Source organism: Orcinus orca, chromosome 18 (genome assembly GCF_937001465.1).
Source record: "Orcinus orca chromosome 18, mOrcOrc1.1, whole genome shotgun sequence".
Taxonomy (NCBI): Eukaryota; Metazoa; Chordata; class Mammalia; order Artiodactyla; family Delphinidae; genus Orcinus; species Orcinus orca.
In genome coordinates, this window is record NC_064576.1 from 27,407,527 (window position 1) to 27,479,615 (window position 72,089).

The 72,089-nt window shown below is 38.3% G+C and overlaps 1 protein-coding gene across 1 annotated transcript; it reads left to right on the forward strand.

Moving 5' to 3' along the window:
- Window positions 1–11,561: 11,561 nt before the first annotated feature.
- On the forward strand, window positions 11,562–39,826 carry LOC101287740 (zinc finger CCHC domain-containing protein 10-like). The gene is made up of 2 exons (XM_033400083.1): window positions 11,562–11,639; window positions 39,224–39,826. Exons 1-2 carry the CDS (start codon window positions 11,562–11,564, stop codon window positions 39,824–39,826), a joined length of 681 nt encoding a protein of 226 aa, XP_033255974.1.
- The last annotated feature ends 32,263 nt before the right edge of the window (window positions 39,827–72,089 follow it).

A 72,089-nucleotide genomic window follows, 5' to 3' on the forward strand; every position in this document is an offset into this window, starting at 1 on the left:
TATACTCCAATAAACATTAATTAAAAAAAAAGAAGCCTGGGCTTCCCTGGTGGCGCAGTGGTTGAGAGTCCGCCTGCCGCTGCAGGGGACACAGGTTCGTGCCCCAGTCTGGGAAGATCCCACATGCCGTGGAGCGGCTGGGCCCGTGAGCCATGACCGCTAAGCCTGCGTGTGCAGAGCCTGTGCTCTGCAACGGGAGAGGCCACAAAAGTGAGAGGCCCGCGTACCGCAAAAAAAAAAAAAAAAGGTCTAAGATAGTCATCAAGTTTTTTAAAGTTTCAGAAGGAAATTCCACTAACAGCTGAGTCATCCAGGAGTCCAGATTCAGTCTCCAGCCCGGCTCAGGACCTTTCTACACACTAGACAATCATTATTGGCTTGTTGAAGTCCTAACCACCAGTACCTTAGACTGTGGCCATATTTGGAGATAAGGCCTTTAAAGTGTTAATTAAGGTTAAATAAAGTCTTTGGGATGGGGTTCTAATCCAATAGGACTGATGTCCTTATAAGAAGAGGAAGATACACCAGGGATGCACACACACAGAGGAAAGAACTTGCAAGGACACAGCAAGGAGGCAGCCGCCTGTAAGCCAAAGAGAGAAACCTCAGGAGAAGCCAAACCTGCTAACACCTTGATCTTAGACTTCTAGCCTCCAGAACTGTGAGAGATAGTTTTTTATTGTTTAAAAACAAAAAGTCTGAATTCAAATATCTTTTTCTCCTATATAGAAATGAAACCTAATGCACATATTAATTTTGCCCTGACTGAATTTGTATGCCTATGAAATCAAATAACAATAAAATATAATTAAAAACTTAAAAAATAAAATAAATAAAAAGTTGATCTTAACATTTAGCCATTATATTCAGGGTATATATGCTGAAGTTTTCCATATTAAAGCTGCATTTCTTATTTGCTGCCAGCAAGGGGAGTTGTAAGAACTTTTAAGCTTCTCCACTATGATGCTAAAATGAGAATCTAAAAGGGAATGGAAAAAAGGTTACAGATTTAAATGAATCACTTCCCTAAATCATCAGGGTCCCCTGCAGAGGGACAGAAATATCTTGTAATGCTTCTGAATATTGCATCCGATAGAGTAGCAAAGGGCACTTTTCTTTGTTTAAACCTTTGTTGTGTAAAGATGCTCCTAAAATTTTTCTCTAGTTTTGTTTTGTTTTTCCTAAATAAAATTAATGACTGTGGACCCACTCACTTTTTTTCTGCACAACCTCCTGTATATTTCTGAGCCAGAAATACCAAAATACCTTACCTTTATGTGAACCTGTAAATCCTGATTTCAGGAGGGGAGGTGGAGCCCTCCCCTCTTGTATTCTTCAGACTTCCTTCCCCTTTCCCAGCACTGACTTCTGATGTCCTCTAAGTGATTGCACAACTGCTGTCCAGCTGATTATTCATCAAAGCCCATTCTCTGTAAGAGGTGAACACATTATCCTACATGGTGAACTTCCTGTCTCTTAATTCAGGAATTTAATGGAAGGGATTTGTCTCTCTGGCTCAAAAGAAAAGGTATCTGAATTGTATGTACATTTCACTTTTTCTTGTTAGTTAAACTTGAAAGTGTGAGTGATATGAAGAAAGATCAAACTGGAGTAGAGAAAGGAGATATTAATAAAATCTGCATCTAAATTAAGAATTATTCTATTGTGCTTTTCTCTTCACTTTTCTATCTTACTTTTTTTTCTGTTTGTCATTTTGTGCAATTAATTCAAATAATTCAGATCAGAAAACCAAACTTTTTTTTTTTTATATGACATAGCACTTACTTAACTCTTTTGTCAATTTTAACCAAATACTTTCCTAAACCTCCTATCTCATTTGGTCTCTATAGCCACAAGCTATATACCTAATCTAGAACTTGACATACTGTCCATGTTTTCATGTGAAACAAAGTTAAAGTCCTCAGTGGACTATGGGATTGTCTAATTTGTTGCATAACTATATAGGGAAATGTCTTTATGCTAGAATTACAAAAAGTTATGCTCCATTATTCAGAATTTAAAACTGTATTTTCAAAAAAGCTCAACTGACTAAATAACTCTATATTCTACCTTACAGAGATTTGGTGAAAATATTATCAAAATAATTCTACTTGCTAACATGTCTACTCAGAAGTTATCATTTTTAATTGGAATTTGCCACAACTTCTCTACTATATTTTAAAAGGATTACTTTTTTTTCGTAATTATTTTTTTTTTTTTTGGCCACACCACAGAGCTTACAGGATCTTAGTTCCCTGACCAGGGATAGAACTCAGGCCCCAGCAGTGAAAGCACCAAGTGCTAACCACTGGACCATCATGGAATTCCCTTAAAAGGATTACTTTAAATACTTTCTGCTAGGAATGAAGTCTTAAGACAGGCACATCAGCTTTTAAAAAAAGAGTACCTTATGGCACAGTGGTTAAGAATCCACCTGCCAATGCAGGGGGTACGGGTTTGAGCCCTGGTCCAGGAAGATCCCACATGCTGCAGAGCAACTAAGCCCGTGCACCACAACTACTGAGCCCATGTGCCACAACTATTGAAGCCCGTGTGCCTAGAGCCCGTGCTCCACAACAAGAGAAGTCACCACAACGAGAAGCCTGCACACCGCAACGAAGAGTAGCCCCCGCTCCCCACAACGGGAGAAAAGCTCACGCAGCAACGAAGACCCAATGCAGCCAAAAATAAATAAAATAAATAAATTTATTAAAAATTTTTAAAATTTTAATAAATTTATTTAAAAAATTATAAATTTTTTTTAATAAAATAAATTTATTTAAAAAAGAGTACCTTAGACTAGAGTCTTCTGAAAGTTTAAGTCGTCCTCCATTAGATGCGAACAGCTTCAGCAAGGTGAGAACACCTATTCATATGCTGAAGCCTAAAATAGTCGGACCTGGCCTGGCAGTTTCCCCTCTGAGACTATCGCTGTGGCATCAGGAGTATCTATCCTGCCTCCTACCATATTCCTCCATGCCAACCCTGGTTACATAGTCCCCAACACCCATTCACACACAAACCTCCGTTCAACTTTCCACAAATCAGTCTTTGACATTCTCTCTTGCTAATATATCTATACTAAAGAGAAGATGAGGAGAGGAAAGAAAAGAAGGAGTGAGGAAGGAGAAAGAGGAGGGAGGGATCTCCACTCATAACCACCCGCATCAGTGGTGTAGAGGCACCTCTGATATTCTCTGACTTGGTCTGGTTCCATCACTGCTGGTGGCCTCTGCTGATATGCTGTCTCAATATAAATTCTGTCTGTGGTTTTTCTGAGATGACATGCAGCTCACTGAGTCCTGCCCATCTTTAAAAACACCCTCAAAGTGTAGTGCATACACATCTTCCTTTGGCCATTCCTCCCTTGTAAGCACCATCTTTTTGTGTCATGGCCTCTTGATCAACTTTGAATCTTCTGCTTCCTCTTTTGAACTCTGTTCTCCTTCATATGGAGCCACAGGAACCACTGAGGTCTTCCAAGTGTTGTGGAGAACAGGGCTGGATATGCTTTTCTTTCCCCAGATCCACTACCCATGCTAGCGTATTCTGCACCAATAAGCTTTGAACATCCTGGGATCTTGGGAAGAGGGGCAGTCACCAGTGTCGTGGATGCAACATTTAAAATCCCAGGTGATGCTGAATTCCTTCACCATATTCTATTTCACTTGAGCAAAGCAAGATGATGGGCCCGAACATTCCATGGCTCAGTAAGCATCCAGCCAGGGAGTAGACACCAGTTTCCCCCTCCATGGACATCCTTAGTGTCTATGATTTTGTGGGAGCCTTCCTATCACTTGGGTAGGAGAACCCTTCCTCCTCCTTCATGGGTGGGAAAGTAAAATCTTTCATCACTAACACTAAACTCCCCTGAAGGCCCACGTCCCCAGTGGCCTTCTCTCTTCTGATTCCTCTCCCACTCTGGAAGTAAAGAATGGTTTTGTTTGGGGTGGCTGTTTTAACTCTGCTGCATTTATTGTGTTGGCCAGAAAGTCCATCCGGGCTTTTCCATAAGATGGTATGGAAAAAATCCGAATGAACTTTTTGGCCAACCCAATAGTAAGCGCTGGGACTGGGAAGGAAGACCCAGTTGCTTTCATCTCTCTTTACAATGGGAGTCTTTAATGCCTCTTTGTTTTCATTTGTGGATTCCTGTCTTAATTCTATAGCAACAGAAAAATTCCACGCATTCAGTATTGCTTTTAATTATTTTGACAGTTCTGCAGGGTGTGAAGCCTAAATATTCCACATGAGAAAGTAAAGGGACAACGAGAGTAAATAACTTTCCTAAGGTCACAGGGCTAGGAAGCACTGGATTCCAGTTCTGCCTGACTCCAAAGCCCAGGCAGGGTCTCCTTCATACCTCAGTACCTCCTTGAGCAAATGATTCCGTATCTCTAGACCTCACTTTCACGTGGGCAAAGCTATGAGGATACCTGCACGTTTCTTGCCATTCCTTCAACCAAAAATAGTTTACTATTACATGGATATGTTTTACTAGATATTTAAAGATTCTTTGTATATCTTTGGTTTTCCTTAATTGTTGAGTATTCTTTAAACAAATAATTAGTGAGGACACCCACTATGTGCCAGATGCTGTGCTGAGCGCGGGAGTTATAACACTGACAAAACAAAGTCCCTGTTCACATGGAGTTTGTTTGCATTCTTGTGTGTGTGGGCGTGTGTGTCAGATGATAAGGCAACATGTATACATATTTATATACTCTTGATAGGTATTTTCATATATTGATGTATAGCAAATGTAGTATTTACATAATGCATTTTATATACATATAAAAATGTATACTACATATATATTAATTATAGCTGGATATGGTGTATATTATGAAAAAATTAAAATGAGGTAAAGAGAGAAAGGTGGGTGCTTTTATATTCTGAGTGATCGACAAAGGCCTGTCTGATTAAGTGATATTGAGCAGAGATGTGAATGAAGTGTGGTCATGAAATGCCATGCAGACATGTGGAGGAAGGTCATTCCAGGGTCATGGAATAGTTAATGCAAAGGCCTCAGGTAAGAGCGTGCTTGGCATATGCTCCAAGTGTGAATCAGTGAGTGTGGCTGGAGGGAAGTAAAGCAGGGCAGAAAGAGGGCAAGAAATCACAAACTCCATGTAGGGTATTGCGGCCCTAGTAATGACCCTGGATTTTATTCTGAGTAAGATAGGACACCATTTAATGAAATAGAAGGAGACTGACCAACATCTTTATAGTTATCATCCTGCACTGAGACAAGACTCTAGGGGATGCGGGTGCAGAAGTGGGGAGACCAGTCCCCACTTAGCCAAGAGGTGATGGAGGTTTGGACCTGAGCGTTAATAGTTGAGATGGTGAGAAGTAGTTGGATTCTAGATATATTTTGAAAGTAGAGCTGACAGAATTAGCTGATGAATTAAATATGAAATATTAGAGAAAGGCAAAATGGACAAGCATAATTAAAAGGAATTTCTCCTACATTTACCCAGACCTATATTTTGGATATAGTATTGTAATGTTGATATAATAAAAAATATAGGGACTTCCCTGGTGGTCCAGTGGCTGAGACTCCACACTCCCAATGCAGGGCGCCCAGGTTCGATCCCTGGTCAGGGAACTGGATCTCACATGCCGCAGCTAAGAGATCACGTGCTGCAACTAAAGATCCCACATGCCTCAACTAAGACCCGGCGCAGCCAAATAAATACTATAAAAAAAAGAAGAAATATATATTTGGTCTAAGTCCCCAGTTCAGGGCACAAAGCTCCTAAAACCCTTGTAATTTTTTGAGTGAGCTTTTAAGACCCTTAGAATCTCCAGAGTGGTAAGAGTATCTTTTTGTGTGTTAACGAGATGACTGGTGACCCCTGGTGAGCTTCAGGGTGAGGGCTGGGTTTGCCAGAGGAACTAGCCATGTGATTAGAGGGTTGGAATGCTCTGTACCATGCCCTGACCTCTAGGGAGGGGAGAGGGGCTGGAGATTGAGTTTATCACTAGTGGAAATTGAGTTAATTAATCATACTTACATAATGGAATCTCCATAAGAACCCTAAACAATGGGGTTTAGGGAGCTTCTGGATTGGTGAACGCACACACCCCAACTACACGAGGAGTGAAGCGCCAGAGCTCAGGACCCTTCCAAACCTTACCCTGTGTTCCTCTTCATCTGCCTCCTCATGTGTATTTCTTACAATAGCCTTTATAATAAACCCACAAATGTAAGTAAAGTGTTTCCCAGAGTTCTGTGAGTCTTTACAGCAAATTATAGAAACTGAGGAGGGGGTTGTGGGACTCTCTGATTGGTAGCCAAGCTGGACAGAAGTGTAGGTAACCTGGGGACTCGTGATTAGCATCTGAAGCCGGGGGTAGTCTTGTGGGACTGAGCCATTAACCTGTGGGATCTGTGCTAACTTCGGATAGTTAGGGTCACAATGGAATTAAACTGTAGGACACCACTTGGTGACTACAGAGAATCGTAGAACTGCTTGGTGTGGAAAACCCACACACTGGATATCAGAAGGGTTATGAGTAAAGTGGTCTTCCTTTAAGCGTTTAAATTTTTCTTGATCCCTACCATGCTGGATTTAGAACCTGTTTGTCTGCCCTTCTACCATCTTGAAGGCTGAGCAGTGTTCCATCTGCTTTTCTGTAGCCTAGAGGCACTGGTGATGTTGAGGAAGGGAAACGGGAGTGGGGAGGACTCAGCCGGGTCTGTGTGTATACTTCATTGAAGGTCACCAGCTCTGCTCTCTCCTTTGGGATTTTCTTAAATGTTCTGGATCATTTCACCTAGTTTGGAAAGTGTTTTAGTCCTGAAAGGGAATGCACTGGGGCTTTGAACTTTTTCCAAAATTCATCAGGAAGTCCTGGATAATCTCAAGTCTCTCCAGTGATTTTTGTGTCCATTTCTATTGGCTCTGCTAATGTGGCCATTTCTCTACAGGATTTGTCCTTAACTCTTCTTGGAGTAACTTTCTCATCTTCCCAGTTCAGCCTGCTTCCAGCTCTGTAAACTAGTAGTGGTGGGTACAGATCTTAATGAGAATGCTGAGAATTTTGATGATTCGACTTTCTACACAATATGACTACCTGAATGTGGAGGTAACGTTAGGAGCCACTATACTCGGCTCCATGTGAGAAATTGTGGGTTTTGTCTCAAACATCACATTTTGAACTTGTTTGATTGTTGCTTATATTTTATACTTTTATTTATATATTACTATGCTTGATTCATTTTTGTTACCTGCTATAGATAGAGCTTCTGAGCCCCAGCTTTATTCTTCCATTTCAGCCTGAAATCTATAATATTTTAATATTAATTTATCTTTGTGGCAGAAGCAATACATGTTTACATACACACACTCACACGCACACACACACCTCTATATGTATGAAAATGAAAGAAAAAAAATCTGTAATTCTACCATGAAGTGATAATCATTAACACTGAGATAGTACTTTTCTATGATAATATAGTGAGAACTTTTAATATATATATTTTTAATAAAATATCATACATGTGTAATATTATTTTACCACATTAATATATAGTTTTTGTTTGTTACCCTTTTCTTATGTTAAACACTTTAAAAATTGATTTCAATTTTTAATAATAATAATAAAATATATTAAATAAATTTATATTTATAAAATATTATTTTAAATGAATCCAACACATTCCATTTTATGAATCTAACATAATTCTTTTGACCAGTATCACACTGGTGGGTACTTAGATTAATTTCAATGAGTCCTATTCTAGACAATGTTTAGATACACATGCTTCTACATCATATTTTATAGTATTGCTCTTATTTCCTTCAAAGTCCAATGAGTAAGCTCAAAGGATTATTTGAGAAGGAATCCACATTCAAACTGAGGTTGAAAATAGATTATCTTTCTCCATTGTCAGTGGGCCTACCTGATTTGGCCCACTTCTAGAATAACTATCTATGATTTCTATAAGAACTAACTTTTGGAGCTAAAAAGTACTGTAGGAGAATAGGTAGTTACAGCATTTAATAAATTTCCAAATGGGTATATTTCAATTGTTTTGTATCTCAAGCCTCAGGATCAAGACCCTGAATTTTAAAAGTATTACTACACAGCTGGTACTTGACTCACATGTTTTGTTGGATCAGGAGACATTAAGCTTTCAGTCTTATGATGAGTTACTTAAAGTGGTATTAAAAATTCTAAGACTGCATTTAAGGGTCCAAAAAAAATGCTGTGTCATACTGAGACTACTAGCCTAGTGAGCGACGCTGTGCAATGTTGCAGTAGCCCCTCAAAAAATAGCAAACTCATGACTTGTTCCTTGCTTTGTCCCAACCATCAGGACACTTCTCTTTTTCTCCAGCACTGTCAGCTGCAGGGAGGGGAAGGAAAGGGAGAAGAGAGGAGCTCAGGAACTCACAAATTTGTCCTGACACAGCCATCTGCAATGTCATCCCACAAACACTAACGTCTGCTGGGACTTGGAGAAGGCAGTTCTGAAGGGAAGTGGGAGGAGAAAAGGAGGGTGACTATTGCTCAACCTTGACTTTCTTTGGCTACTAGTACTGGTTCACCCTCCATCAAGCACCAGCAAAGAAACAAGCCTCTATCGGTCAAGATACTGTCATTCTGACACTACTCCAGGAATCTGAGAATTCCCAGTCACAGGGCGCACAATTCCCCTCATTCCAGCTTGGACTGAGTCGTGCTGGTAGTAATTCTAGAGTCACTTTATTATAATTCAGGTGCCTCACAGAAAGAAATAGCCCATGTACTTCACTTTCTGGGGCAGGGAGTTTAGTTCCCAAACCAGAGAGGTGCTAAAAGGGGTAACAAACTTTTATATCTCAAGGAAAGCATCTACTTCTGACCCTGACTAAAGGGTTGTTTTTTTTTTTCCATGTTGGAACTTAATTTTTCTCAGTCAGTATTATTTTGATGGCTTATCTTACATGTTTTCTTATCCTAAAATTCCAAGCCCATGTAGAAATATCCCATAAAGTGGCTCTTGAATAGGTTCTTCAGTAAAGTCACAGGATGGGCAGATGCATCGGCACCTCTCCTGAGAATGTCACGTGCACTGATGCATCTTTGTCTGCCCATCACCTCAAACAAAGCCAAGTTTGTTGAATGAGCAAACCAGTGAAAGAGAATTGAGAAACATGAATAAGCAGAAAAAGTCTGCTTCCAAGAACAGAAAGTAGTGATTACTCAAGCATACCCACCTTTTCCAACCTATAAACTTCCTCTGTTACCCAGAACACTTTACCCCAGCTCTGGCAGTTATGGGAAGAGGGAGTAGGCTGTGTTCAACTGATCAGTGAATTTATACGTTATTGAGCCCAGCCAGCCCTGTGCTAGATGACCTAGGAAAGTCACAAACAAACCAATACACACGTTCACACACATACATGTCTGTGTCATCAAGTCACTTGAAAAATGCTAAACCTATTTTGGGGGTGGTGTTTAATGTTTGGGATGCTCTTACTTAAAACTGGGGCTGCACAGTCAATGGCAACTTTTGCTTCAGAGGATCCTGAGATAAGCTCAAGAAAGATAGGCAATCTTATTTAACAGAGCTAAAATTAAGACACAGATGCAATCCCATGAGATCGCTGAGTGGGAGACATTAGCCATGCATGTACACATGTTGTAGACAGGAAACAAGCAGCTGTTTGATGGGAGGCCCACTCTAGAAGACAACTGGGCAGATACGCTAAGATAGAGACATTGATGTATGTCAAGCTGCTTCTCACATGCACAGTTGTTAGAGCTCCTCATTGTGAGAAACAGCAGGGTTGTATAACCTGCTATAACAAACAGACAAAAAGAAATGCATTACGGATCTTATTCAAGAGTAGTTTATTTCTTGCAGCCTGACACAACTGACCAGGTAGGTGAACACTTTGGTGTGACAGGCTGACAAAGACTCTGCCATCTTCAACACGTGACTCCCACATCTCAAATCACCTCCATTCTAACTGGCCAGAAGTATGGAGGAGTACATGTGGGAAGTTTTTAATGAATCAAGTCTGAGATGATACACATCACTCCTTCTTACATTCTATTGGCCAACCCTCAGTCCCAAAAGGAGTTGGGAAAGAAGGTCCAGCTGAGGACACAGAATGAAAAGGAGGACTTATGTTCTGGTGAGAAGCTTGCAGGCTCTGTCTTTAGGATATTCTTTTAATTATGTAAGGTTGGATAACGATTCTCCCACACAGGGCTAAGTAATACAGAGAAGAGATGACAATAGATAACCTTACTGAGGTTTCACAATGTGCTAAATACTGTTCTATGGGCAATACATGTATAATTTAATTCAATTCTCACAAACCCTTGAGGTATGTAATTCAACTATCCCCACATCCATACAGATCAGGCAACAAAGACCCAGATATAGTAAGCAATTTTTTCATGGTTACATAGCTAGTAAGTGGCAGAGCCAGGAATCCAGCTAGACTCACTCTGGAGACTGCACCTATAAGCAAAGAGGTGGATCAGTAGATAGCTGGATATATCCTTCTCTCAAGACATTTGCAGTCTCATTGGGAATATATAATCAACATGCATGGAAAAATAATAAGCCATATATAGAGTTGTCTTGTGCACTGTGCTCTAGAAATTACATTAACAGGAGTTATGGAAGTGAAAGCAACCTGGGTAGCTGGGGATCTATGTAGACAGTGATGACTCCTGAAGGACCCAGTTTTGAAAGTCAGGGGAAAGAGGGATGTAGAGAAGCAGAGGAGAACTGTAATGAGGACCCCTTATTCAAGGGATATATTGTGCTGCAGGGACATAGGAGTGACTGTCAGGCTACCAGGCAGGGGATGGTGAGGACAGTAAGCTGACTGTAGAGGCCAGTGTATGATGATTAGATGTGAGTTCAGGGTAACAACCAGACAGCCAGATACCCTGAGTCTGTGACTCAGTCTAGACCCTCCCCTCTCTATCTACAATGGGAAAAATCCCTGGGCCTTATTCAATGTATGGCCTTATCATTTGTTCAATGCTCTTTGGTTCTATTCTTTAATTTTTTTTGGACCAGCCACACAGTTTATAATATGCAGTTTTTGTAAAAGCACATTTGTAAAAAAAATAATTTTGTTGTTAAAGATCACTAGTTAAGAGCCACACAGTAAATTGCATTCAGAATTTATTCCTAGCAAAAGGTTCTCTCTCCTGATAAACTAATATACTCACTTTTATGTCATGGTGGAAGTTATGTAAACCATCATGGTGCCCCTTTTGCTAAAGATACCAGAAAACCAAGATTAAATTCCTTTCATTTTTATCCAAAAAGTGGTGGGGGACTTGGATTTTTTAATACAATACCTTCTCTCCCATTTCTCCCTGCCTGCATTACACAACTCTTGGTTTTTATCTTTATTTTAATGGGCTGACTCTGTGTGCACTCTTCATAGAGTGACTCAAACTATTTCAAGAAGGAAGCTGGTTAAGACAGTAGGGAGTGGATAACCGAGAATTGGGATTTGAAGGTACTTAAAAGTTTGGCCTAATGACAACCAAGGAATCTTTAAGGAAGTTTAAGGAGAGATCTTGGCAACATGGCCCCTCTAGTTTTTAAGACCGCCATATCTCCACCTATCCCCGCTACATTTCAAATCCAGGGCGAGCCAAACCAGGTATTAGAGGCTTAAACAGCTCATGAGAGGAACATGTTAAAGAATCATTGTATGTGGGAAATCTTCCTCTTTGTGCGAGGAATTGTAGTATCTGATCTCATTCAGGGAAAATGTCTACTTTTCACCTGAGGTTTTTTAATTTCACTTTTAATTTTAAGATAAGTATAGATTCACATGGAGTTGTAAGAACTAACACAGAGAGAACCCCGTACCATTTACACAGCTTCTCCCAATAGCAATAAATTGCAAAACTATAGTCCAATATCACTACTGGGATATTAACACTGATACAGTCAAACAGAGAACATTTCCATCACCACCAAGATCCCTCATGTGGCCCTTCTACAGCTACGCTTACTTCCCTCCCCTCCTTCCTGTACCCTCTTTAGCCCTTGGAAACCATTATCTCTTCTCCATTTTTACGCTGGTGTCATTTCAAGAATGTTTTAATTAGAATGTAGCCTTTGATATTGGCTTTTTTCATTCAGCATAATTCTCTGAAGATTCACCCAGGTTGTCACATGTATCAACAACAGTTTATTCATTTTTACTGCTGAGTACTATTCCATGGTATAGACATACAACAACTTATGTAATCTTTCAACCACTGAAGGACATGTCGGCTGATTCCAGATTTAGCTATTACATATAAAGCCCCTATGGACATCTGTGTGTAGGCTTTTGTGCGAACAGGAGTTTTGTTTTGTTTTTCTCTAGAGGATGAAGTTTTGGAGGCACCTTATTACAGCCTGGCAAAAGTGGAAATCTAGGGGCCTCACTCAACCTTTGCTGGTGGGGTAGGAGTGAGGCCACAGTTTAATCTGTGTTATTTGCCTGTAATAGAAGGTTATTATGTAAAGGTTTTCTGTCTAGCTAGGTTGTCCTTTTCCTGGTCCTTGGCTAGAAAAAGCAGACTTTTGTTGAATTTTTGGTTTTGGGTTGTTTTGTTGTTTCTTTTTTTTTTTTTTTTTTTTTTTGTCTGAGCTCTTTGGTATCCCTGGTTTCTGGTTTCTCCAGCCCCAAGTCTGGAATGTATGAGGCCAAAAAAAAGCCTGGGAACTGACCAACGCATCATTCCTTCAGTCCCCAAATCCCTAACTGGTCTTTCTACTTTTCAGTTTTCTTGTGTTCGTTTTATGTATAATGTCCAAGTTTTTTAAAATTGTACTTAGGGGAATGAAGAAGAAAAATGTATTTACTACATCTTCCTGGAAGTGGAAGTGTTTTGACATCCTTTTTTTTTTTTTTTTTTTTTGCGGTACGCGGGCCTCTCACTGTTTTGGCCTCTCACGTTGCGGAGCACAAGCTCCGGACACGCAGGCTCAGCGACCATGGCTCACGGGTCCAGCCGCTCCGCGGCATGTGGGATCTTCCCGGACCGGGGCACGAACCCGTGTCCCCTGCATCGGCAGGCAGACTCTCAACCACTGCACCACCAGAGAAGCCCTTGACATCCTTTTAAACATGGATTAATGTCTCATAAAAATCAGTAAAGGCTTCATATATTATCATTTTCATCTACTTCACTGATTGACCCCTATGAAGACGTAATAAAGATATAAAAATGATATAAATGAATCCTTTTTAACATCAAGATATATTACACGTTTCCAAAGCTTCACAAAATCTCAGCTACATGACTGACCTATTGTTACTCCATCTGTTTCAACTTTAGTTTGCATTAACATGGAGCTTTGGTGGGATAGGTAATTTACTGTGAAGAAAACTGTCTTTTGTAGTAAAATTTGAAAGTCCAGTAAATTCAAGACACTGGTGAATTCAAAACACTGTGGATATATTTACTTGCAAGATTTTTTTCATAAGAACACTGAACTGAACATGAGGAACATGGCCTTATTATTCACATACTAATGAGTTTTTCTTTTAGGCAGCTCTCCATAATTAGCTAATAGCTGCAGGCTGTCAAAATTAAAATTAACTTAAGAAAATATCTTTACTTCAAACCTTGCTTCCTCTGACTTAATTTAAAACTATATTTAAAATTAGAAGATACCTTTTTTTAGACAACCACCTTAAGGAGATAATTAAATGATTAGAGTCCAATCTTTGAAAATTTGCAACTATTCAAGAATTGCAACAACTTTTAAAGATAATACACAATAAAGGATAAAAGAAAAAAATGCAGAGTAATTAAGAATAAAGCCGTAGAAGACAACCTCCAAAGTAATGTCAACATTTAGTACAGTTTATGAAAAAATAAGAAGCAGATATTTAGAAATGAATTTCATTTAATTAGAAAACCACAGTCTCATTTATTCTTGAGGCCTGTATTTCAACCTTTTACATCTATAAGAAAAATTAATTTAGAAATTTAACTGGATATTCTCCATCTTCTAAATACCATCTCCCCCCTAATGTCCAATAACTGTATGCTATGAGGCTATGTTAGCATGTTCTGAGAATCTATAAAATACACTTGAAATTTTGAACATTATTTTTAAGAACACTTTCAATACTGTCCAAATGGATTCCATATATTAGTAGCCAATTAAAAAGTGGGTCAGAAAGCACTGCAGCTAGAGCATACTGAACACAGGTAACTCACTTATCCATCTTCATTCCTTTATGTAACATTTATTTTCTGATCACCTCTTATGTGCCACATACTGTGTTGGATGCTAAAACACCAAATAGCTAGCAACCCTTATCACTGAAGAACTTATGCTACAAAATGAAAAAAAACCAAAAAACAAAAAAACTAGGCAACATAATCTGGAAGTACAACTTCAATTCCTAGAAACGAAACTTAATTGACTATGAGTCTATGTTCAAATCATTTGCCTGAATGAAACAGACACTTGCAGTATCTTTATCCCATTTTGCTGTTGTAGATAAAACTTTTAACCAAAGTTAAATGCTCCTAAGGACAATTTAACCAAAAGCAGTATATGGTGCCCTAACACTGAGGCCTACACCCCATTGGTTCTGTGCCACAGAATATGTAAGCACTACAAGATACATATAGTATATCTTCCTGACAAGTTAATTTTACTTTAAGATTTTGAGAGATAAAGTTACATAATTGTATCAATAAATATTGATAATTTGAGTGTGATATATATATATTAAAACTCATATGATTACATTAGACAAAAAGGCAAATTTCACATGAATTGTTAATATTAAAAATGACACTTCAAAAAATCCCTTTTGTATGATCTACTTTGCTCATTTTGCTTCTTATTTAATCCAAAAGTTCTAGATTGTGTTTCTGGATGTTTTCCATAACCATCAAAGTCCATTGTTTGCAATGAAATTTTTGCAAATTGCAGTACTATAAGTAAGAAGTAAGGTCAGTGCACTGTCAATTTTGTATGCAGTATAAATCCCTACAAATTCATATATTTAAAGAAATGGCCTTATATGAGCTAAAGGTTACAAAAAGATAGTACAGGGAAGGAAAAACAGGAAATTATAAATCTTTGTATTAATTTCACTCTCAGGCCTGTCATGAAGGGAAAAGAAAAACACAGCAGAAATTGTATACGATAGACCACCAACACAGGGTAATGCAAAGAGAGGACATTAATAAATCATTAATAAATCTACAGCCAAGTCTCAGTGCATAAATCCTTGAAGAATATAACTTCCACAAAAATAATTATCAAAAGCGTATTACCAAGGGATTAGCTAGACTCTTTAGACATAAAAAGCATGTCATATATTGCATTGTTTTACAAAACTAGAATGGCATCATTAACGTCGAAGGTAATGGAAAAAAAAATGACCTATAGGCTAAATCTTCAACAGGTCAAACAATGACTGTTAATATGGAGTAAGGAAACTAGTTCAAAGTAATAGTTATAAAAAATATAGTACTTAGGGGCTTCCCTGGTGGCGCAGTGGTTGAAAGTCCGCCTGCCGATGCAGGGGACACGGGTTCGTGCCCCGGTCCGGGAGGGTCCCACGTGCCGCGGAGCGGCTGGGCTCGTGAGCCATGGCCGCTGAGCCTGCGCGTCCGGAGCCTGTGCTCCGCAACGGGAGAGGCCACAACAGTGAGAGGCCCACATACCGCAAAAAAAAAAAAAAAAAAAAATATATATATATATATAGTACTTAAATGAAGCATTAGTTATACATACTTATATATAGTGATTTCATATAATATTTACATAAACATACATTAAATATGAATATGTATATCGAGTACTTATATATAGTACTTACAAGTACTTTTATTACTTCAGCAGTACTTACAACGTAGCTTTTGTCATAACATCTTGTGGGCTAATTTTTAATATATGCAAATATAAATGGTAAGAAAGGACTTCTTTTCCTGTTCTCCTGAGGTGATCACTTCCTCAGCTGTAGTTTAAATTATTACACACCATTTTACACACCATTTTAGGTCTTCAGCCCAGATCTCACTTCTGGGATACAGATGCATACTTCTACCTGTTAACTACACACCATTTGGATTCTTCAAAAGCATCTAAAACTCAGCAACATTCAGAAGCAAATTCAAGTTCTCTGGCTATCCTCCCCACTATACCTTCAGACCACAGCAATGAATGGTAAAAACTTTCATCCCCTCATCAAAACAAAAATATCCGACTCATTTCTGGCACCTACACTTTCTCCCTTACTTCCCAGGTCAAGGCCGTCATGAAGTCCTGCCATTCTTGTCTGCTCAATGTTACCTTCATCCATCTACCTCTCCGAATGTTCACTAACATTAACCTGGTCTAAGTGGTCAGATTCCCTGGTCTGGACCACCCCAGCTGTTCTAGTCAAATCCACTCTTACCAGCCACCTTTCCCGCTGTCACTTCTCTAATACTGCACTGAAAGTGATCTTTTCAAAATGCAAACATTATTATTCACTGCCTGGCTTAAAACACATCAGTGACTGCCCTTTGTCCTTAGGATAATAAACAAAATTCTTATGGTCCCTCAAGGCAACTCTGTCTCCAGCCTCGTCTGCACTGGACAACCCCTCACTCACGGCACTCTAGCTGTGCAGGCCTCCCTTCAGTTCCTCAAACACACAGTGCCCCTTCCCACTGCAGGGACTTGAGATGCTTTTTCTCAGCCTAGAAAACTCTCCCACTTCCTTACCTAGTCAACTACTGACCTTTCATTAGATCTAAGGACAGTGATTACTTCCTCAGGTAGCTTTCCTTCATGCCCCTTTATTATGTAATTTAACATTTATGAATGTGCTTCTATGATTAGTATCTGTTGTATCCACATCTGTAAGCTCCTTGAGGACAGGATGCATCTGATTTTGCTCCACATTACATTTCTAGCACCTAGTAGAGTGTCTGGCACATAACAGGCATTCAAAATACTTGTTGAAAACATGAATGAGTGCAGAAAGGTAGGAGTGTGGTGAGCAATCAAAGAATGCCTACTCTACATTTCATGTACATTTTCCATTTAGTTTCCAAAAGCCCATGGTGCAGATGAAGAAGGTAAAGCTCAGAGAAATTAAAGGCTCTTGTTCAAGGTCACAAAGCTAATATGTCTCTTTACGCCATGTCCAGAATCCTTATGTGGTGAGCATTTGCTGTTTCTAATTGCCCAGCATCCATCCACCTTGCTCTGCTAATGGTACCTCTAATTTTCTTTGTAAAAAGAAGCCTTCCCCACTCTCATTCCATATGGTTTTGGAAGGGCTAACCTAACCCCTGGTTCCAGTGAAAGTAACCTTAATTAATTAATTAACTAATTTAAAAATAGGAATATATGTGAGAGAGAGGGAGGGAAAGGAATTTGAAAACAAAAATTGACCATAGGGCTTCCCTGGTGGCACAGTGGTTAAGAATCCGCCTGCCAATGCAGGAGACACGGGTTCGAGCCCTGGTCCAGGAAGATCCCACATGCCGCGGAGCAACTAAGCCCGTGCGCCACAACTACTAAGCCTGCGCTCTGGAGCCCATGAGCCACAACAACTGAGGCCCGCACGCCTAGAGCCCTGCTCCGCAACAAGAGAAGACACTGTAATGAGAAGCCTGCGCACCACAATGAAGAGTAGCCCCCTCTCGCCACAACTAGAGAAAGCCCGTGTGCAGCAACAAAGACCCAACGCAGCCAAAAATAAATAAATAAATTTTTAAAAAATTGACCACAAATAATTTTAAAGAATGTATAATTCTTTTTATATGAAATTATGCTTGCTATTTATATAACAAGATATATAACATGATAGTCATCAAAAATTAATGATTACTTCAGAGTATAAGATTTAAGATTATTTTTTAAAATATATACTCTTTTAAGTTTTGTTTGACTTTTTGAAAATGAAGATATGCTATGTATACAACCAGGAAACAAAGTAAGAGTATTTTGGGGGGGGGTAGGGGGAGGTAAAATAATTGGGAGATGCTGAGTATTTAGAGACCCTCATTTAGATAGAAAAGCACATTCAATACCTGGGATTCCACTATGGCTGCCCAAACTTCACTTAAGAGGTGCTGTCCTTCTTCCCTTCTCAACTGTTGCTCAGCCAGGAAACATACACATTGAGCCAAGAGTCAATGTGGTTTCTGTGCAAGTTTTTTTAAATTAATTTTTTAAAGTTTTATTCTTGTCACCCTCAATCTCTTAATCATTTTTGTTGATTTTCTGTGAATTTTTAAGTGTTTCCCTACTCCTGTGTTTTCAACTAAAATTAGTAATTATATGTGAAAATGTATAGAAATTTAAATTTTCATTAGCATGCACAGGGCCAATTATAACTGAAGAAAAACCAAACAACTTTGGAAAGGAGCAAAATTTATTCTGATACACTGTGTCATGTAGATTAATTCATACTAATGATGATAAAATCTCTAAGATTATAAAAATAAACTAAAATTTACCTTAGGGAAGTAATGACTAAAATACTAGAAACTTAAGTCTGTGAAATCCAGTTCCTGGCATAATACCAGCCATATAGTAAGCATTTAACAAATGTTTGTTGACAAAATGAATTAATATTTCAGTAAGTGTTAAAAACTCAAGACTATGAACAATCTTATTACAAAGCATAGCTTTGTATAGTGACTTTCCAAATTTTCCAGATAAAATTGACGGTTTTTTAGCTATTAAGAAAAGAGGGACCCATTTCTTACCAAGACGGTGTCCAGGGAACCAGATTTACTCTTCTACCTTTTTAAACAACGAAAAAATAAATAAAGGAAAAAAATATATGAAATAATAGTTTTCAAACATTGAACAATAAGCAGTGGAGGATGGTGATCCCTAAAGGAGGGCGTACAAATGAGGTGAGTCCTATGACGGTACCAGGTCACTGCCTGGAAATATTACCAGGATTTAGAGCAGGGAAAGGGAATGTGGATGAAGCCCCGTGGTCTTCCTGAGTTGACAAGATGGAATTGGGAGGCCAAGAGTCCTCAGGGCCGAGTAGCAAAGAGACTTACGGAGAGTTTCCCCCAGCCTGACACTGGGGAAAGAACCACTGGAAAGGAATAGGCATAACAACCCTCGGAACAATCACACAGACTAGGCATAGTTTGTTTCCAGCTGCCATAGTGGGAAAACTTCATAATTCACAGATTATAGAAGACAGATATTGCCTTAGGAATGGGGGAAAAAAATCAGCCCTAGATTAAAGACTTCACTGGACCTGCCAGGCAAAACTTGAAAGCAATCCTTGAAAGGATCAAACTCTTTCCAAGTAACTTAACTGTGTCCCAGATCAAAGCTCAAGAACTGATATTATATTACACACACATGAATATCCAGTGCCCACTGAGGTGAAATCTAGAATGTCTGGAATCCAGTAAAAAATTACAGGCAAACAAAGAAGCAGGAATATATGTCCCAGAATGAGGAGAAAAATCCATCAATTGAAACAGATCCAGAAACGACACAGCTGATAGAATTTGTAGACAAGAGTATCATGAGAGTTATTATGAGTTGTTATAACTATATTTTATATGTTCAAGAAGGTAGAGGAAAACATAAGCATTTTGAGGAGAAATGTGGAAGATATAAAAAGACCCAAATTGAATTTTCAAAGAGAAAAAATACAATGTCTAAGGAGAAAACATATAGAAATTATTTTAAGAATTTCTTGGCTATAAATATGAAGTTTAATCAATTTAAAGTGAAATCCTCCTACTGTATAACACAGGGAACTCTGCTCAATATTATGTAACAACCTATATGGGAAAAGAATTTGAAAAAGAATAGATACAGGTATATGTATAATTGAATCACTTTGCTGTACACCTGAAACTAACACAACATTGTTAATCAACTGTGCTCCAATATAAAATAAAAAGGTTAAAAAAAAAACTTTAACCCATTTCAAAAAAATTAATAAATAAATAATAAAATGAAATGTCCTTAAAATAACTGAGCCAGAGTATGTGGTAGGGACATATTTTCTTTTTGGTTTTCTACCTTTTATCCTACTACCCTGATCCTTGCCCCCAACAAAGAAACTAAATAAAACTTGCCTCATAAGCCCCTTAGAGCCTCATGGGGTGGAGAGGAACTGAAGGGTCTTTGTGGATCTGTGCTGCTTAAAGAAACTCTGAGGTGATGGTGTCTCCGTTCTACTTGTTCACTGATCATTGTTTTGGCATCTCTTTCCCTTAGAAGTATCTACCCTCCCTGCTTCCCGAGGCAAAATGGCATAATGGCTTCCAAAAAAAATGAGTTGTGGGAGAGAAGAATGCAAAACATCAAATTATTATTTTCAAAATATTGTCCCAGTCATGTAATAATTGGATTACAGAGACCCTCCGTAATCAACTCTTCAACACAGGGGTATACCAGAACAACATTTTATAAACAGTTTACGTTGGCGTCTACCACCTCCTATGGAGTGCTGCAGAGAATTCTCTCGTTTTTCTACTGACTGTGTATAAAATGTATCAGCAGGAAAAATCCTGTTGTGGTTTATCAAATAGCTACAATCAAAACCTCTGCTAGTGGTAAAGAATGGGATTCAGTAACATTTTGTTTGTTTACTTACCAAAATACTTTTTCCTTGAGAAATAAATTTAATTATGTTTTAATTGGTTTGAATTCAAGTTCATGCTCTCAGCACTGAAATTTCCTTTGCTAAAATATGTCACCTCATCCAAAGTTCACATGTTTCTTTAACGAATAAAGAAGATAACTCTGGAAGATTATGCCCTAAGATGTGAGATCCTTAGGGACACTGAACTATATTTTACTTCTAAGTTGTTTTCTTTTTATAGCATTTCACATCGAATCCAAGATTGTCCTATTGAAATATGTCTAAGAGAAAAATAAATATTTATGCAAATTTTATTGAGTTATTTATGTTTTATGATAGATACATTTATGGAATAGGCTTTTGAAGAAAGAACTATTGTGATGCTCTTTGGCATCAAAACTTGAGTTTTGAGAATAATAGATGAGTTTGTCAGTTTTAGAACTTTTTCACATGGACAAAACAAAGATTTTCTTGTATTTTATAGCTAAATTTAAATAACACAGACTCTTTCTTTATTTCTTATAAGCCAACGATACAAATTAAAATGGAATTTGGCCTAAGTATAATATTTCAAAATGGTTAATATGGGCAATGAAACAGTTTTGGCTTCTTAAAATGTTTTGTAAATTAATGCTTTTATGGTTAAATCCCATTAACTAATGACCACAAGATTAAAGAAATGAGTGATAATTGACCTCTGTTTCACTCAGGCAAACTGCATTCTTCAGACTTAACTATTTATCTGGATCACAAAAATGATCATAAAATACACCTAAATAATCATAAAAATAAAATTTAAACAAGCCATCAAGCAAAGTGTGTCCCACAATACTGTTTTTCAAATAAGTTAAACTCAACGAACATTTATAGAGCACTTAACAAGTGCAAAGCTTTGTGTAAAATCTAAAAGGGACACAGAGATGACAAAAGTATATTTCCTGTCACTGTGACCTTAGAATCTATTAAGTAAGACAGACATACAAATTATTAATGCTACTACAATGTAGAAATAATGAAGTTATACAGTGGAAATATTTATCGACAAGATTATATGTGTGAACTACTTTGATAAGTGTTTTTTATGAATTAATGTACTTGATTTCCAAACAATCCTAAGAAATAAGGACTCTTAATAGTCTTGTTTTATAGGTCCCTTGTTTACAGGGACCCTGAGCCTTAGAGTTAAATGACCTGAGGTCAAGAAGTCAGAGGCAGGATTTGAATCAAGGCAGAGAGTTTGTAGAGATATAAATAAACTGCACAGGTAGCCAATACTGTTAAAGGAGAAAAGAGTAAGGTGTAGAATCTAATTACTATATAGATCTGAATTTAAATTGTGGCCCTGGGAATTCCCTGGCAGTCCAGTGGTTAGGACTCCTTGCTACCACTGCGGGGGCCTGGGGTTCGATCCCTGGTTGGGGAACTAAGATCCCACATGCTGCATGGCACATCCAAAATAAATAAATAAATAAATATTTTTAAAATAAAATAAATTGTGGCTGCGTTTTTTCCTAACTGTATAAACTGAGTAAATATTCAAATAAGCCTTTCTGAGGCTTACTGTCTGTAATTATGAAGTGAAGATTACCTTAGCTCTTCCATAAGGTTATTGTGGGAATTATACAGTTTAATATTTACAACAAGTCTAGGATAGTGTACTATACTTGGCTGTCCCTCAAAAAATTATAATTATTTTTATCTTACAAAGGGTCTTATATAGGTTAGGAATAACAGTAACACCAAAATAACAGTGACAAACTCTCAAATGTGTATTTTCTAATGTAGAAGAAGACTAAGGCCAGAAAGTCCAGGGTTGGTGTGGCAGCTCCATGAAGTCACCAGATACCCAGATTTTCCTATCTTTCTGCTCTACCATTTTTGATGTGTTGCTTCCAGATTTAAGGTGACCTCACGATTCAGAATGGATGCTGGAGTTCCAACCATCTCACCCACATTCCAGACAGCAGAAAGAAAAATAAGAGAAAGCTAAATGAGTCTGCCTCTAAGATCCCTTTAAAGAGTCTTCCTGGAAGTTTCTCATAACACATTTGCTCTTACATATCTAAACTCGATGGATACAACAGCCTCAAGCTACCTGGGAATTATTATTATTTTAAGTGGCCCTATGGTCACTTAAAGATTGTCATTCTGTTAGTAAGAAAGGAGAGAAGGGGTATTGGATTGACAACTGGCACCCTCTCATGACTCTGATGGCAACACATAAAGTAAAAATAATTTAGAAGATTGAGGAAAGAAAACTAGATACAATTCTCAGTTCCTGAATGCAAAGGAAGAGAATGCTGTACCCCATAAGCATGACCTTTGCATAAATAAATTACACAGCCCCCAAAGACAGCATCAGAGAGTAGAATTTTCTCATAGAATATGATAGTGGCATTCCCACAATATGGACTAAGTAAATTAGGTGACAACAGTCTTAGAATACAATTCGTAAGCAATGGACAGAAAAGAAAGCAAAATGAGAGTGAGTCAATAGGTTTTCAGTGGCCAACTCAGATAAACGCAAAAAGGGTAAACTATACCTTCTGTTTGCTGTAATTAATCTTTTTGTCAATCATCCCTGCTTGATCTAGGTGTTTGGAAAAGGAAATGATAATTCCCAGGAATCATCATCATTCAAAGCTTCCAGCTTAGGCGGCTTCCCTGAGCAACATCAGAGGTAATTCCAGGAAGATGCAGCAGGGGGAGCCTATGGGACAGTAGGCCTGCTTGGAAGTCTCACTTGGCCTGCAATCCACCACCCCTTCCCTAAGCGCCTATCTCAATCTTTGCAGCAATCCTGACCACTGAAGGAAATAGAATGGTCCCTACATAAGAGGTTCTAAAATCCCTGGAATTCTGGCTGACAGCATTGGGATAGAGTCCCATCTCCCTGTCAGGCTAGCTGTCAACCTTTGGCACAGTTACTCATTTTAAGTCTTGATCTATTCATTGTAAAGCTGGGATGATAGTACCTACCACATGGAGTTGTTTTGAGGATTAAGAGCTCGGTAGAGTACTTCATTTTAGCAAACACTCAATAAATATTAGCTATTCTGCACATTAGAGTCATATTGGATAATAGTGGAACCCTCTTACAAACTAAGTAACTTAAATTTCTAAGTCTCAATTTCTTGAGTATCTGGCACCTAGCAGGTTTTAAATAAAATGTAATGATTTTTGTGATAATTACAATATGTATTTAATTTTGAAATATATATCCACACATATACATACGTGTGTGTGTGTGTGTGTGTATGTGTATATATATATATATATATAGAGAGAGAGAGAGAGAGAGAGAGAGAGACTAGTAATTGAATTTTCTCAGTATGAGTTCTGGAACTTTTCCCTTACAGATTATTTAATTGCAAGTGCATTTTATTATAATATACCAATAACTCATTTGATATATTTTCTTCTGTCTTCATACCCTCTCAAGTGATGATATAATAAGATATATTATTTAATAAGCAGACATGCATTTGACTTAGTCATAAACTAGTGTAATATAAGGTCCCTGCCTCTTAGATCTGACACAAACTGCTCTCTTTAAATGGTAACACAGAATGTTGAGATAAGTCTGGATGTGTAAGCTTACGTTTTGATTCCATTAGCGTGTGCACAATTCACTGTATTTAAGCTACAGTCTCAAAAGGGATCATCTTTTATCTGCCAAATCTTAAAGACTCCAGACTTCTGAATTCCAGAAATGAGTTCACTGACCTAAATATTTGGAAAGGGGGTAAATGCATTTTCCCCAAAACGGAATAAATCTACCATAGGAAAATTAGCCAGGGAGGGAAAGAGATTACTCTTGCAACAAGCATGGGTGGATTTATACACAGTGCATTAGTCAATGATGTCCTTAATGTCTTGAGATAGCCAGAAAAGGTACAGTTGGGCCAGGACTCTGCACACCAAGAGTGTTAAGCAACTGTTTCCAGGACCCAAGTTCTTTGGGCTAAGTGTTGTTGGTTGAGACCAATGGTATGTTTTCATGGTAAACATCCAGATTTTAGGGAACTGTTTGAATTATTTTGCAGATAAATTATAAATCCAGAAGTTGATAACTTCTTCCAATACCAGTGAAAGTCTCCTACATTTAGGATATAATCCCTTCCTGTGCACTAAGTCTGAAAACAATTAGCCACCAGGTGACAGGTGGAATCTTCTAGAAGTGCTACTTTCTTACTACAGTCTTAGGTTACCTCAACATTGGAAGATATTATTCCCATTGCTTTAGTTCTGAAATGACACGTCCTAGAATCATCTGAATGCAAATATTCATGTGCCGTAGATCTCTTCAACCTCGTTATTTAATGGACATTCATGGTTCAAGTACTGCAGATGGAACACAGTTAACCTGGAAACCTGTCAGCTTTGTATTTCAAATCTTGACACTCCCACCGATTATGGGTTTTCATCAGGCATAGGTGGCTGTCAGAAGCGGGTATTTAATCCTAGTCTATTCATATATTATTTTTCCAAGAAAAAATTACTCACATTATAATCCTTTGTTAAATGCCTAATAACCGAAAAAATCATTTAAACAAATAATTGTGACATTTTTGATATAATAGGAAGAACACTGGGTTTGAGTTTAAAAATTGGAATTCAAATTCTACTTCTAGCTCTGGCAGGATTGCGACCTTGGGTTAGTCTCTTAGTTCCAATTCTTTGTTTACTAATTCATTCATTCACTAAAAACCCAATTTACAATGCCCAGTCGCTATTCTAGACTTAGTTGTACAGGAGAGAAGTGAAGAGACAAATTTCCTACTCCTTTGGACCTTACAATTACAAAGACAAGAAAGACATCTAAGAAATACAACATCAGGTATGGTAAGTGCCATGATGAAAAGTACAGCAATGTAAGCAGTCTAGTCTCCCAGGAGGTAGCATTTGAAAGGGAAGTAAACAGATGTGAATGAAGTGAAGATAGGAATGTCTAGGGGAAGAATAATTTCGGATTTCCAGGAACAGGAAGTAGCAGAAATGCATCCATGTCTAAGGAAAAGCGAGAAGTCCTGGTAGCGGAGGTAGAGTGAGTGTGGGAGGTGTGGGCAGAAGATTGGAGGGTGGGGCTAGCGTGAATCACGTGGTGCCTGGAGACTCAGGGAAGGATTTGAGTTTTATTCCACGTATGATGAGAAGCCATGGGAGTGACCTGAGTGAGTAGCGTTCCTAAATCATCGTTTTGGGCGCTGGGTGGAGAATGGATTCCTGGGGTCCGCGGTGGAAACAGAGGGATAGGGATTTGTTAAACAAAACGTGAAAATGCCGTGCACACTTTGTGTTGATCTTGAAGTTAGAGCTGACAGTGAGTAAGTTGAAGCAAGGAATGATTTCTTTGTCAGTGAACTCAGCTGTCATCAAACACTTGTCTCTTTTCTCCAATGATGCTGTCCCAGGACCTTTCGATTCTTGGGTCTCAGCTGTTTATCCAAGGAAGGTGTTAAATACCTTCCAAAGGCTGGTCTTATAATCCTGGCCACGCTCTGCCCCTGTGCCTACCAGAAGACGACTCTAAATGATTTTCTTACATGAGTATCATCCCTGGAAATTCTGCACTCGGCTCCTCTGGGCTTTATCTATGCCTATATTTTTCGGGTATGTATCATGCCATAGGTATAATTTAGTGTTTCTTTTTCTTTATATTTACATATACGGCACAATTTCGTGAGTTCTCTTTCTTTTGTATATATACATTTTAAAAGTACTACTCTGTGTCATGCTGCAAATTGCATCGTGCTTCTAACAATACATCTGGTAGAAAGTTCTAGGAATAAATCTATGTCTTATTCCTTTTAACTTCTGCAATACATCCTACAATACGAATATACCATAAATTGTTCAGCTCTTTCCATTTATATAAAATTTCTCTTTTGTATTTCTGTTAAGACTCAGGCTGCAAAAACCACCCTCATCTATGATTACCTGTTCACATGAAAACATCATGTGTCTTACTCTAGAATAATTGCCAAAAGTGAAATTGCTAGTCATATGCTATGTGCACTTTAATTGGATAGAAACAAATTGATCACAAAGTAGAACTAATTTATAGTTTTACCAGCAGAGTACTTACCTATGCATTGGCCAAGACTTTGACTGACTGACTGATTGATTGACTGACTGATTTAGTTAGTTATTGCCATTCTAGCAAGTGAAAAGGGCTAGCTCAGTTTTGGTCCAAATCTCGATAGTTTCCCTTATTCCTAGAAAACTTGACTAGCTTTCCACATTCTTATTGATCATTTGTAATTCCATATTTGTCAGTTATCTGTTTAATTCTTTAACCATTTTTTCTATCTTGTTGTCTTTTTCTTATATATTTGTGAAAGTTATATGTTTTAAATATTAATTCTTTGTCTATTATATATTCTGCTAATATTTTCTCTTGGTTTATTTTTAACAGTCTTAGCATGTCTTTTGTCACATAAAATCTTGAAATTCTGATTTAAAGAATCAAATTTGTCTTTTTCATTTATGGTGCTTCCATTATAACTTTGTTTATAGTTCTTTTGTTTTAAGCCATCCCTACCCCAGTTAATATGTACATGTTTCTGTGTTTGCTTCTTGGATTTGTTTGTCAGTTTATTCATTTATTAATATATCTAGTATTTATAGTCAGATATTTAAGCCATTTTCAATGCATTTTTACTAATAGTGAGGAGTAAAAGTCTACAAATAATTTTCCAAAGTCAAAGTTAATTGTCTCAAAACTGTTTTATTGGATTGTTCACCCTTTCTACCCAGATTTTCAAACTTTCACCTTGCCTGTATACTAGATTTCTACATACACATGGATCCATTTTCAGATTTTAATTTGTCCATTGATGTAATTACCATCGAATTCCCCCTCCTCCACTTTCTTGAGACGCACATAGACAACTGTGTTAATATGCTTTGGGTTGCAAGGAGTGGAAAACTCAATAGAAATGGATAAACAATTAGAGGTTAAGTATTGAAAAGTCTGTTAAATTGAAAAGTCACTGAAAAAGTCCAGAAGTAGGGTTAGATTCATTTCAGACCTGGTCTAGTGCCTCGTGTGATGTGATTAGGAAATAGTTTCTTAGCTACAAATAGCTTCTCTCTCTCCATTTCACAGCTTTGCTTCATTAGCGCTGACTCCATTCTTGGCAGCCCCCTTGCCATGGTACTGAAAGGTGAGAAAGAAAAATCTGTGTCCAGAACTTCCAGAAAAAGCCTGTGAAGTTTACTATTAAGGAATCCTTGAATTAAACTCCATCCTCAGGAGGGTAGGGAAAGTCAGAATGAAGGCTGCAAATGGGACAAGGCTGGGTATTCATCTCAACACAGATGTTTTGCTTGAGCAGCTGGGTGGAATGATGGTGGCTTTTATTGATATGGGGAAGATTCCAGGAAGAAAGTGTGGGAGTTGGGGACAGTGAAAGATCAGGAGTTTATCTTAGATGGGCTCATGTGAAATGCTTGTGAGATATCTAAATGGACTTATCAAGCAGGCAGCTGGATATATGAGTCAAACTTAGGGGAAAGTTTTGGGCTAGAAATATAAATATGGGGTTCATCCTGGATTTATATTTTACAGATGAAATATAATGCTATGGAAATAGATAAAATCTAGGAAGAGAATTTAGAGAGAAATCAGAAGAAGGCCTAGGACTTACCTTTGAGGAACTCTAGAGTTTAGAAGTTAGAGAAAGGAAGGCATGCTATAAAAGAGGCTGAGAATGTGTCTTCAGTAAATCAGAAGTTAAACTACGAGTGTGAGGCCAGAGTCTAGGAGTATCTCAATACATAAAGCAGGTAATCTAAAATATGGGCCCACATTCATGAGCCTCCAGACAAGAGGGGCAAATAATAATTAATTCCTATATGGACATTGACATACATTCCTTTAAAACTCATGATCAAAGTATGTTAGAGGGCACATAGATGCACTTGGTGAAGGGAGCATAGTTTTGGAATCAGAGAGACCAGTGACTGCCTAACCTTGGTGAAGTTCCTCAATACCTTGAAGCTCTCATTTTACCATGTGCTAAATGGAACCCATCTACTTCAGTAGGGTTACTGTGAAGGTGGATTATAAGACATACATGAATCCCTGATAAGTGTTTTATTTTCTGCTCCTCACTAGGAATAGGAAATAAAGGGGTAGGAGATGCACTGGGGAGAGGAGGTCTGCATATCCATGTCTAGATATCATTTGACGGAGAAGTTAATAGTTCTCTAATCCCCATAGTAGGGCTTCATTGAGGATATGGCTTGTCAGAAGCTGTTTACATGGTAGGAAGGACATGGCCTGGCCCCGCTGTTCCCTCTCAACCTTTTGAAGTCTTTGCTTCTCCTGTTTCTCCCACACACAATAGCTATAGAAGTCATTTCACATTTCAGTGTGATTTCTAATCATTTCAATCAGGTCTAAAGGAACTACGGTGTCTATCCCTAGGGGATCTCTTCTACATCTTGAGTGCATGTCTGAGTTTCTCTTGAACCCAGCTTGTTTCAACATTGCCTTCTCCAGCTCCATATTCTGCTGTGGCAGTGTTTTATATTTCTTATTCTTCTAACGATTGCTTTTCTCAATGACTTCTTCAGGCATTAGTAGACTTTTGGGCACAGATGGTGCTTTGAGAAGTAATCTAATCTCCCATCACTTTGAGTTACTTCACAACTCCAGGGTTACAAGGTATTTTTGCTTGGACTTAGTCTTTTAGAATATTTTGACATTACAAAACACTGAAAAGTATATTGTACCAAACAATGCTGTCCTCAGTATGGAGATCAACCAAATGACCTAATGTGTCCTGCCAGTTTTTAACTTCTATGCTATCTTACAGTATGGAATCTATTCATAACATAATAGTCCTTTATATGAAGAAATGAATATATCATCTAATTCTTTATTTCCATTTTGAACCACAATGTAGCTTCTGATTAAACCACGCATTTAAGTTAGAAAACAGATGAATATCCTTCAATATCTGCTATAGTCCTTTGATTAAAAGGTAGAATGGAAATTGATGAGGTCTATTCATTTTATAATTATCTGAGTTTTTCTTGTGGAGGCAGTAAAAAGAGAACAGCACATAGGCTCCTCCTCTTCTAAGTCATACTTATCTTTCATCAAAACCTTTCAGCCAGTTTAAAATCAAATCTAAAATCAGTGAATCATCTGATATCTTTTGTTTCAGTACATCAGGCCCACTTGTTCCACTAGAGACAGTGTATGAATAATATGCTGTTTTATCATTATCAGGATTTAATTATACCAAGCACTTCAGATCTTCAAAGATATTTATCACTGTCAATTACAATGATATAATTACAAACAACAGAATTTGACCGATCTGGAGGAATTTTCCTGCCAACAGTTTAATTTTGTTAGTATTTTCCAAGAAATTTAAGAAATTCTTCATTCAGATTTTGAAGGAAAAAATACATTGACTTTCTTGGTTTGCTGTTCTATCCATTAACAGCAAGGGAAAACTAAATTCCATGCATTGCCAAATGGTATAGTTGATCTGTGAAGAGCACCCATTTGTCTTTTAGGACAAATGCTCATCATAAAATCTGGTTCCCAGGACAGCCCCTGACAGATGGCAATATGGTTATATATACATCCATGAGCAATAGTTACTTACTGGATGATTTTCATCAAAGTCATAAAAAGAAAACTATCACAGATGATTAAAAATGCTATCATGGTGTGTTAATAATTTTTAATAGACTTTTTTTGTGTGTGTGTGGTAAGCAGGCCTCTCACCACTATGGCCTCTCCCGTTGCGGCCTCTCCCGTTGCGGAGCACAGGCTCCGGACGCACAGGCCAAGCGGCCATGGCTCACGGGCCCAGCCGCTCCGCGGCATGTGGGATCCTCCCGGACCGGGTCACGAACCCGTGTCCCCTGCATCGGCAGGCGGACTCTCAACCACTGAGCCACCAGGGAAGCCCTAGACTTTATTTTTTGAAGCAGTTTTAGGTTCACAGCAAAATTGAGTGGCAGGCACAGAGATTTCCCATTAATAGTTTTTTACACCATCTGAGACTGGACTATCAAAAATGTAAAAGCAAGGCTGCCTTTCTAAGTGAACTACAATTAGTAAATTTATTCAATGGCAAGGAAAGGAGTAAAAGTAGATATTATTGACCCAAATGCTCCAGTTGGAGGCCTCCTCATCCACTTGCACGGCTGAGCCGGTTAACCCCATTTAGCAGCTGGAATACATCCAGCGGTCAGCCTAGGCCTTGGGCAAGTGGCTGATTTACTGGGAGGAAGGGTGAGATAAAGGGTAGCCAGGCTAAATGAAGAGGAGCAGGGCTTCCGTGGTGGCGCAGTGGTTGAGAGTCCGCCTGCCGACGCAGGGGACACGGGTTCGTGCCCCGGTCCGGGAAGATCCCACATGACACCAAGCGGCTGGGCCCGTGAGCCATGGCCGCTGAGCCTGCACGTCCGGAGCCTGTGCTCCGCAACGGGAGAGACCACAACAGTGAGAGGCCCGCATACTGCAAAATAAATAAATAAATAAAAGAGGAGCAAAGGAAGGCCTTCAGGGGCTGTGAGAACCCAACACCAGAATCATAAGATCTCCAGATCTTTCCAGCCAGGGATATTTTAGGTAAAGGTTTTATGAATCATTCTGAAGTTTTGGTCTATTCTGACACTCCAACCACCTTGCAAATAGAGGGCTTCCTAGAATCCTGAATAAAGTACCTGAAGCCTTTACTTCTAATCTCTTTAGGACCTTGAACTTCAGAGTAGATCCACTCAGTGTTGCTCAGTAAGACTCAGTAAGACTCGTGTGATCCAGAGCTCCCTTCTTTCTTCAACAGTATCAGATCTGACCAAAGAGGAAACTCAGTGGAAGTGGGGTCATCACAACCTGCCATGGGAAATCAGAGAAACTCAGTGTTTTGGTGACTGGCACAGTTGGCGTTTATATGAGTAAAATGTTTACATTTTATTACTTTTTTCTTTCACATGACCAAAATTCCAACGCCTAGCATTTTCTTATCCTTGATTTAAAAATTACTCAACTAGAGTTGATTAGTAGTCTAATTTTTCTCTTTATTTTACCTGCATAAGAGAAAAATTCTCCCCATTTCTCACTCAGTTTTCCAGGGCATGTGGAAAGGCCTGAGCAATGGCAAATCTGAGTGCCAAAAGCCCATCTTCACATGGTCTAGATTCATAAATACTTCAGAAAAATTAACAACTTATAAAAGCAAGAAGCTGTTGCTCCTCAAGTTGTTCTTTCTTAAAACCACTTAGGCAGTAATCTAGAGAAGATTAATTTCAAATCCCTCTGTTTTTTTAAAAGCACAAGTTATGAAGCACTATAAATAATCTTGTGATATGTCCTAATAAATATATAAAATTAGTGTACCTCCCAGGCCTAAATGTTCTTTGCATTTATGCTGATTTACCACATTTTCTCATGACTGCATATCACTACTCATAAATCACTGCATATTTATCAAAATCTATCATGCATATCTATCATAAGTCTAATCTGAATGTAGCACATCTTCCTAAAACACGAAACGGTATTTCTAAGATGCAAATTTGATCGTGTTAATTCTCTGCATAAAAATCTTTAGTGACTTTCCTCCATGCCTATAGTATTATACTAAATCTTCACATGATTTTTCCAGCTATAATCAGAACCATATCTACCACCCTGGCTTTATATTCCTTTTCCTACAGTCCATGTGTCCTGGACAGCTGACAACTGTTTCTTTTCCAAACTTGCTCTGGCCCGTTCAAGCTTTCTGCTTTGGCTCAAACTCTTCCTTCTGATTTCTAATTTCCTTTCCCATGGCTATACTCCCAGCTATCAATATCCTTACCATCAGTGTCTTTCAAAACCTACCAATGCCTTCAGGTTCAATTTAAGTATCACCTCTTTGGAAACGCTTGCTCCCAGTGTGTCCCAACCAGAAGTGATGTTACTGAGTCCAAGCTTGTACCGCTCACTGCACGACAGGCCAATAAATCGAAGGATGAATTGTTGGGGCAAGGAATAGCGACTTTATTCAGAAAGCCAGCAGACCGAGAAGATGGTGGACCAGTGTCCCAAAGAACCATCTTGCCTGGGTTTGGATGCTCATTTCTTTTATAGAACAAAGAGAGGGAGGTGAGGAGGTAAAGTAAAAAAGGTAGTTAGTTGTTGCAAATATTTCCTTGTTCGGCCCAGACTCCAGAGGGGATGTGTTAATTTCTTCTTTCCTATAGACATTTACAGGTGGGCCCGGTCAGGATTTTTCCCGTGAGCTAAACAAAAGTATTTTAGCTTAACACTCAGGCATGGGCAGCAGGGTTCCGGAGATGGGCCATTATGTGTACATTAAGCTATAGGCAACATCCCTTTAGTGATTAACTTGTAGCAAAGGCAGTACAATACAAAGCTTAAAGTAAAAGAGGCAGATCCAGTATGGAGTCAGACTTGTTCTTCCCTATTACAGTAATATTGTCATCCTTTGGATTGCCACAACAGTTGGTTCCTACATCTCTGATGTCATTTATCACTCTGCACAACTTTGTAATTATTTGTGTACATATTGGTTGACACAGCCCCTCATCTCATAGAGCATGGCATCCACAGTAGGCCCTAGCTGAGCTTGTTTTGAATTTAATTGACAGTATAATTAAGAACTAAAGCGCTGAGGCTGTATTAACATTCTAAAAGACTTTGGTCCAATGTTAAAGTATTTTTTTTTAATAAATATATTCAAATTTTGTCATACTTGGTAGTGACAAAGAAAGTCTTTACTAGGGCTAAATTTGAAGACAAAGGCGCCCAATAAAACAACAGCAACAACAAAAAATAGAGTAATTACAGAGTTTAATAAGAAATGCTCCCTGAAAATTAAAAAAAGCATTACAAAGTTTACACCCAGTTAGTGAGTAAAGGGAATATGTGTACAAGGACCCCTCAGGTGCCACCAGCCTCTTAGGCTGGCTCTTCACACTCTATCTGCCCTGGTTTCCTGAGGAAACACTTTCAATATGAACTGCCCTAATGCTATCTGGCCCTATAAGAAGTTGGAAGGCATTGTAAAAGTTTCAAATGTTCCTAATATAATCAATATCCGGTTGCATTTACATTGACGCTTGCTATCTGTTAGAACCTTTATACCTTGGATTCCTTTAGTAATTATACAGTAGCTTCCACTTAGAAATTGATTCCTCCCTTTCAGTTTATTTACACCAAAAGCAGTACACTGGTTCTGCATACATGGATTGAACCAACTGAAGATATAAAAAATTCAAAAAAAAAATTCCAGAAAGTTCCAAAAGCAAAATTTGAATCTTCCACACACTGACAACTATTTACATAGCATTTCCATTGCATTTATAACTATTTACATAGCATTTACATTGTATTAGTTATTATAAGTAATCTAGAGGTGATTTAAAGCGTATGGGAGAAATTTCATAATGCCTGCCACCTAGAAAGCTCTTAGAACTTTTGCTTTGGGGGTTGATTTTTAGTTTTGTTGTTGTTTTAATGAAAAGGAGCATTCCTTTTCTGTTTTCTGCCCTTATAAAAAAAATTAAATTTAAGTAAAAATTAAAGTATGTGGGAAGATGTATATAGGTTATATGCAAATACAACATCATTTCATATAAAGGATTTGAGCATCCACGGATTTTGGTACTGGGGGAGGGTGTGTGTGGGGATACTGGAACTAATGTCCCCCACCCCATACCAAGCGACAGCTGTATTAAGTAGTACTAAGTAAGGCTGGAAGTATGGGGAAATTCCCACTGTCATTAAAAGCATTCTGGCCTATACTTAAGCCTGGAGACATCTTACCTCCCAATAAAGCTTGCCCTGCTCCTAACTTTTCCTCCTCTACCCTTTTAGAAGCACAATGCCTAGTGTTTATTTTTCCCAGCCTTGAAGCCTAGGATCCATCTCAGAAATATTAAGGAGATAAGAGTAACCTATAAAATCTCTAAAGATACTCTTAAATTTACAGCAAACAATGGACTATTTACTTGCCTTATCTGAGGATGGGTGTTCCCTTTAGTTCATTAGAGAGAAGCCTGGGGCAGAGGAAATTTACACAAGGGACTCTGGGCCTCCCAAATCTCCTAGGAAGTGGCCAGACATTCAGGGCACCAGCCCCTCTGACCTCTGCCAGTCCAGCCAGATTCTAAACACAACATATTGTTTCAAATAAGACCCTCCCTCTTTTTAGCGAAACTACACATTTTGTTATAACTTAAACAAGACGAATGTAGGTGGAACAGGTAGACGCAATAAGACTGTTGCATCATTCAGATGTGGAAATAAATAAAGACCACCCAAACAGAATATGCTGAGGCTGTTCATTTGGAGGTTGCTGTACGGACAGAGTCAGCCGCCGTCCCTAGCACTTGGCAGAGATTCAGAGGGAGGCAGGCAGGGGAGAGGGAAAGGTTTTTGATAAAACAAGGAAGGCTTCAGGTGTACTCTGAAAGTTTTTTGGTTTTTTTTTTTGCGGTACGCGGGCCTCTCACTGTTATGGTTTCTCCCGCTGCAGAGCGCAGGCTCCGGACGCGCAGGCTCAACGGCGCAGGCTCAAGGGCCATGGCTCACTGGCCCAGCCGCTCCGCGGCACGTGGGATCTTACCGGACCGGGGCACGAACCCGTGTCCCCTGCATCGGCAGGCGGACTCTCAACCACTGCGCCACCAGGGAAGCCCCTACTCTGCAAGTTTTTGAAATGGGGAAGCTGGAGGTGGGCTAACTAGAAGTGGGGCATCCTATGCGATTAGTTTGGGGAGCATATTTGGCTTTTTCTGGTTGACCTTGAGATGGAAGCAGTGACAAAAATTAAGGAAGCTGGCCGTTATTGAGCAAGTCCTGGCTGTTTGGGACCAAATGCTACAGAAGTTGTGGTTTGGTTTCCTGGGTGGGTTGCTGTAAAGGTTGTAGATCAGAGCTCTATTTTCCGTGTGGCCTGGCCATTTTCTGTTTGTATATTCAGTCTCTCACAGGATTTTTGTTGTTGTTCATTTTTAAATCATTTAAAAATAAAATAAATATCTAGGAAATCATCGAAAGCTTAAGAGTAGAAACAAACTATAAACTTGTCTCTGGATATTAACTCTAGAACCAGGCATATTCTCAGCCCTCAGGAGGTTCTTCTCATTTAAAATGTTTGCCTTCAAAGGAAATTTAAAAAACACTACCATGTAGTCATTAAAAACCAGAAGTTGCCAACGTTCGTAAAGTTAAAAGTCATCAACAGTAATCGTTATTAATATATTCCTCTTTTACCATGAATTAGCTCTGTGGTCACTAGCGATTGGATAATTTTCTTTCTCTATAAATGTTAATAAGTGAATAGCACAATTTTCTCCCTGAGTGTAGTATTAGTCTATCTTGCCCATTGCCCCCTGCCCTGCAAACTCCAGTCTATTATTCCATTGTCACCGCAGTAAAGATGTGACCAAGGAGCCTCCCTTCCAATCTCAATTAGGCAAATTCATTACGTTCAATCTCTATGCTACCAATTTTGATATATATTTCTAATAATATATCTTTTTTTTTTTCTTTTTTTGTTTTGCAGTACGCAGGCCTCTCACTGTTGTGGCCTCTCCCGTTGCGGAGCACAGGCTCCGCACGCGCAGGCTCAGCGGCCATGGCTCACAGGCCCAGCTGCTCCGCGGCATGTGGGATCTTCCCGGACCGGGGCACGAACCCGTGTCCCCTGCATCGGCAGGCAGACTCTCAACCACTGCGCCACCAGGGAAGGCATTTAACTATTATGTCTTAATTGCCTCCATATTTTTGCCTATGTCCAAGTCATCTTTGTGCTCCTAGTATTTGGAGTATGTTGAATGAATGATTAAATGAAACCAGCAAGTCAAGCAAATCTTTGTAAAGTTTGAATTCTGGTAGTCAATCTTGAGGTTGATTGGGATGACACTTTTGGGAACACATTACAGGATACCAATACAATATGATGCAAAATGTGAAACAAAGATTTTGCATTATTTACTCATTTATCCATCAAATATTATTAAGAGCTGTTTCATTTAGCCACTGTGCTAGGAACTGGGAAAATATTAATAAACAAAATACAGGTGGATTATATTTAGAAAAATCTCTTCTTGAAAGGGTCTACCTTTCATCTCTGTCCACAGAGTTCCATTTCCATGAATTTGATAGTGAACCAAGACCAGGTGGGTGACAACATGTTGAAATTCCCATATTGTATTTTTTCTCTCCTTCAGTATCTACAGTGTGTAGACATGAACCTAATGAACATTCAGTCAATGTATGCTGAATTGGATTTCTATCACTATTTGTCCACTAAAGTGACTCCAATGTTATGACCATGCAAGACTTAGAAGACAGGCTACTTTTTCTCTCCTTCTTTGGCTCCCACCAGTTCAAGTGCAGACAATAGTTTTAATTTTCCTGGTATGCAAAATTGTGAGTATAGGGACTTGTAGTGTCAAATCAATTGGGTAAAATTAAGGGGGGGAGGGATCCGAAATATGATAACACTAGAAAATTCTGTAGAAGTGAAGACTGCATTTCCCAGTTATGAGACAGCCTGGTATTGGGGATATGATGTCTGACTTTAAAAGCAGGGTTGTAGTTCTTACCTCTCTCTCATGTAATGGTATGATCTTGGACAAGACGCTTCAGCTTTCCCAGTCTTAATTTCCTCATATGTAACAGGCGAAGATTATAAAGATTAATTTCAAAGTCAATAGTATTGCTCTAGGCAAAAATCTGACTAAAGCTTCTAGACTATCTCAGTTCTGTGGGCCTGATACTCATCGTAGGGTTTAATAGTCTTCCTCAAGGCAGTCCTAACTTATGCGTGTTCCCAAGCAGGGTGCTGATGGGTGACAAGAGTTTTTCCTGAGATCCACATGGTCAAGATGTTGGCCATATTGTTTTGTCCCACCCTGGATAGTTCTCATGATATGCTTTATTCCTCTACCTCTCATCTGGAAATAAATGAGGAAAGAGAATGAGTATAACTATGTGGAAATAACTTTGAAGTAGATGATGTCCCTTTTCCACTCTAAGAAAAAGGCTCTCTCAATTCAGTTTTTCACGGCCCTCAACCTGTCACTGACTTTTTCTCCTTAAATTTCAGGTATAGTTTCACTTTTACATATGAAAGGCTGAGTCTCCAAATTCAAGATTATTGACTTAACTGAACAGTAACCTGGCTTCTACAGGTTTAAACATATGATCTGTCCAGATGCTTCAAAAAGTTTCACATAGGTCTTCCCTGGTGGCGCAGTGGTTGAGAGTCCGCCTGCTGATGCAAGGGACACGGGTTCGTGCCCCAGTCTGGGAGGATCCCACATGCCACGGAGCGGTTGGGCCCGTGAGCCACGGCCGCTGAGGCTGCGCGTCTGGAGCCTGTGCTCCGCAACAGGAGAGGTTGCAACAGTGAGAGGCCCATGTACCGCAAAAAAAAAAAAAAAGTCTCACATATACACATATCTTCCAATTCCATCCCCACTAATATATTTTAAGTTTTTCTTAAATATATATTGAATATTTAAGGACTGATCCTTAAAATAAGGCAGGGAGGATCATTTCTTTACTTCTTACGTAACTCACGCCTCCTCTTCCTCCCAAATTGCCTAGTAAAAATCCCTTACATAGCACATGCCATAATGCCTAGCTCCCCTAACAGACTATGAGTTTTATAGGGTAGGCTCTGTGTCTTAGAGATATTAGATTCATCACCTAACACATAATTTGAGTTGTTGAATAAACAACTGAATGGATGAATGAATATGTGAGTCTCCTAACAACAAGGGCTTTTAAGAATATTTATATAACTGATCTGCCACTGTAAATTTACATCTATATGTGATGGGTGGGACCATCAGGCAACTTGGAATTTAAAACAGAATTATTGTGAAACTTTGCATTTGGATCGAAGAGAAAATGAAGTGCTGGGAATTGAGAGAAAGGAACAGACATAAATCTTCTCCTGTCATCATCAGAGCAACACAAACTTCAGCTTAATTCACTGTAAAATGGCAGAGAGGTTGCCTTCAGTCATGACCTCAATTACCTGGCTTTAGAATAATCAGAATGAGAGAAATAATGAATCTCAGTTCACATTTCTGAGGCTCTAAAGAAAGCAATGGAGGGCTTCCCTGGTGGCGCAGTGGTTGAGAGTCCGCCTGCCGATGCAGGGGACACGGGTTCGTGCCCTGGTCCGGGAAGATCCCACATGCCGTGGAGCGGCTGGGCCCGTGAGCCATGGCCGCTGAGCCTGCGCGTCCGGAGCCTGTGCTCCGCAACGGGAAAGGCCACAACAGTGAGAGGCCGGCGTACCACACACAAAAAAAAAAAAAAGAAAAAAAAGAAAGCAACGGAAAGTTAACATTTATTGAATGTCTACTGTAGACAAGGTACCAGATTTTTTGACCTTTCATGTATGAACTTGTATTTAACTTAATCTTTACAACACTGAGAGGTGAAATTAGTTAATATCATTATTCTACATGAAAAGCTAGTGAAAGTTATATTTTAAAGTCTCTTTAAGATGCTAATAATATTCTAACCCCTTCCACAATTTTATACTTTGGACTGTGAAGGAGATGAGAACAATAGATAGCCATAGTTTTCTTCCAACTTTGATACTAAAGCTACAGAAATAAAAGGTTATCTTCTTACACAGGGAGTGATACAGCTTGGAATATTTACAATAGCTTTAAATGTACCAAAAGGTTTTAGAGTTAATACACTAAGAATTGTTATTTATACTAATTTTCTCCTTAATTTCATTATCCACAAAAAATCTTTTAATAATGGTTTTTCTCCATCTGTAAAACATGTAAGATGTCAGAAATGCCTGGAATTTGGGCATTGGACTTATGAATGTACAGGAAAAAGAAAGTACCTACATAGGCCTTCAAGAAGAGCAGAACTAAAGAAAGCTTTAAAAGAAAAAGAAAACAGATTATTATTACAAGAAAGCGTTGGAGAAACTACTGTAGAAAGAAAGATCAAGAAAAAAAGGTCTAAGAGTGTAACCAGTTCCAGTAGCAATAGCAGTGACAGTTCAGCCAGTGATTCTTCATCAGGGAGTGAAGAGCCGTCTATCTCGTCCTCCTCAGAGGACAGTGACTCTGATGAAAGCTCCTCCAGTTCATCATCTTTAGCCTCCTCCACAAGCTCTCCATCGTCCTCTGATGCAGAAGAGATTCCAGCTCTTCTAGTAATAGCAGCAGCACAGAGTAGCTCTGAGGATGAACCACCAAAGAAGAGGAAAAAGAAATAGAATTGTTCCATCCATATTGGACTGATGGACTAAAAACATCAATGTGATTCTCAGAAGGGAATTTAGAGTGTGTTAAGACCAAATAGGTTAACTGATCAAAATTTTTAGAGTTCAAAAGCTTCTAAATGTTTTACATTGTAAGAGCATAAAGAGTATTAATAATGGATTATATATATAAAGACTTTTTTATTTTAGGGGTGAATCTTGTTTTTCTTTTTTATCTTTAAAATATATCTCTAAAATTAATCAAAGCTGAAATCTAGTAAATCTTTCTGTGATGAAACCTATCTCTTCTCCCTGGGAAATAAATGCCATACTTTGTTGTATGTGTGCTATGTACCAGACATGTTTTCAGGAGAGTGCCTCAGAATATCTATCTGGCAGTGAATTTCTAATGCTTTTGGCTGTATGTTATCATGTAAGATTAAATACCTCTATAAACAGAGTTTTCCTACTGTTAATAAATGTGCTCTATTTTTATGTTTATGTTCAGAAAGTTGTTCTGACTTCTTGTCCTAAATGAAAAGTTCAAGGAATCTATTTATAAATGTATACCTTTTGGATGGTACAAGTTTCAAGTTACTGTGTTGTATCATTCATTTTCTTCTGGTTCTTAAAGTTACCCTTTTATGACAAAAATTATTCCAGAGGAACTTAAAAAGGAACAAAATTATGAAACTACATAGGACTCTAATCTTGGTGCCTTTTGATAAATTCAGTGTATCAGAAAAGAAAACAGTCATTTAAAAAGCTAACTTAAGTAAAAGTGATATAAATACCATTGTGTGTTGATATGCTATAAAAGGTACCATTCAAAGGGGAAAAAAAGGTAGGAGGAAGAGAGGTAATTTTTATAGAAAATTAGAGTGACGTTGGTTGCCTTTTACTAAAGTAGTCTTAAGTTTTCATAAAGATTGCCTTTTACCATTTTGCAATTGTGGTATGACAGTTTATATGGTAACTGGTCGTATATGACAGTCTACTGCATAAATATGAGTGAATTGGATTAATCTGGTATGTTTACATAGCATATACACAGTTGAAATCCAGCATGAAAGTTTAAAAAGAAATACTGCACAGTATTTCTTTAAAGTAGTAGGCCATGGCGAAATTATCTGGTTTAACATCACATTATTTTGTGATATCTTTTAAGCTTTTTGGAAAGAGGTATCATTTGTAGAAAAATCTTGATTTCGGTTAAATATAGGTTTTTAAAGTACAGATGTTGTCTTTTCATGTTTTTATGAAAAAGCAGTAGAAAATTACTTTTGAAGAAAATGGACTTCTATTTAAATGTTTAAATATATGTATGTTGTGAGTTTAAAGAGCTGTAATTACCTGTTTGACAGAACTGTTGCTTTCAATGATTGTAAATAAACTCTCAAAACATCATTTTAAGGCTTCATACAGAATGTGTCAATTGACAGGCAAATTTAATAAATTACTAATGAAATACAATTTACAATTTAATCTCTGTAAGGGTAATTTTAGCAGTTAAACTTGGAAGGGAAACTAACGTGTACATAGGTTACATCACTTGTAATTAAATAAAGCTCTGTTTGTGCTGATGAGCTTAGAAAAAAAAAGGCCTCTGTGCCTGGGCACCCCACAGGGCCCCCTTTGGTTTCATCACCAGAATTTCTCATTCCCTCCAAGTTGAAGAGGATAAATTCCAGGTATTACTGGAGGTTGGCTGAGAGGTTCACCCAGCCCTCACTTAGAACCCGGAAGGTCTTCTCCAGCCATGGCTGGCAAGAATACTGGGGTCCTAATCACCCTGACATCAACTTAATCATAGAGCAGAAGTTCCACACCAGGAGAGTCAGGTCAAAGGACCAGAGGACGAGAGGCTAACTGCTGCAGCTTGCCCTGGAATAGGAGTGAGAGATTTTGCCCAAGTTGAGAAGCAGTTTATAAGAGACCGCTGAAGCTTTATCCAAAGGAAATGATAAAGTCATTATTAGAAATAGAGTTTGGTGAGGTTCAAGCCTAAGGGTGTTCTTGAAAACAATAGCTCCTCTTAATTAGGAGTAAAAAGCTTAACTACAGGCCAGCTAGTTCACCAGAGAGAAACAGAGATAACTAAGAAGTACTCTCCTGAGTACAAAAGATAAAGACTGTTCTCAAAAATATACTCTTGTCTGAATTTAATCGGATCAGACTACAGAACTATTTATGCCCGAGGGCATTGTCAAAACCTGTCGGAGTAATCAGCTGGTAATTAGTGGTGCCTAACAGGTGGGTGTGATACCACATGAGGCCGAATGATCAGGAAAGGAGACACTCCAACAGAACCCTGCTAAAAATGCTGTCATCTCAGATAACTGTGTGGCTGTGCCCTCTCAGACACCCAGGGTTTCACACTTCAGGAGAGACAAACTTCACTAAAACAGTTTAGCGTGTCACTAAACAAATAAACAAGCAAATAACAACAAAAACAAGCCTCAGAGCCGGGGAGGGGAATCATTAGTGCTTGCCTAGAGCTGGGGTAGGAAGATGGGGAGGTGATAGATCAGGAGTGTGGGATTTTTTCTTAGGGTGATGCAAATGTTCTCAAGTTGATTGTGGTCATGGTTGCACACCTCTGAAAATATTAAAAGCCATGGGTGGACTGTATGATACGTGTATTATATTTCAATACAGATGTCTTTAAAAAGACTAACAGTACTTTGTAGGCATGGGAGGTGACAGTCCACCCTCAAATACTCTGAAGTTATTTAGACAGCCAAGGGAAAGAAATACTTTTCAGCCAAAGCAAAAATTGTAAACTTGCCTGGATTTATTCAAATTGTTTGGCAGTGGACCTGTGGGAATTGGGTTCTGGGCCGATGTTCAGCCAGCATTTCTAGTGACCAGTAGCAATGATGTCAGAGTGGCATGTCATTTGTCATGTTTGTCACAGGCTGAAATAAACAGTCCTGCCTGTGGGCCATGCACATAACATCCTCCCAAGCAGGCTGTGTTACGAACTCTACAATCCTGTGTATTTTATCACTAATCTAACATTGACCTTATGCTGTGAGCGTCAAGCTACTAAGGAAAGCGAAAGATTTTACATAAGTGAATCTAATTAGAAACATTTACCTCCATGTCCTTCGTTTGTTTAAAAAGCTTACAATTTTCAGGTGATGCTCAGTTTTCGATCACAAATTTTGAGTTTGTTAACTAGACGCTTTAACTCCTCATTGATTTGCCTCCTCAAAATGGAAAACTCTTGTCTGACTCCTAACTTTGATATGGCTAAGTCAAATAACCTTGGTGACATTCATTCTAACTTGAATAGGAGTTATTTTGTAGTCAGTCCCTATTACTTATTTAGCATTGACTGAGGAAAGCCATTCCTCTGCAAAGAAGGTTACATCATGTGACTTTCAGTGTGGCATGGGGAGAATATTTAAGAGAAAAAGGTTGTCAACTTAGCCAAATCATTAACAATCATTCATTCATTCATCCAACATCACTAATCCAACATGTGCCAGGCACACTGCTAGGCCTTAGGGACACGGCAGTGCCTAAAACAGACATGGTACCCACTCTCAGGAAATGCACCATCCAGTGGCGTTGCCCCTGTGGTTGACTCAAACTGTCAACCTGATGAGATGTCTGTGTTACAGACCACTGATTCTTTTCCTATGCAGTTTGCATTTTTCCCTCAAGTAAAGGGAAAGAATATCCCAAGTTTTTGTATTCAGAGGAATGTTAATCCTCCTTTCTCTGTCTGTCCAAAAGAGGCTAGAAAAATGAAGTAATGGATTAGAGGTGTTTACACAATCATGACAAATAGCATACATTCTGATGCAAAATTACCAACATCTTTGCTATCCTTAACCTTCTGTTATATGTGAAACTGAAATATACTTATAAAACATTTTCCTTATATATCACTTTCAAATTCTCAAAATACTTTTACAGTTTCTCATTACAAAGTAAATTGAATTGTCGTATTTAAAAATTATTGACAAGATGTGATAATTTTTAAAAGAATTCCAGGAAGACAAAAGTTTCGGAGTAATGTGTAAATCACAGCAAAGGAATAGGGAAAAAAATATTTAAGTGAGGTAGAAGGAAGCAAACCTGGATCTTACTGACAGGGTATTAAGATTAATAATGTATGGATTTCTCTTTACATTACACTCCTTAAACTGATTCTTGTGAAAAACGGTATATCAAAAATTATCAATATCACTCTAGAGACATCCAAACTATCGAAAACTGGAGGCGAATAAAAAAACAAAAGAAACACTGTTGTTGGAAGTTCAAGTGGCACAGGGCGCCCCTTGCTCCCTTTCACTCATATGGACTCACTTTTTAGGAGGAGCTCTGGTGAAGGCCCCCAGGCCCTACTGATGTCACTTCAGATTCTCTTGGGGTTTGTCTCCCTCTCCAGGTTCTGCCTAGTCCCCAGTGTACTTCCGCTTTAAAAGATCTTATGGATTTGTTGCTCTATTTTTTAATATTGAAACAAATTTTTTTCTTTAATACTATTTTTCATTTTTTAAATCCATGTAATACTTTCCCTCAATTTTTAAAATGTTTATGTAGTACTGAGAAGCATATATAACTCAGTCCAGCTCAACAGAGGCTTATAATATAAATGGCCATATTAAGGATTTATTCATCAATTCTAACTTTATTGAGTGCTTTTGTTTTTAAACATGATAGGTGTTGAATTTTGTCCAATGCCTTTCTTGCATCTATGAAGAACAGAAATGCCCAGAAGATTTTTTTAAAATCATAACTCTGTTAATGTGTTAGATTTTATTAATGGATTTTCTAATATTTAACCACTCTTCAATTCTTAGAATAAATCTTACTTGGTAAGAATGTTTACGTTTTTAATGCATTGTTGAATTTTATTTGCTAGTAATTGATCTAAGATTTTTACTCAGATAGTATACGTGGGCTTGGTCTGCAGTTTTCTCTTTTTGGTGAAATCTGTCAAGTTTTGGGAAAAAAATCTTTTACTAATTTTTAGATAAACTTAAAAGTTTTACCTCTTTTTCCCTGCAATCAAATAATTAAGGAACATTGAGATTATATGATTTTTAAAGTGTACTTTTGAGGATGAAGCAAGTCTTGCATGAAGCCATCAAGGTCACTTGCTTTTTAACTACTTTCCCTTTTATTCTGTGGCAACTGGTCTTTTTAGGTTTTCTCTCTACTGGGGTCAATTTGAGTCGGAAGTATTTTTTTATAAAATTATCCATCTTATCTAAGCTTTAAAAGAAATCTGCCTGGAGTTTTTTATTTAATCATACCCTAAACAACACTGATCATGGACACAAGTCTTACCCTTAATATTTCAGCAGTACCACCTGGGCTGTGATAATCTCAGCATAGCTGCTATTTTTTTTTAATTATTGGTTTTATATTCTTAGCTTTAAAATATTGCACTTTAAATTGTACTACTTTATGTATAGCTAAATTTGATTGTAAACTTTACATTAATTGGCAGATTGCCAGCTTACAGGTGGCTATGCATTCTACTTCTGAACATTTTTTATTGTAAAGAGATCCTATAAAATACCTGCTAGAAATCTTTTCCACCTTTTTCAATGAAGTGTACTTTGGCATATGAAATGAGAGAAGACTTGGGTAGCCAAACAAAATTTAGCATCTCTGTCTTCTAATTCCAAGTTGCACTGAAACGTTGCTTTCCAGACCTTGATAAGTCTTTGTGACAGTGCTACAGAGTTTATACTCCCGGTGTTTCTCTCCTTTATGAGTCTCTGAACCTTCACACCTTCATCTCTTTTTCTCTTCCATCTGAAAATGGCCTGCCTTTGTTGTCTACTAGGGAAAGATTCCCAACATTTTCAATTGAAAGTCTCTCTCTCTCTCTTCCCCATATACCTCAAGTTTCAAACATTTGTTCTAACAAAAGATGCTATACTTATTGAATATCAAAGTTGCATTTTTTTATCCATGCTGTCAGTGTTTTCATGATTGTAGATCTAAGGAAAGACTCCTTTAAGAAAGCTCACAACACATATTACATTTCCATTTCATTTGTTGATATTTTTTAAATGTTCCTTTATAATTTGAAGACTCCAGGTCCGGGGATTCTATGCTGGAATCAACATGGTAAAACACCCCCTTTCCAAGTCGTCTCAACAAGAGGAACACAGGAACTTGAAGAAGCACTTTCCAGAGAATGTGGAAATAGCATATTTCATTACGTAAATAGATTTTTCCTGCACTGGTCTGCCTTATGACCAGACATCTGCTAATTATACCAGAGGGCAAGACTACAAAGGCCAATTTACATTCTGTTTGTGGTGTCCTTGATTTGTTTCTAAGAACCAAAACAAGATAAAGGGTTACAAATGATTTAATTATGAACAGTCACTGCCTTGCCTTCACCCAGCGGGTATCGGGGTCTGTGGCTCCATTTGCCTCGCAGCGAAGTACTGACCACCCTGGGGAAGACTTTCAAGATTCCCTTAGCACAGACTCAGGATCCCCTTAGCACAGACTCAGGGCTTGGGTCTCTTCCTTAGCCACAGATGGACATTGTGCTCAATATACTAAGAAATAAAATGAAACAAGCTGGTGGACTCCTTTGGATTAACTGCTTCCTCCTTGTGCTCTGTCCACTTCTTTGGCCGTGTTTAAATAACGACTTATCTTCTTTGAAGTTCATTCTTAGTGAGATTATTTTCCTTGCTTATCCAAAGTTCCCTCTCACATTTTGTGTGTGTGTGTGTGTGACTTAGACTTAATTAAAACTCAGTTTTCAAGGGACAGGGAGTTGCATCCTGGAGCAGGAACCAGGGGGCCTGAACTCTGCTTCTATATTTGGTTCTTATTGGCTCATTGGTTTTGAACAACCTCTTTTGTTGTCTCATATTCAAAAAATAAGGTTAACAATGGTCATTTTACAGGAATATTGTAATTAATAGTATACACGAAAATATTCATAAAAAAACTTAAAAAAAAAATGTGAAGGTAAAATGCAATTATCTTTTTTTTTTTTTTTTTTTTGCGGTACGCAGGCCTCTCACTGCTGTGCCCTCTCCCGCTGCGGAGCACAGGCTCCGGACACGCAGGCCCAGCGGCCACGGCTCACGGGCCCAGCTGCTCTGCAGCATGTGGGATCTTCCCGGACCGGGGCACGAACCCGCGTCCCCTGCATCAGCAGGCGGACCCTCAACCACTGCGCCACCAGGGAAGCCCAAAATGCAATTATCTTTGTAGCTCTTATTTATTTAACACTTATATATATGTGCCAGGCACCTTATGTATATTTTAAGCATATTAAAAGTTTTTAATATTTACCAGTCCTTGAAATAAGTACTATTATCTTCATTTTATATATAAGAAAATGAAGCACGGAGAGGTTAAATAACTTGCTGAAGGTCACACAACAGGTCTGTCTACAGAGCCTATGCTCCCTTATATACATACAGTGCCTTGATCATAGCAGACTCTCAAAAAGGAGAAAAGAGTGATAATTAAACATGGACAATTATATTTAGTGAAAGATACTTATTTAAAAGATTTCAGTACTGTTCTTTGACAAATCCAGCATCCTTGGCCATTAAAATAAGCCCATCAAATTTCCAATTAACAGAGTCTAAATCTACTAGTTATTTCATATATATTCTTGGGACTTCCCTGTGGTGCAGTGGATGAGACTCCACGCTCCCAATGCAGGGGGCCCTGGTTCGAACTCTGGTCAGGGAACTAGATCCCACATGCATGCTGCAACTAAGAGTTCGCATGCCACAACTAAGGAGCCCACATGCCACAACTAAGAAGTCCTGGAGCCACAACTAAGGAGCCTGCCTGCTGCAACTAAGGAGCCCATGTGCTGCAAATAAGGAGCCAGCGAGCCACAACTAAGGAGCCCACCTGCTGCAACTAAGACCCGGTACAACCAAATAAATAAATAATTTTTTTAATAAAAGACTTTTAAAAAAAAAAGTATTTATTTTCAAAATTATTTACGAATGACAGGCAACTGTGAGCTTTTTGTGGATACTTTTTGTAGCTGCACATTTGGCATGCTTTGGGTTTTTTTGGTTTTGTTTTTTTTTTAGGTTGTGCCCTGCCCCCTTCCCTCCCGTTTCACTATGGATATGAGGGAACATGTATCTCTTTTAGACCTTGCTTTCAACTGTTTTGGGTATATAACCAGAAGCGGAATTTTGCTGGATCAGATGGTAATTCTAATTTTTATGTTTTGAATTTTACTTTATTTTATTTTTTGTACAGCAGGTTCTTATTAGTTATCTATTTTATACATATTAGTGTATACATGTCAATCCCAATCTCCCAATTCATCACACCCCTACCCCAAGCCCCCCCATGCTTTGTTTTCTGAGTTTTTTGGGGGACCTTATTTTTCATTGCAGATTTATTTGGCCATCTACAGTAAATTTTGTAAACTTGCATCAAGTTTATGAATAAAGAACCATTTCAAAATTATTTAAGACAAACAAAAATTTCATGCAAGCAGTCAAGAATACTGATAATTTTTTTAAATCTATATTTATTAGAAAGTTAGTTCATTGGTTATCTCAGAGTTATCTCATGTCTAATGTAAAAATCTTTATTTTTGAGTTACCAAATTTATTTTGAAACCTTTCCCATTTAGGCAGGAGAACACTTTGATTTTCATCTGGTCCCAATTTAAACAATATAATCCCATTCTTACCTCCAAAGAAAGTCTATTAGATATTTCTCTCACATTTTTGGTTGTGTTTGGTGCATCTGAATACTTATAAAACTGGCTTATTGCTTTTTACGTCAACCTTACCTATTATAGCAATTTAGGACTAGGACACCCTACATCTGCTCATTTGCACTGGTGGTGACCCACACAGCCTGTGGCTTGATCTACTGTTTTTTTTTTTGTTTTTTTTTGCAGTACGCGGGCCTCTCACTGTTGTGGCCTCTCCCATTGCGGAGCAGAGGCTCCGGACGCGCAGGCTCAGTGGCCATGGCTCACGGGCCCAGCCGCTCCGCGGCATGTGGGATCTTCCCGGACCGGGGCACGAACCCGTGTCCCCTGCATCGGCAGGCAGACTCTCAACAACTGTGCCACCAGGGAAGCCCCTGACCTACTATTTTAATCTTCCCAAGATCATATTTCAGATGCCCCAAGTTCGGACATCTTTCTCTTGTCTTGTTTCATAGACTGGCTGAAACGTTTAACTTGTCAATACAGGCTTTTTGCATTTTCTTATCACTCAGTGAGTGAGACTGAAGGACAGCTTATGGGACACAAAGTATACAGACTCTTTTTTTTCAGGCTCGGTTGTGTTTACAGCTAGTAGCACTTGGTGGCATTAGATGGGGGAAGAAAGTGAGGGACCTGTAATCTCCAACAGCCTCCCTCCCCACAATCTTTGATATGGATAACTGATGCTTTTCTATATTGAATGAAAAAAGTGTTATACAAAAACAGCTTTAAGCCCTTCTTTTCAGAAACTGTGGAGCAGCCACTGTGTTTAGGAGGCCTGGAATCCCAGGTTCCCTTTTCCTGACTCCTCTGTCTCCCGGTCTGACAACTCTCCCCTGATTACCAGTGTATGTGGGGAGCTATGAGCATGTTTGGACTGTCCTCATCGTCTTCTTTTATGAGCATCTAAAGTTTGGGCTTATTGAATAAGAGAAAATCTCCTAATTTAACTCAATCTCAATTTTGGTCAATCTTGCCTCTCCTATTTTATACCCATGAAATACTTTTTTCCCATGGTTTTGTTGCTAAAAATTCTGTACAATAATGAGAGCTGTTTAACAATTTGAATTTTTGTTTAAAGATGGCTTACATGCTATGTAAAATGGTAACCGTCAACTTCAGAGAAACAGGAAATGTTCTAAAATAAAGTTGCTCTGGGTGGAGGGTGTTTGCAACCATTCTACTTTTCATCCCCCTTTGGAGAGCAATCCAATCCATGATCTTTAGTTTTCCATTACAAACATGTCCTCAAACATGCTATTCTCACATTAGGAGCTTAAGGACAACCACTCACATTGCATTTATTGCAATGGTATTACTCCCAGCAAAAAAGCAGAGTAAACCTTAAAATATGTAAAAATCTCTACAATCCTGGGACTAAGTTACGACAATAATCATTGTCTGACAATAATGAAAACCTTTTCTTCCTAACGAAAGAACACTCTGCACATTATCCAGGGGTGGGGCATGGGAAATGGGTCCTGAGGTTAAGTTATCTCTGGTTCCCGGACATCTATAATTCCTTTTCTGACAAGTTCATTTGTAACGTACAATGCACATGGATAAGCTATCGGTCACGTGAACATTTGAAGGAAAACCAAAAAAAAACCTGTTGAATGAAAGATCATTAATCTTTTATAACAAGGTTCCAAAGCATACTCAAAGCATATTTGGTCCTGCTCCCTGAATGTTACATTGAGAACATCTAGTCTTTGGGAGGGAATGAAATATTCAGCCCAGGTCTCCAATAAATAAAATGAAATAGAATGCCATTAACCTCAGTAGACAAATATTTGCATTGAACAGGGTATATACAATACACTATGTATTTCAAAAAGTAACTAGGCTGTCCTATTTTTATTTTGTGGAGGAATTATACCAAACTCTATTTCATTGCCTATCCAAGTGCCACAGAACGACTTGCCTAAATAAGAGCAGCTGTGATATTCAGAATAAAAAAGTTTAATTAAATATCTCTGCCATTTCCAACTTATCAAAAAATGAGCAGTGTTAATTAAGTTCACAAATTCATACCCATTTCCCATATGAATTTTAATTGAAACAAAGTAAAAGAAACTGGAAAGTTAAAACCACTCTCAAAGACAAGATGTACAATTTCCTGATCATAAATGGAAAAGAAATACAAAGCAGTAGGTGGAATTTGCTGGTTCCAAAACTGGAAACACGTAAAGACTGCTGACAGTTTTGGCTCTGGTGATAAAAATTAAAAGTGCCACATACAAGATGAGACTATGTCAGAACGCACAGCCTAAAACTTGGAGCTTCAGGGAGTTCTCCCTGCCGTGAGCTGAAGCTCAGAACAGGGGTGCTCACCATCTATGTGAACCGATGATGGTTAGAGTTTGTATAAAACTGTATCACTAGAGAAACAAGAGCAAGTAAGCAGGGCCTAGAAATCAGGGCAGAGACTATACCACCCACGAGTCTGGCATCTGGATTTGCACTGTGTATCATTTGCATATGTATCAATACAATATATCTGGCGAGGATAAGTGCAATGAACCTAAATGAAACAGGGTAAGAAGGAGAATTTTGAAAAAAGTACTAAATGTAGGGTGGTGTGGGAGGCCTTTCTCATCAGGAGAGATTTTAAGCAAAGGCTTGAAGGGAGTGAGGGAGCCAGCCACATGCATACTGTAGGATAGAGCATCCCAGATAGCGAGAATAGCAATTGCAAAGGCCCGGCGTTTTTGGCTTGTTTGAGGAAAAGCAAGGCAGTCATTGTAACCAAGAGAAAGGAGTAAGTGTATGAGGTAGAAGCTAAGACTGGTCAGACAATGGGTAACAGGTAGGCTGGAATGTCTAGGTTGGTCATGTGACATTGCCTTTTTCACTGAGTTAGAGGGGAAGCTATCCAGAGCTAGATGTAATTATTTAAGGCATGCTGTAGTGAATTATCAGAAGGAAACCAGATCACCAGATATTTAAACACTCTTGGTATTTAGTGTTTCATACATAAACTTAAAATTACATCTACTGACTATAAAAAACTAGAAAAAGTACTTCTACAATGCAAATGTAACTTACAAAACAACAAACTATTGCAGGTGTTGCTAATGATCACAAGAAGTGCTGAACAAACTACTTGATTTAGGGTAGCCAGCCTATTAAAGCCACCAAATATTTCTTTCCCAAAAGGAACACTCATTTTATGAGAAAGATAAAAGCCGAACAAAACCATGAATATTTATGAAAAGAAAAATTCTAATGATATAGTGTGTCTATACATTGCCTCATATTAGAGAAGCTCATATAAATTCAAAATAACACAGTTGGCCATAGTGATCTGCACTGATTGTACAGTAATACTTAAGCTAACCACACAGCAAAGAAGCTGAGTTATCACAATGTAGCCCCAGAGAATGAGCAAGAAGACTTGCATAAAAGTTATATCATAACACAATAATAATACTTTTTACTTAAAAATATAAACTATTTCTCAACATACTTCCCACACATTTCAAATGCTGGCGGACCCAATTCAAAATCAGGTACTAGGAAACTCTACTCTTAAATAATTCTTGAATTGATTTGTTTCTTATCAACCACTTTCTTACCTATTTTATTTCAATAATCTCTTTGACCATCCCTGATCACCCACACTTCACTAGAATTTACTCTGAAGCAATGAAATATAGTGGTTAGAAGTGAGGGAGCTTAGTTCAAACTGCCCTGGTTTGAATCCCTGCTTTTCCACTTAATAGATGAGTAACCTTAGACAAGTTCCCTAATCATTTATTTGTGAAATGTGGAAAATAATAATATTTCATTCACACTGTGATTTTCAGGATTAACCATAATAATGTATTTAAAGCAAGCAGTCAGTAACTCCATGATGATGATTGCCAAATGATCTTCGAAAATATGAATCTAGTCTTGCCCCTTCCCTGCTTAAAAAAAATCCTTCAAAGTTCACCCGTCACCAAGAGATGAGCAAATCTCACAGCAGGCAGAGCCCCTCATGATTGATTGCTACCTTCTTTTTGAGCCTCATGTCCATTGCTCCCCCCTATTATTTACATATTCCAGCCATACTGAACTACAATTATTGTACCTCATCACTCTGTACTACTTTTGGACATAGCACTCCCTTCTTTTGGAATACCCTCTCCTCACTCTGCCTTTTCTACATGGCAAACCCAGCTTTAAAAATTTAGCTCAAGATGTTGAATATGGTTGCCCATGCTACATAGTAGGCCTTTTTTGTTTATATATACATATGTGTGTGTGTGTGTGTGTGTGTGTGTGTATCTGGGTTTTTTTTTGTTTTTTATGTGAATGGCCATTCTGCCAACATATATTTAAACATTTCCAGTAGTTACCTATGGGTGTGTGGAAATTCAGGTGCAAGTTTTCTTACATTTGCTTTTCTGTTTTGGGTACTAAACATGCAACCTTTTTGTAATAATAACTAAAATAAATGTCTAAATATTAAACTTAAAGTCTGTGCATCAGAACATATTTATATTAACAGAAACTAGACATCTGTGGCCAAGAATGAAACAAGGTCAAATAAATTAGCATACACTCATTACTAGATTACTATGTAATCTATACAAATGTTGTATATTTAAGGGCAGTACCACTCTTAATCCCAGGCAATCCTTGCCTGTGCCTCTGTGGGCCAGGTGGGCCGAAGCAGTCTTCCAAACTTCCAAAACCCCAGGTACATTCTTCCATGTACACACACACACACACACACACACACACACACACACACACATACAAAAAAGTCCTACTGTGTAGCATGGAGAACCATATTCAACATCTTGAGCTAAATTTTTAAAACTCCCACTAGTGCCTGGGAACTACAGAGGCGGCAGTGCCGAACATTTCAAGAACAGCGTGGCCCTCATCCCATTTCTCACCTTTCAGAAGGCCAAGCTTCAACTCTTAAACTGATACCACTTCGGCAGGGAGTGATCCAGATGCCAGGAGTCGTCCCAGGGCTGTCTCCTGTGGGGTCATCCATAGACCCAGTGTTCTGACCAGATTCCATGAGGACGACCTAGCTAGGGGATTATCTTTTTCTGACCAGTGCGGTATTTCTTTTAAGTGATTTCTTGAGTTGGAGCCATCAGAATGATGCTGACATGCTGATCTGGGGTCACTCGAAAGAGCTCCTCCTACACACAGTCACACACTTTTGGGGCTATGTTTAAAGATTGAGGATATTCATATTACCGACCAGTCCCGGGCAGATTCTAAAGCGGTGGTGCACACTCTCCCGTTTGCGGCCAGAAGGATCTGGGTTGGACCGCTCTAGGAAGACAGAAGAGTCTTGCGACATCCGGCTCACCAATCAGAAGCGAAGATGCGACCAGAGTCCGCCCAGCTTCCTCGCTCCGCTAACGCGGGCTCCACCCGACCCGGAGTTAGCAGCGAAGTGTCTTGTTTCTGAGAACCTGGCGTCATGGCCACCTAGTCAGGCTGGGAGGAGGAGAGAAGCAGCAGCAGTCTGAATTCTTGCAGAGTGAGGCGGCCGGTGGGCCTAAGAACGAGGTTACCCCTGCTGCTAGGGGTACCGGCAGGACTGGCACCCCTGGTCCTGTTGCCCAGATTCCGCCAGTCTCCAGTGACCCGGCACCACTGAGCTTCTCGGCAGCATGAAAGCTTCCTCCACTGCAGCCTCCATTTTCATCATCCCTGGGGACACTGACCTGCCCTCTGTAAACGGTGTGCAGGTGAAGAGGCTCTGACCTCATAGGCAGCCGGGGTTCCCGCTCAGACCTCAGAGGATGGTGGCCCAGAAGGGCCAAAATCGATGCCGTGCACCCGGGAGCAAGGCCGCCTCGGGACTCGCAAGATGCACTGGCCCGGTCAGCGCACGAACTCAGACCGTGGTTCAGGGGGGAAACGTGCCAAGAAGTAGCCCCACCAGGAAGAGGCTGCCCAGACCCAGAATGCTCCAACGTGCCATCTGCTTCCTAGTGCTTCTAGGACTCAGCGGTCTGAACTTTTGCTGCCATTTACTCCAGAGTCTCGGCCCAGCAGCAGACACCATTCTCAGGCTTCTGTCTGGAGGCCCGCGTCCCGGCCAGGCGCTGCTCGTCACAGCCCCGACCCCATACCAGGCCGGATCCTCCTGAGCTGCCACACAGGTAAGAACCGCACTTCGCTGCCGCCGTTTTCCACCCCAGGCAGGCTGGCCTGAGTCCTGCTTCTCCCCCTAGACTGACCTTAGGAAGTATTGTCTTCTGCTGTGCCCTGCCTCCCAGCCGGGTAGTAATGCCATCTGCATTAGTGCCTCCTCATCCTGGTCTCTTGGCACATTCTCCTTTCATTTTGCTGGGCAGGGTGTTGAGAGCATCTCCTCCTTCAGCTCTCTTGGCCTGAGCCCCTCTCCTCTCCCATTGGGTTTTCTGTCCTGAGCGACTCCCTCCTACCATGATGATGATTATTATTTCTTTTTCAGTAATGTGTATCTGCTAATCCCAAACTCCTAATTTATCCCAACGCCCCTTTGTTTGGTAACCATAAGTTTGTTTTCTATGTCTGTAAGAATCTGAAAAAGAAATATATTCATATATACATATATATTTGAATCATCTTGCTGTATACCAGAACGTGACACAGCATTGTAAATCAACTATACTTTAATAAAATAAAAAATAAAAAGTTTTGGAAGAATCAATATTGTGGAAATGACTATACTACCCAAAGCAATCTACAGATTCCATGCAATCCCTGTCAAATTACCAATGGCATTTTTTACAGAACTAGAACAAAAAATCTTAAAATTTGTATGGAGACACAAAAGACCCCGAATAGCCAAAGCAGTCTTTTAATGTTTTAGGTAAGTGTTCTAGAAAATGTCTTCATTGAATGGGAACGTAACCTCAGGCACAGTCTACACATAAATATCTGCCTTCGTACACAGTTTACAAAATAAAATCTATTCATAGTCCTCAGATAAACAACGTCTCTTCATAAACAATTCTGTCAGCATTTCTTGGAACTCACAGTCTGTCATCATCAAAATTCTCTATATGTTCTGTCTCTCTTCCCTATGTTTCCCTTGACCTTCCAGCTCTGAGGGAGCCCTGGCTGTCTCCAAAGATACTCTTCCCTGGAAGCCCTCTCCAGCAGAGCTTTTTTCTCCACAGTCTTCTTGTCTTTGGATCTGGAGATGATTAAGTGCATGTCTTGCTCCTCATTGGCACTTCCAGATGCTTGCCCTTCCTTACTTCCTGAAAAAGCCTCATTTTTGAAGCTCTTGTCATCATATTAGATTAGTCACTGTGCTTTTGTTAAACATATCTACAAATCCCAGGGCTCTTCATGTTAGTCCTTAAAAGTTGTGTGTGTGTGTGCTTTAAGCAGACGTCTGTCACTCTATCCTATACAATTGTCATCATTCTTAATGATTTCAATATCTAACTGTTTACCATTTTAAGAGGCTGCCAAAATGTTTTCCAATATAGTTGCGTTCCAGTTCCTCCACATCCTTGCAAATACTTGGTATGGTCAATCTCTTTAGATTTTAGTCATTCTTCTAGGTGTGTAGTGGTATGTCATTGTGGTTTTAAGTTGCATTTATTTAATGATTAAAGTTGAGCTTTACATGTGTTTACCGATCATCTGTATAGTTTTATGCTTTATGTTTAGTTCATGACTCATTTTTAGTTAAGTTTTGTATGTGGTGTGAGATATGGATTAAAGTTCTTTCTTTTCTTCCCTCCTTCCTTCCTTCCTTCCTCCCTCTGTCCCTCCCTCCCTTCCTTTCTGCTTTTCTTTCTTATTTGCACATGAATGTCCAACTGTTATAACGCCACTTGTTAAAGGGATTGTTCTTTCTCCCCTGAGTTGCCTTGGCACCTTCATCAGAATCCATTTCCCATTTATGTGTGGGTCTGTTTCTGGATTCTGTATCATGTTCTATTGGTCTGTTTTTCTATCTTGATACAATGCTGTCCTGATATGAGTAGATTTATAACTCTTGAAATCAGGTAGTGTTAGTCCTTCTTTTTCAAAATTATCTAGGCTCTTCTAGATTCTTTGCATTTCCATATTAATTTTTAAATAATTTTGTCAGTTTGTATAAAATAGCCTGTTAGGAATTCTATGTGGATTGTATTAAATGTAGAGATCAGTTTAGGGAGAATTAACATTAACCATATTCAGTTTCGGACTCATGATCATGATGTATCTCTGCATTTACTTAGTGACTGTCAGTATGATTAGGTTCAAATCTTTCTTCCTGCTAAGTGTTTTCTATTTGTCCCAATCTGTTCTTTGTTCTCTTTTCTCTTTTTCTACCTTCTTTTAGATTAAACATTTTAAATGATTTGATTTTATCTTCTCTTGGTTTTTGTTGTTTTAGTGTTTCTTTAGACTATACATTTTTTAGTCTCCAGTTTATCTGTAAGTAATATTATGCCACTGAACATATAAGAAACGTGCAATAGTATTGTCAGTTTTTTCCTTACTGACCTCTGTGCTTTTCACGTATGATGTAAAGCCCATACAACATTGTCATTATCTTGTCTAATCTGTCAATTATCTTTTAAAGAGATTTAAATAATAAGAAAGACTGGATGTATGTTTAACTATGTAGTTCCCATTTCCATTGCTCTCCACTCCTTTGTGTAGATCTACAGATCCTTGTGGTATTGTTTTCCTTTTGTCTTAAGAACTCTTCTTTTCTTTATTTTTGTTGTAACTTTATATTGTGATGACCAATGCTTTATTAACTAAATGATAATTTATTGCATAAAGTACTTATTTACATATATATACATACATATACACACACATATATTATACACACAAATTGTATATTATATACAAATATAGCTGTGTTGAAAATATTGACAGCGATAATACTTTGAAAAACACAAATGTGTGAAAATCATTCGGTAAAACATTATTTTATGACAGATGCTAATTAATACAATGGAAGTCAGTGGCTTCAATTAAAATAAATGTTAAAATTGATACTATACTAATATTTTTAAAATGTCAGTTAATTAATATGCTGATGGTTATTCTTTGTTTGAGACATTAATTAAAAGCTTGTGATAATTGATGTCAAGACTTTTTGTAACCAAAAAATTGGTACTTTAGTTCAAAGTCAATTTTTGATGATTTCAAGAACTTAAAAATTTTTAGAATGTGGCATTTCTTTTTTTTGAATTTTATTTATTTTTTGATACAGCAGTTCTTATTGGTTATCCATTTTATACACAACAGTGTATACATGTCAATCCCAATTTCCCAATTCATCACACCACCACCCCCACTCCCAACTGCTTTCCCCCCTTGGTGTCCATACATTTGTCTCTACATCTGTGTCTCAATTTCTGCCCTGCAAACCAGTTCATCTGTACCATTTTTCTAGGTTCCACATATATGCATTAATATATGATATTTGTTTTTCTCTTTCTGACTTACTTCACTCTGTGTGACAGTCTCTAGATCCATCCATGTCTCTACAAATGACCCAATTTCATTCCTCTTTACAGCTGAGTAATATTCCATTGTATATATGTACCACATCTTCTTTATCCATTCGTCTGTCGATGGGCATTTAGGTTGCTTCCATGACCTGGCTATTGTAAATAGCGCAGCAATGAACATTGGGGTGCATGTGTCTTTTTGAATTATGGTCTTCTCTGGGCATATGCCCAGTAGTGGTATTGCTGGGTTATATGGTAATTCTATGTTTAGTTTTTTAAGGAACCTCCATACTGTTCTCCATAGTGGCTGTATCAATTTACATTTCCCCCAACAGTGCAAGAGGGTTCCCTTTTCTCTACACCCTCTCCAGCATTTGTTGTTTGTAGATTTTCTGATGATGCCCATTCTAACTGGTGTGAGGTGATACCTCATTGTAGTTTTGATTTGCATTTCTCTAATAATTAGTGATGTTGAGCAGCTTTTCATGTGCTTCTTGGCCATCTGTATGTCTTCTTTGGAGAAATGTGTATTTAGGTCTTTTCCCCATATTTGATTGGGTTGTTTGTTTCTTTAATGTTGAGCTGCATGAAATGTTTATATATTTTGGATATTAATCCTTTGTCCGTTGATTCATTTGCAAATATTTTCTCCCATTCTAAGGGTTGTCTTTTTGTCTTGTTTATGGTTTCCTTTGCTGTGCAAAAGCTTGTAAGTTTCATTAGGTCCCATTTGTTTATTTTTGTTTTTATTTCCATTACTCTAGGAGGTGGATCAAAAAAGATCTTGCTGTGATTTATGTCAAAGAGTGTCCTTCCTATGTTTTCTCTAAGAGTTTTATAGTGCCCGGTCTTACATTTAGGTCTCTAATCCATTTTGAGTTTATTTTTGTCGATGGTGTTAGGGAGTATTCTAATTTTATTCTTTTACATGTAGCTGTCCAGTTTTCCCAGTGCCACTTATTGAAGAGATGTCTTTTCTCCATTGTATACCCTTGACTCCTTTGTCATAGATTAGTTGACCATAGGTGTGTGGGTTTATCCCTGGGCTTTCGATCTTGTTCCATTGATCTATTTTCTGTTTTTGTGCTAGTACCACATTGTCTTTATTACTGTAGCTTTGTAGTATAGTCTGAAGTCAGGGAGTCTGATTCCTCCCACTCTGTTTTTTTCCTTCAAGACTGCTTTGGCTATTTGGGGTCTTTTGTGTCTCCATACAAATTTTCATATTTTTTGTTCTAGTTCCATGAAAAATGCCATTGGTAATTTGATAGGGATTGCATTGAATCTGTAGATTGCTTTGCATAGTATAGTCATTTTCACAATATTGATTCTTCCAATCCAAGAACATGGTATATCTCTCCATCTGTTAGTATCATCTTTAATTTCTTTCATCAGTGTCTTATAGTTTTCTGCATACAGGTCTTTTGTCTCCCTAGGTAGGATTATTCCTAGGTATTTTATTCTTTATGTTGCAATGGTAAACGGGAGTGTTTCCTTAATTTCTCTTTCAGATTTTTCATCATTAGTGTATAGGAATGCAAGAGATTTCTGTGCATTAATTTGTATCCTGCAACTTTACCAAATTCATTGATTAGCTCTAGTGGTTTTCTGGTGACATTTTTAGGATTCTCTATGTATAGTATCATGTCATCTGCAAACAGTGACAGTTTTACTTCTTTTCCAATTTGTATTCTTTTTACTTCTTTTTCTTCTCTGATTGCCTTGGCTAAGACTTCCAAAACTATGTTGAATAATATTAGTGAGAGTGGACATCCTTGTCTTGTTCCTGATCTTAGAGGAAATGCTTTCAGTTTTTCATCATTGGGAATGATGTTTGCTGTGGGTTTGTCGTATATGGCCTTTATTATGTTGACGTACTTTCCTTCTATGTCCACTTTCTGGAGAGTTTTTATCATAAATGGTTGTGGAATTTTGTCAAAAGCTTTTTCTGCATCTATTGAGATGATCATATGGTTTTTATTCTTCGATTTGTTAATATGGTGTATCACATTGATTGATTTGCGTACATTGAAGAATCCTTGCAGCCCTGGGATAAATCTCACTTGATCATGGTGTATGATCCTTTTAATGTGTTGTTCGATTCTGTTTGCTAGTATTTTGTTGAGGATTTTCACATCTATATTCATCAGTGATATTGGTCTGTAATTTTCTTTTTTTGTAGTATCTTTGGTTTTGGTATCAGGGTGATGGTGGCCTCATAGAATGAGTTTGGGAGTGTTCCTTCATCTGCAGTTTTTTAGAAGAGTTTGAGAAGGATGTGTTAGCTCTTTTCTAAATGTTTGCTAGAATTCACCTGTGAAGCCATCTCGTCCTGGACTTTTGTTTGTTGGAAGATTTTTAATCACAGTTTCAATTTCATTCCTTGTGATTGGTCTGTTCATATTTTGTATTTCTTCCTGGTTCAGTCTTGGAAGGTTATACCTTTCTAAGGATTTGTCCATTTCTTCCAGGTTGTCCATTTAATTGGCATAGAGTTGCTTGTAGTAGTCTGTTAGGATGCTTTGTATTTCTTCAGTGTCTGTTGTAACTTCTGTTTCATTTCTAATTTTATTTTGAGTCCTCTCCCTCTTTTTCTTGATGAGTCTGGCTAATGGTTTATCAATTTTTTTAATCCTCTCAAGGAACCAGCTTTTAGTTTTATTGATCTTTGCTATTATTTTCTTTGTCTGTTTCATTTATTTCTGCTCTGATCTTTATGATTTCTTTCCTTCTGCTAACTTTGGCTTTTGTTTGTTCTTCTTTCTATAGTTCCTTTAGGTGTAAGGTTAGATTGTTTATTTGAGATTTCTTTTGTTTCTTGAGGTAGGCTTGTAGAGCTATAAACTTCCCTCTTAGAACTGCTTTTGCTGCATCCCATGGGTTTTGGATCATTGTGTTTTTATTTTCATTTGTCTCTAGGTATTTTTTGATTTCCTCTTTGATTTCTTGAGTGATCTCTTGGTTATTTAGTAACATATTGTTTAGCCTCCACATGTTTGTGTTTTTTACGTTTTTTTCCCTGTAATTCATTTCTAATCTCATAGCGTTGTGGTCAGAAAAGATGCTTGTTATGATTTCAATTTTCTTAAATTTACTGAGGCCTGATTTGTGACCCAAGATGTGATGTATCCTAGAGAATGTTCCGTGCACACTTGAGAAGAAAGTGTAATCTGCTGTTTTTGGATGGAATGACCTATAAAGATCAATTAAATCTATCTGGTCTGTTGTGTCATTTAAAGCTTCTGTTTCCTTATTTATCTTCATTTTGGATGAACTTTCCATTGGTGTAAGTGAGGTGTTAAAGTCCCCCAGTATTATTGTGTTACTGTCGATTTCCTCTTTTATAGCTGTTAGTAGTTGCCTTATGTATTGAGGTGCTCCTGTGTTGGGTGCATATATATTTATAATTGTTATATCTTCTTCTTGGATTGATCCCTTGATCATTATGTAGTGTCCTTCCTTGTCTCTTGTAACATTCCTTATTTTAAAGTCTATTTTATCTGATATGAGTATTGCTACTCAAGCTTTCTTTTGATTTCCATTTGCTGGAATGTGTTTTTCCATCCCCTCACTTTCAGTCTGTATGTGTCCCTAGGTCTGAAGTGGGTCTCTTGTAGACAGCATATATATGGGTGTTGTTTTTGTATCCATTCAGCAAGCTTGTGTCTTTTGGTTGGAGCATTTAACCCATTCACGTTTAAGGTAATTTTTGATATGCATGTTCCTATGACCATTTTCTTAATTGTTTTGGGTTTGTTTTTGTAGGTCCTTTCCTTCTCTTATGTTTCCCACTTAGAGAAGTTCCTTTAGCATTTGTTGTAGAGCTGGTTTGGTGGTGCTGAATTCTCTTAGCTTTTGCTTGTCTGTAAAGCTTTTGATTTCTCCATTGAATCTGAATGAGATATTTGCCGGCTAGAGTAATCTTGGTTGTAGGTTCTTCCTTTTCATCACTTTAAGTATATCATGCCACTCCTTTCTGCCTTGTAGAGTTTCTGCTGAGAAATCAGCTGTTAACCTTATGGGAGTTCCCTTGTATATTTTTTGTCATTTTTCCCTTGCTACTTTCAATAATTTTTCTTTGCCTTTAATTTTTGCCAATTTGATTACTATGTGTCTCGGCGTGTTTCTTCTTGGATTTATCCTGTATGGGACTTGCTGTGCTTCCTGAACTTGGGTGGCTATTTCCTTTACCATGTTAGGGAAGTTTTCAACTATAATCTCTTCAAATACTTTCTCTGGTCCTTTCTCTCTCTCTTCTCCCTCTGGGACCCCTATAATGCGAATGTTGTTGCGTTTAATGTTGTCCCAGAAGTCTCTTAGGCTGTCTTCATTTCTTTTCATTCTTTTTTCTTTTTTCTGTTCCACAGCAGTGAATTCCACCATTCTGTCTTCCAGGTCACTTATCCGTTCTTCTGTTTCAGTTATTCTGCTATTGATTCCGTTTAGTGTAGTTTTCATTTCAATGATTGTATTGTTCATGTCTGTTTGTTTGTTCTTTAATTCTTCTAGGTCTTTGTTAAACATTTTTTGCATCTTCTCGATCTTTGCCTCCATTCTTTTTCTGAGGTCCTGGATCATCTTCACTTTCATTATTCTGAATTCTTTTTCTGGAAGGTTGCCTATCTCCACTTCATTTAGTTGTTTTTCTGGGGTTTTATCTTGTTCCTTCATCTGGTACATAACCCTGTGCCTTTTCATCTTGTCTATCTTTCTGTGAATGTGGTTTTTGTTCCACAGGCTGCAGGACTGTAGTTCCTCTTGCTTCTGCTGTCTGCCCTCTGGTGGATGAGGCTATCTAAGGGGCTTGTGCAAGTTTCCTGCTAGTGTTGGAGGGTCTCCTGCAGAGGCAGGTGTTGGCTGTGTGTCGCTTTGCGGACAAGGACACTGGCAGCAGAAGTTCTGGGAAGTACTCCTTGGTCTGAGCTCTCCTAGAGTCTGCCATTAGCTCCATCAAAAAGAGAACTGTTCTTAATATTTCTTGTGGTGAGACTCTGTTGCCAGTGAGTTCTCTCACCTTTTTATATCTGAAAAAGAATTTTTTTTTAATCTTCATTTTTGAACGTTACTTTGATTTGGTAAAGAAGTCTAGGCTTACAGGTTTTTTTTTTTTCCTGTCAGTATTTTAAAATAGTATTCCACTGTCATTTACATTGTTTCTAACTATAGTTTGCTTATCTTTGTTTCTCTACATGTAATATGTGTTTTTTTCCTTGCCTACTTTTAAGACTTTTCTGTATGACTGCTTTTGAGCAATTTTATTATGATGTGCATTGATGTAGTTTTCTTTATGTTTCTTATGCCTGGGCTTCATTGTGACCCTTTCATCTATAAATTTATAATTATCATCAAGTTTGGGAAACTTTTGGCCATTACTTCTTCAAATATTTTTTCTGTCTTGTGCTCTGTACTCTTCTTAAGGGATTCCAATTATGTGTATATTAAGCCACTTGAAGTTGTCCTGCAGTTCACTGAGGCTCTGTTTGGTTTTTTTTGTTGTTGTTTTGTTTTGTACTAATTCTCTCTTCTCTCTGGTTTTCATTTTGGATAGTTTATGTTGGTATGTCTTCACGTTTACTCATATATTTTTTTCCAGTGTCTAATAGTTATTAATCCCATCCAATATAATTTTTGCTTAACACATGTAAGTTTCATCTCTGGAAGTTTGATTCAGGTCCTTTTTATGTCTCTACACAACTTTTTGAACATATGGAACACAGTTATAATAATTGTTTTGAAGTTTTTGTTTGCTAGATCAAACATCTGTGTCATTTCTGGGTTAGTTTCAACTGATTGATTTATCTCCGCATTATGAATGGAATTTTCCTGCTTTTTTGCATGCCTGGTAAATTTTTTATTTGATTCAGGGCACTTTGAATTTTGCTTTATTGAATGCTGGGCATTTTGTGTTCCCAAAAACAGTTATGAGCTCTATCTGGGATCTAATTAGGTTACTTGGCAACCGTTTGATCATTTTGGTCTCATTTTAAAAATTTGTTGGGTAACACAAGCAGTGCTCAGTCTAGAGCTCTTTATTCCATATTACAGAGGCAAGATTCTTCTCCTTACTTTACCAAATGTCCTTTAAATTTTGGGACTTTTCACTTAGCTTAGTGGGACAGACAATATTCTCAGCCCTCTATAAGCATCAGGCACTGTTACTTCTAATCCTTCTGAGTGGTTCAAGAGCTCTAGCCTCCAGTAGTTTCCCCACATGCATAGGCAGAATTCTGCTGAATACTCGAGGGGGCCCCTCTGCAGAACTCCAGAGTTCTGTCTGTACAGCTCTCTCCTTTCAGGTTGTCTATCCTGCAACGTCTAGCTACCTTAGTCTCCCAGGACTATCAGTTCCATCTCCTGAACTCAGGGAGCCTGCTGGGTTCTGCTTGGGTTCCCCCTCGTTGCCATGGCTTAGAAACTCTCTCAAGACAGTAATCTCAGACAACCATAGGATTCACCTTATTTGTTTCTTGTCTTACATGTATCAGTGTCCCTTGATATCTGATATCTAGTGTCTTGAAAACCATTGCTTCTTATATTTTGTTCATTTTTTTAAGTTGGTTCGGGTGGGATGTTAAATATAGTCCCTGTTATTCCACCTTGGCTGAAAAGTGGAAGTCTAGTGTTCTCAGTAAGTTTTTCATTTCAATTATAACTTTTTCTCCTAGAATACCTATTGGCTAATTTTCAAATAATCCTGATTCTTTTTTTCTTCATCTTTTCTTATTTATTGATCACTTTAATATTTGCTCATTAAACATTTCAAACACTCTAATTTTATATTCTAATAAATCACTTATTTGATATTACCAAGGTGCTATTTCTCTTTTAGCTGTTCCAGTTGACTCCCCTTTATGGTAGCTTCTTTCTTTATGTGTTTTGTAATTTTTAAAAAATTAATCAGCTTTATTTTTTAGAGAAGTTTTAGACTTATAAAAAAAAAAGAGAAGTACAGTGAATTCCCATATGCCTCCTCCCCTGCCCACACACACAGTTTCCCCTGTTATTCACATTATACATTAGTGTGGTTGCATTTGCTATAATTGATTAAAAACAATGTTGATACATTATTATTAACTAAAATCCATAGTTTACATTAGGGTGCACTTTGTATTACGCAGTTCTATGGATTTTCATAAACGTATAATGTCATATATCCATCATTTCAGTATTACACAGAATAGTTTCACTGTCTTAAAAATCCTCTGTGCTCCACCACTCATCTCTCCTCCTCCCTCCCCTTGAATCTCTGACTATCACTAATGTTTTACTATCTCTTTTGCACTTGTCTTTTCCAGAATGTTACATTGTTGAAATTATCAATATATAGTAGTGCATAGGCTTTTCAGTCTGGCCTCTTTCGTTTACAGTATGCTTTTTAAACTTTTTTGGATTTTTTAAAATTTTACTGAAGTACATGTGTTCTTTTAAGATTTCTCCATGTCTCTTAATGGATCAATAGCTCATTTCTTTTCATCACTGAATACTCCATTGTAGAAATGTATCACAGTTTGTTTATCCATTTTGGTTGCTTCCAAGTTTTGGCAATGACAATTCAAGCTGCTATAAACATCTGTATGCAGGTTTTTGTGTGAATATAAGTTTTCAACCCATTTGGGTAAATACCTAGGAAAGTCATTGCTGGATCATATGGTATGACTATGTTAAGCTTTGTATGAAACTCCCAAACTGCCTTGCAAAGTTTCTAAACCATTTTGCATTCCCACCAACTTTGAATGAGAATCCCTGTTGCTGCACATTCTCCTCCTCATTTGGTATTGTCGATGTTTGGATTTTCACCAATCTAATAGGTGTGTAGTGGTATCTTGTTGTTTTAATTTGCTGTTCCCTAGTGACATATGATATGGAGCATCTCTTCATAGCTATTATATTTGACATCCATGTATTTTCTTTGATGAGGTGCCTATTCAGATCTTTTGCCCATTTTTAATTGCATTGGTTGTTCTCTTAGTGTTGAATTTTAACAGTTCTTTGTATATTTTGGATATGAATACTAATTTTTTACTATAACCTGATGATTTCTATGTAGGGTTGCTGTGAGGTCTAGGCTAAACATGTATCACTGTTGACTGAACTGTGTTTGCCTTGTTCATACTGCATAGGGCACTATTGATCCCTGGTCACGTCAAATTAATTTCTTAGCTTAATGTTATCTAGATATGTCTGTTATAGTTAATTCAAATACTAAACTTGAATGAGGGCAGTCAGTACTTGCAGGTTCTTGGTGAAACTTTTCGTCCTATCCTGAGCTGAGGTGGACACTGATATAATATCCCTGACATTTCTCTGTTGCAACAGATGAGCTTTCTGGTCTACCCTGTCACTAAGGACACAACTTTTCAAGACCTTCAACTTTATGCTGGGATCTCAATTTTGATGTCCTTCTTGCTTGAGCTCAAGGCCTTATTTCCTAAGCCCACTGAGCTATTAAAACCCAAACCTCAAGAAGTAACAAAAAAAAAAAAAAAACCCAAACCTCTAAGTAAGGTAAAACTCAAATTTTACCAGGATACTGCAGCCTCATGTTCAACTTGAGTTATCACTTTTGTTTTCAAACCCTCTTAGTTTTTTGGCTTTGAGGATTTCTTCAACTTCATCCGGAGTTCAGCTATGAAATTCAAAGAATAGTTTTGTTATGTGTATTCTTCATTTCTAGATTTTTTGAGTTTTAAAATTATGTTTAATCTCTATATTGCCAAAAACAGAGGCTCACATTGTTCTTTTTTTTTAAGTATAATTCTCTTATAGGCAAGAAAGATTCTTGTTTAATCTTTTTTTTTTTTTTTTTTTACGGTACGCGGGCCTCTCACTGTTGTGGCCTCTCCCCTTGCGGAGCACAGGCTCCGGACGCACAGGCTCAGCGGCCATGGCTCACGGGCCCAGCCACTCCGCGGCATGTGGGATCTTCCCGGACCAGGGCACAAACCCGTGTCCCCTGCATCGGCAGGCGGACTCTCAACCACTGCGCCACCAGGGAAGCCCTGTTTAATCTTTTTTTAAATATAGACTTATTTATTTATTTATGGCTGTGTTGGGTCTTCATTGCTGCACGTAGTGTTTCTCTAGTTGTGGCGAGTGGGGACTACTCTTAATTGCGGTGCATGGGCTTCTCAGTGTGGTGGCTTCTCTTGTTGCGGAGCACAGGCTCTAGGTGCATGGCCTTCAGTAGTTGCAGCACGCGGGCTCAGTAGTTGTGGCTTGCGGGCTTCAGTAGTTGTGGCACGTGGGCTCTAGAGTGCAGGCTCAGTAGTTGTGGCGCATGGGTTTAGTTGCTCCGCGGCATGTGGGATCTTCCTGGGCTTGGACCTGTGTCCCCTGCATTGGCATGATTTCAACTGATTTTTTACAAAGCAAACGGCCTATCCAAATATCAGCTGGTTGTCTCTAAGGAGGGATTAATTGGGCTCTATTTAAGACAATAATATTTTTCTTGTTAATCAATCTCTCTTGAGGGTGGGACCTAGATCTGATTTCTCTGTGTATACCTCCACAATCCTTACACAGAGTAGGCATTCAGTACAGGTTGGTTGAATACAGATTTTCTAAAATTGAATGATGAAATAAATGAATGATGTAGTTGACCATTCATATAGCTAAGTGTAATATACCCTCATAAAAAGATTCACTTCTAAGCCGAGGTTGAATTTTTAGTAATAATTAAAAATGCAGCCTTCAAATGCAGCTGAGCATTTCTATTTGGGGAAGAGCTTGTGAGGCTCAGGAACAACGTTATATATTAATTCTCTGGAAAGGATTGGTATACAACTACCATACAGGTGTTTCCTGTTGAGATTTCAAGTTCCTATGCAAGAACTCAGACGACAGCTGAGAACAAAACTTAGCCCGCTTAATTACATTTGCCCAGTATGCTGCATAAAAAGTCATTGACCAAAAATAACATGTTTAAGTAATGTTCAAGTTGAGATACAAACCAGCAGCCGTCCGGAAATTCAAAATTAAATCTGATCTCCACCCTTCACTTGTCTCATTGTGCCCAGGCAGCACCAAGGTCAAAAATTAATTGGAGACACTACAAAACACACAGCCTGCAATATTTCAGCTAAGTGAGGTCACAAGGAAAACTTAGTTAGGGCCTTATTAGAGGAGTTTACAGGAGAACATTACTGTGAATATGAAATTAGAAACTTGCCTTGATGGATGTATCACCTACCCAAGGTAATTTGTTGGGAATAATTTGAAAATGTAAGTGAACATAATTAAGCTTCTATTTCATGGTGTCTGGTCATTTGTCTCCAGGTGCACTTGTCTCTGTAGATTTGACACTGCAAAGGCCCAGAATATAATGAGACACATTTCAGTCACTCAGTTTTAAGTTACTATTTGTGCATCTGTGAATTAAAAGAGGCCCTTAGAAATGACAGTACAGCTGCAATTAACACTTTTATCCATATTATTTCTTCGGTAGAACCATAGATGTATGATAAAATTTCAATGGTAATATCACCATGAAAATCAGTTGTATACTGCATGTTCCATATTCCATACCACAGTGAAGCCCTTGGACATGCCTCCCCCCCCAAAAATAGAAGTCACACTCAGCTGGGATTATAAATGCCTACCTGCTTACTAAAATATGCAGGTGAAAGTATTCGCTTGATTTTAGACTATCCTTTAGATATTTGTATTTGTACTTTCCTTTTAAGAGTCTCTCTAATTCCAGGACAAACTCATTAATTTCTTTCAATTTTATTAGGGATACTGTTGCTTAGTGTTAATTAAGCTATTTTCTTTAATTAAAGAAAATATATCTTTTTTTGAGATTAAGGAAAACAGTAAAAGAGAAACAGCTATAGAAAGTCAGATAGTACCAGGAATTTGAGATTTTTCATTTAATGCTTAACCATCTATGGTGTACTAATTGAAGAATATAATTTAATTTATACTAAAGATTCCAATCATATGCAACAAGATTGGAACCAAAGATAAATATATCATTAACTTAGAATAGCTAAGATTTCCTCAGTTATAATTTATTTTTGTTTCATTACAGAATTTAAACTAAAAATAAATTATTTTGAATTTAAACTATATTTATTTACATTTAATTACTGTATCCCACATTGTTCCAAAAATAGATTTATGGAACTTTTAAAAAGGACATACTAATTGATAGTCATAGTTACAATGTGTCTTTCAAAGCGACATTAAACATTTCCAACCCATTCTGCTCCAGTTTGCAACTATTCAAGGGTATTGCCACTGCCTATATTTCTTGGTATGGAAAAGATGAAGCTAACCAGAAAAAAAGTACAGTAAATTAAATAGTCCATTAAGACTGATATTATGTAAGAAAATATGTTTTATCACTCTACAAGATTTAAAAAAATAAATCTAAACTTCTTTTGGCATCAGTCTGTCGTTTACTTTTTACATTACATGTATGGGTTTGAATTCCTGGATCACTGTGTTTGTTCTTTTCTCATGAGATCTGGTAGAAGGACACGTTATGAGGCTCTGCTGTGTTGCCAGGCACATGGGTTCAGTATTCAGACATTCCAGTTCAGTTCTCCGACTTTTCTATTAAATTTTTGTCAATTGCCTTCTATGCGTCCAAACAGCAGACAAGTACATAGTGATAAACTCTACTGAAATGACTATCCCTCACTACCAGGGAATTGCATAAGAACAATTCTGTATTCATCATTTTCAGGCACAAAGGAGGAACAAAAGCCCACCCCAAATGTGACCTGCTGCACAAAATACCTTTTGTTAGCAATTTAAGTGGTCTTCTGAATCCTCAAACCACCCATTGATAGATTTTCTTTTTCCCACATACATAATTTATGTCATCTAATTAATTTTTCATAAGTTAAACAACTGTTAATATTAGTTCCTGGCCATCATGAATGGCAAAAATTAATTTTTTCTCCAAATCCACTTGAGAGGCATTCTTTCCTTTCTTCAATACTGTACAGAGCAGAGACTTAAAATCTCTGTAGCCTTCAGTGGAGGAGCAGTCGTCAGAGTCCTTGTCCAGACAAAAGCTTCCACACTGTGAGCAAGTCTTAGAAGATTGCTTAAGGGGAAATCCTAAACCACATGATACATCACTGACCTTTCTCCTCTGTCCTGTTACACAGAGAACAGAACCCCTCCTCTGTCTCCATTTATAAAGTATCTGACAGTGACTGATAGTTTTATTTTTTCATAGCCGTCATTGCATTAAAATGTGGGTTGCTGTTACATGGAGTGTTGGAGAACACAGCGCGAGTCTGAAAGGAGTGGGGAGAGATTTACACAAAACCTTCATCTGTTGGGATGCGTTAAGATCCACTATCTAAAATTATGAATAAATTTTATTTTTTTAATACATCTTTATTGGAGTATAATTGCTTCACAATACTGTGTTAGTTTCTGTTGTACAACAAAGTGAATCCGCCACATGCATACATGTATCCCCATATCCCCTCCCTCTTGAGCCTCCCTCCCACCCTCCCTGTCCCACCCCTCTAGGTCGTCATGAGTAACTTTTAAACTCCTAGTACATAACAAGAATGAGGAACAATCATACACTAAAACAAACAGATATTTGAAATGCAAACTTGGGCTGCTTTGGCCCCTAGATGGAAGAGGGAGATTAGATGTGGGACAGCACCAAGAGGCTTGGATGACTTCTCTCTTTACATGTAGGTCAGAGATAGGACTAGAATCCCCAGTTTGGGATCAGATGAGGGGCTAGCATGAAAAAAAGGGCCTGGTCTCAAAAGAGTGGAATAGAAACCCACTCAGTCTTAAAATATGTGATTATAAAGTATAATACAAAAAGACTTCCACTCCCACCTCTTTTTCTAAAGTCACAAAATCCAATTGAGGCCTTTTTTAATGTCTCTAGAATCTGTCCACTTCTTCCACATCCACAGCCAATACCCTAGTTTGGCCATCATTATGTCTTCCTGGATTCCTTCCACCACTGGTAATGGGACAGCCCACCTCCACTTTCCCTACGTACAGCAGGAGTCACCTTCCTACCACACAAACCAAACATGTTGCTTTCCTGCTTAAACTCCTTTCTCAGATCCCCATTGCTCCTAGGATGAAGTCTAAAGTTCTTAATAAGGCATGTAAGGTCCATGGCTTATAAGGTACCTGGCTTCTGCTTACAGCTCCAGCTCCAATGCCCGGCACTGTACCTGCAGACCCTGCTGTACTCTCGTCTGGGAAACTTCCTGAACTCTGCTTGGCCAGCTGCTCAGCAGCACTGGGGCTCCGACATAGACAGGTTTTGGGACAGGCTTTCTCACCTCCTCAGTCTGGGTTGGCTGCGTCTGCCATCTGTTTCCTTATCATCCTTTTTGCTCTCTATCTTAGTGTACAGCGCCCCGCATTATAAATGTCACTTACGTTGCTACTTGTCTGTTTTACTCACTAGACCTAATGTTCTTTGTGGTCAGGGATCGTGTTCACAGTACAATGCCTGAGCTTTGAACAGCGCCCGACCCATAGTGGGTTCTCATCAAATATGGACGGAGGGTAGGAGGGGACAAAGGAGAGAGTGAGTCTGGCAGACCAGCCTGGAGAAATCAAAACAAAATCATGTTAAGGTGATACCTACCCTTTCAGAGAAGGCTCAATCAATCAGGAAATAAAACCCAAAGGAAAAGCAAATAATAGTATCACATTGTTAATATCAATTCTTATCATTAACATGCTTATCTAATAAAGTATATTTGAACTTATCAGACCATCATACCTCACTTTTCCTGATTCTTAAATTCCTTTTACAATAATATACAATCTTATGCTATATTCAGTATCCTGTAATAAATCATAATGGAAACGAATGTGAAAAAGAATGTATATGTATGTATTTGAATGACTTTGCTGTATACCTGAAACTAACACAACATTGTAAATCAACTATACTTCAATAAAATAAATTGAAGTGGCGCAGTGGTTGAGAGTCCGCCTGCTGATGCAGGGGACACGGGTTCGTGCCCCGGTCCGGGAGGATCCCACATGCTGCGGAGCGGCTGGGCCCGTGAGCCATGGCCGCTGGGCCTGCGCGTCGGGAGCCTGTGCCCCGCAACGGAAGAGGCCGTGACAGTGAGAGGCCCGCGTACTGCAAAAAAATAAATTAATTAATTAAATAAATAAATTTTTAAAACATATGTATATAATC

Bases quoted from the DNA above. Each gene is read 5' to 3' on its own strand.
- LOC101287740 (XM_033400083.1), top strand. From the start codon at position 11,562: ATGGCCCCTCTAGTTTTTAAGACCGCCATATCTCCACCTATCCCCGCT. The intron at 11,640-39,223 runs GTATTAGAGGCT...CTTCTTACACAG, and splicing joins TCCAGGGCGAGCCAAACCAG to GGAGTGATACAGCTTGGAAT.